The sequence below is a fragment of the Ammospiza nelsoni genome, chromosome 1 (assembly GCF_027579445.1).
Source record: "Ammospiza nelsoni isolate bAmmNel1 chromosome 1, bAmmNel1.pri, whole genome shotgun sequence".
Lineage (NCBI taxonomy): Eukaryota > Metazoa > Chordata > Aves > Passeriformes > Passerellidae > Ammospiza > Ammospiza nelsoni.
In genome coordinates, this window is record NC_080633.1 from 126213150 (window position 1) to 126285238 (window position 72089).

Genomic DNA, 72089 nt, shown 5'->3' on the forward strand with positions numbered 1-72089 from the left:
TATTTAATGCTAATTTTTGTATAGAAGAATACATAATTCTTGGTCTACTCTTCCTTAAATTGATCAAAAACCCCAGAACAAAGGACAAGAGAGAATTTATTTCTTAATAACATAAAGAAAAGGATTTTAATAATTTCTCAAAACTTGTGATACACATATTTTGGCTTTGTCAATGGGAAATAGTTTACAATGAAATAAATTACTTGAGAAATGGAATGAAACCTCAAATGTAAGATGGCTTTTCAGGCTATCAATTGTTCAAAACTTGAACAACCATTATATGCTATTTACTGCTTCTTTATAAGCCAACCTGTGTGCACAATGAAAAGCCCTAAAGCCACCTGATAAAACATTTCTGCCTAAGAGTTTAAGTGGGGAAAAAAACCACATTTGTTTGTCCTCATTTCTTTGTGGAGTGTTTTTTCTTTTCAAAAAGCAGTCAGTCAATGTTTCAAAAATGCCCCCAGTTTTTGAAACAAATTTCAGGGTTTTATCTAAGTGGAGGGAAAATTTTGTTCAGAAAGAAAGACTAAAAATGTATGTGCTCATAGTAATAGGCAGGATGCATGTTCCTTTCTAACTTTTGGAAGGATGGAAAATATAGTATAATTTAGCAAGATTAAACTGTCATTGAAATTGAAGCATTACTATTATCTCCTTAGGGATGATTTGTGTGGAAATAAGGATTTTCTGCTTTTAACTCTTAAATAAAGTATTATGTTAAAATTGGTTTGCATTTAGAATCATATCTTCAATTTATTTCAACCAGAACAGATGGCCTAGAATGATGTTAATGTGAACCTGGCTTTTAAATTGCAACACTGATTGGAATTTCAGCAGTAGACTGATTATTACAAAGAGAATACCAGAGAGAAATAGGCAGTGAAAGGAAAGTCAGGAATGTAAAACTTAATTTCCCAAGTATTATATAAAATATGATACATAGGACATTGTTTTTATTAAATCCATTATTATCTTTCATCAATAAAAGATTAAACAATATATTAGATAAGAGCTTTTTTCCCTAGAGCTTCAATCATATACTAAAATAAGCAATTTCTTGTACAGAACAGGATTTGAGGGACAGTTTTCTCTATATCCTAGAATAGCAATATCATCAGTATGGCAACAAAATAGAAATTACTGTGATGATCATTAAGCACAGTAAAAATTAAGCAAGGTGACTTCTGACTGCAGTCAAATTGCAGTTATAGACTCCACATCTTTTATGATAGGGATTACAGGATATGTCGTAAATACATTTTATGCAAACTCTTTTTTTCATTTTTGGAAGTTTTCCTTACATAAAAACACAGAGTTTATGCAATTCCTGAGGAAGTGATTTTTATTTTAGCACTCTTATTTGCATTAGGCTGTAGTGTATGCCCATGAGAATGAATAATAAAATGATTGCATGTAGCAAAACCTCAAATCTCCGCTTGTTTTCAACTGAGGGAAAGTGTTAATTTCCCCTCAACCCTAAATTGTGGTAACTTCTATTAAGGCCCATACTTTTGGACATCAGCTGATTTGACAGCAAGGGCACATATACTTTGCCTAAGCACAGGCATCAGGTGCCATCTGAGATTACACTGTGGCACTGAACAGGTAGGTCTGTAGTGGCAGAGATCTCTCCCAGATCCTGTGTCACATCCAGAATCACACAGAGCAAGTGATGGCAGATGTGTTCAGGCAGCTGAAATGAGACTCTGTGACTAACAGAGATACTGATATGTAGCAATAAAAAGAGAGGACTCTATACTAATGCAAGGAAGGTGAAACAACTAGAAAGTGCAATTTATTATATTGCTGGTTTTCCCCAAGAAAGTGCTAGCTTTCCACAGAGCAACAAACCCCTTGTTTTCCTTCAAACTCAGGGATAAAGGGGAGAGAGGCTAGAATAAGGCATTGGCTACCTCTATGTTTCTATGACAAGCTGGAATGCTTGTGCTCTCTGATAAAAGGGAAACCCAAGGGCAATCAAGAGAGATTTCAGGGCCCTGGGATGATGTAGCTATAGAAGGATCAGGAGCACAGGCGGTGATTTCCTTGATCCTTCTGGTACCAAGGAATAATATTGATAGGAGTAGGAAAATTAATCAGGTCAATGTGTGGCTCCAAGGCTGGTGTAATTGGAAAAACTAGGGGGTTTTAATCATGGGATTATCTACTCAACACCCAGTCTACTGACACCTGATGAGATGCAGCTGTCTCAGAGGGGGAAAAGAGTTCTAGCACAGGAGCTAATGGGGCTCATTCACAAAGCTTTAAATTAGTTTGGAAGGGGACAAGGAACAAAACCAGGCTTACCCAGGATGAGCAAAAAGATGGTGTGCCAAGACTTGAGGAAAGAGGCACTAATGGGGTCCCTCAACAATCTGCTTCAAGAGATGTTGGCTACAACGTGCCAAATGTGAAATGTTTCTGCACTAATGCATGTAGCTTGTGGAACAAATACACTGTGCTCAATGTTTTGGCCCAGTCCCAAATATTTGACATCCTTGGCCTGTGTGGGATGATTCCTGTGGCTGGAGTCCCCTGTTGGGTGGCTACAGGCTCTTCAGGAGGGATATGATGGGCAGAAGGGGGCAGTTGGCGTTGCATGTTATAGAGGGATTAGAATGTATGGAGCTCACAGTAGTCAGTGGCATAGTTGAGAGCCTCTGGGTCAGGATCAAGGAGCAAACAAGTAATGTGGATGTCATCGTGGGATTGTACTTAAAGACCACCTCACCTCTAGCTGACACTGGTGAATTATTCTTTGAGGAACTAAGGCACACTTCCAAGTCAACTGTTCTTGTCCCTAATAGGGGACTTGAAATTGCCAGAAATTCACTGGGAGCATCCCACAGCTGGTACAATCTGGGCCAGAAGATTCCTAAAAATCCTTGATGACAGCTTTACGGAACAGGTCCTAAGGGAGCTATCTCAGAATGATTTCCTCCTTAAACTATTCCTTTTCAAGCACACTGGAGAGTGGTGGCTGTCTTGGCCACAGCAACCATGAAGCAATCGAGTTTAAAATCCCTGTTTACAAGGGTAAAAGTGCCAGGAAAACCTCAACTCGGAACGTGAGGAGAGCTGATTCAGGCTGCTCAGGGAATTAGTGAACAAAGTCCCCTGGGAAGATGTTTTGGCGGGTGCTGGTGTCCATGAGTGTTTGTTACTTTAAATATCATATCCTAAACATGCAGGAGCAGGCAATTCCCAAATGTCAAAAGCCAAGCAGGAGAGGAAGAAGTGTTTGGACAATGCTCTCAGGCCCATTATGTGATTCTTGGGGTGTTCTGTGCAGGGCCAAGAGTTGAACCCCATGGTCCTTGTGGGTCCCTTCCAACTCTGCGTATTTTGTGCTTCTGTGAAATTATATCAAACTTACATTTAATTATCCTGGCATTTTAGCTTTTATTAATTTTGGATATGTGAAAGAAAACACAGGATATGTCAGAAAAATACTGAAATGCATCAAGCTATTTGCCAGAGATTCAAACAATGTGGACCTTCTAAAACTTTCTTGAAAAAGCTTGCAAAATCCTGACATTTACTTGGGAGGCCTAGTATGACAAAGTAACCCTGAAAGCTTCCAACTTTTTATATTTTTGATTGTAGAAAGAGGAGTTTCACTGGAAGGTAAGTCTCAGTCAAAGAAAATAAGTTATAGTATGCCAGTATATTATTCTACCCTTCTGCTCCTGGATGTTTTTTTTAATAATCTATGTTTTAATTCCATCCTTAAATAATAATATGGAAATGAATTTTAATCCCAGTTTATTGATAACATTTTGAGTGGTCATTCCCATAAATACCTTCTGAGCTTACTATTTGACTAAACATCTTTCCCTTCCTCAAAATGAATTGATTTATGTACAAGTCTGTCACAGACATCTTTTGTGAAAAATCCTTTCTTTAGGATTTTTCCCTCTTCTGGGAAGCTGAGGCCCCAGAAAAAGAATGTAAACAATGGTTATCTGCTGCTGTGGAATGCAACAGGTGCACCTGTGATTGGCCCATGTTGGATGTGTACAATTAAGGGCCAATCAAAGACTGAGCTCTCTCCGGGACAGAATCAGAGAGAGCTCCTTTGTTTATTCATTTTCTTTTTCTATTCTTAGCATAGCAAGCTTCTGAACTTTTCTCTCTATTCCTATTAGCATAGTCATAATGTAATATATATCATAAAATAATAAATCCAGCCTTCTGATCATGGAGTCAAGATTCTCGTCTATCTCTTCACCCCTGAGGAACCCTTGCAAGCCCAGCAACACAAGCCTGATGAACATAGGCAATTAGATTTTAATAACTCTAATGACATTATTACCTGTAATATCAGAACACACTAGCATGCAGGAAATGAGAGAGATTCATTATAATTGCTACATTCCTGCCTATTCTTTATTTCTCCTCAGACATTCAGTATTTAGCACGTAAGACACAGCTTCTCATTGTGGTACTTAGAGTACTTGTTTTGTAGTTAAACATGTGCATTCTGTGCAGCATCTTGTGAATACCAAGAAATGAAATTATTTGCCATACATTTAATATCCAAATGGAGTTGATTGATGAGATCTTGGCTTGATTTGGGATTACATCTCGCATCCCTCCTCATCTGAAATGAAATGAGACACCAGTAGCTGTATGCATGGTTAGCCACAAGGTCATTGTGTTATACTCACAGAAAAGTCTTTATCCCACTGCGTGTGGACAGTGAACCCTCCAGTCTATTTAAGTACTATACTATATTATATATAACAATAATGGGAATAAAAGTAAAGTTCTCTTTTAGACTGTGTATACTATCTTAATGGGGTGAGTTGACTTTCCTGTAGCAGCCATCCTAGTTCTGTGCCCTGTATCTGTAGCTAGAAAGGTGTTGAAAACACAAAAGTGTTTTGACCACTGCTGAGCACTGTTCCAGCAGCACCACAGTCCTCTCTCCAACACTCCCTCACCCTCAAGCTGGGAGTGGGCAGAAAGTTGGGAGGAGGCACAGCCAGGACAGATTGCCAAAGTGATATTGCATCTGACATTATGATAATAATAACATTAATGATAAGAATACTAATAGAAGTAATAGAAACTGAGAGAAAGGAGGGGGGGGGGGGCATCCATCATAAAGGTATTTGTCTTCTAGAGCAACTGTTAAGTCTACTTCCCATCATTCAGGCGGTGGCTGAATGATGGGAGGTAGAGAATAAAACTTTTTGTTTGCTTTCCTCTTTCAGTGCATGTGATCTTTGCTTTTCCCCTTGAAGTGCCTTTACCTTGACTTATGAGCTCTTTTTCATCTTATTTTCTTTCCCCTTGTCCTGCTGAGGAAGGGAGTGATGGAGCTGCTGAGTGAGTGCCAGGCAGCTCTGTCCCTGTTCTTCAGAGGTTCATTATTTTCATTGAAGTATTTCTTACTGAATTTTTTTTACCTTCCTACAACAAACTATTTCTCTCTCTCTGGGCCCTAAGCATCAGATATTTTTGTTTGGATATACATTTTTGCATCTTCAAGTATTTAAAATGGAAGGAAAACAGAAAATAACCTACAAAATCACCAGGGAAGAACAATGATTGCCCACAGCTGTTCTGGCTGACTTCTTTCCTAGTCTGACTCAGTCTACCTGTTTTAATTCGGCTTTACTGCAAATTAGTCATGTGCCATTTCCGTCTGGAAAGAAGGGAGATAATTCCTAGTTTAGATGTCTTAGCAGAAACTACAAATATAGACAAAATAAAGAATGTGACCACAGTATTGATTTGCAAATGGTTCATCACTAATACAATCTTCCTGAATTTCCATAAATTTCACTCCATGGAATTATGCATGAGAATAATGTGTACTCATGGACTCATTTAATCATAAATTTGTTTGGAGGACTGAACTTGTGGGAAGACAAAATAGAAACAAAATGAGGAATAGAAATATCATAGTGCACATAATTGCTTTTACTCCCAATTCACTGGCTTAATGTTGGTTTCATAAAAGCAATGATGAACTCATTTACTATTATTGTGAATGAGTATTTCTGGAGGATTGTCATTCAGCATTAATTAACAATGATCATTATTTTAAAGTGTTCATTGTAATTTCTTGCTGTTACAGTGCTATTTCTTGCTTTTTCATCATTTCTGATAGTATTCTTTTAAAATATTTCTTTGCCTAATTCGAATATCTTCATCCTAATTGTGTATATCCATTTCTAACTGCTACTGTTCAAGAGAGAAGAATAAACATCCTTTTTACTAAATGAAAACATTTTAATTTGCCTTTTACATCCTGGTCACTGGAATTTATCATATGTGTATTTTTTTTTCTAATCAGCATCAATAAACTATAATGCACAAAGTGTCCTATTAATGATGAACATCAGAACAAGCTCAATAACATTTCACGTAACAGATTAAATCACGGCCATTGTGCGAGTAGCTTTTGGAGCAAGGGGTTGGCATTCAGAAACTTTATCACTGATCCTGGTCTTTAACACCAAAATATTCTGTCTCCTGACAGTTACAGACTTGAACTTCCTGGAAGAAAACACCAAGTCATGTTCTTTTAAATGAATGCTTTCCTATGGATGGCAATTGATGAGCTCCACCAGATTTAACAGCTAGTAGTACTAAGTATGGATTACTGCACAAAAAATATTCTATGTTCTTGATTTTAGCAAAAAGTCTCGAGGATGAATGATTTGCAATTATATTTTTAAGATAATAGTGCATCTTGGACCAACATAGAAATTAAATAGGGTGTAAGGTCACCTAATATCTCAGTTATTTGAAAATATTAATATTTGACATTCAAACTCAAATTCTGAGCAGTTTTTTCCACTAACAACATGTAGTTAAAGAAATCCTAGAAATCTAGGGCCTCAGAGATATATGGTTTTTTTTTTCCATGACTTTTTTAAAATAAGAAATTTTTAAATAATAAAATGGGAAAGATTACAATAGTCTTCTAGATGACCTCCAAGTTTAACTGAGCGAAAAGTCTCACCTCTTACCACTTAGGAACAGGGGAAATTGCATGAATAAAAATGAGAATAGTGTAAAGGAGACTGAGAGACATGCTGGGCACTGCAGAATGATGAACTGGGGGTTACTTTCCAAAAAAGGGCCACATGACTAAATCCTTTGCACAACTCCTGGAGAAAAGGTCAATGCTTTAGAGTAGATTTTTGACTTGATTTAATTTCTTAATTTTTGTTTGTTTATTTCTACAGATATGCTTTTTGATTAATCAGCTAGGGGTTAGTATTTGATAGAGGACAAGTTCAACTCTTCCACTTTTATTATTCATGATTTTAAATATTGGAATCAAATTCAAAACTCTACCGCCTGAGCTTGTTGCTTGCAGTCTATTTTTAATCTCAGTGATTTAATATGTTGTAGATTTTTGGTTTTCTTTTTACTATATATGAATTTTTCTGTAAGTGATATTCCACTCGAAAATCAGAATTTTTTTGGATCTGTATATTTGTAGAGAAATAAATAAGAGTGTAATGCATCTGATCCCACAGATATTCTCAGCAAACAAATCCTAAGAAATATTTGGAAAAGTGTATCATCAACTTGTTTTTCATTTGTCAACAGAAGAAAGAGTTCAGGTGTGTTTCTGCACATTTAATAATGTATGCTTTATGATATATAAAATTTATTATAAAATAAATCTTATTATTTCGAATTTATAACATTTTTTCCTGTTTGTGGAAGACATTCATGTGACCATATTCTCTAAACATTACAAAGTTCCAGAATGCTTATCTGTAGAAACTAGATTTTATTGAATTGACCATTTACTAAATATATTGACAAATTATGGATGAAGAAAATTAAGAAAATACTCTGAGCCTTTAATGTAATTCCAAAGCTAAAATATTTAAAATTAGACAAAAAAAACCTGAACACATCTAATCAAATAAGAATGTGAGTGTTAGTTTGAAACTTGCAGCTTCAATCTGCCTGCAGTCAAGATGAAGATATAACCTACTGGTATAATTACATGTTACAATGTACACTCATTTTTGTGATAAACCTTTGAAAATTCATGTTCTTTCAAATTATATGATCCTACAGTGATATGATGAGTTTAAATAAGTGCTTTGGAAGAAGAAATGCCAGATTATGCATGATGAATGGAGTCTTCAAATGAAATTGAAGTGCCCAGTAAATATGTTGCTGCAATCTTCCATTTAAATAATATAACTTCAGTTTACTTATATTTATATTCTGTATCTTATTCTTAAAGTTCCATTTAATAATACAGATTCTTGAGTAGAACAGTACTCTTATATTGCCCAAGAAAATTCTTTAATTTTCCTTTTAGATAACATGTGATGGCAGATGATGGCAATTTGAAAGCTCTTCTTATCTTTGCAATGTTTACTGAATTTGAGTTTGGGTAAAAGCTCATGCTTTACCCCATTAGGATTTTTGAAAAACTAGATATGGAACTAAGTTTTCAGGTTTTTTCCTTTATATTCGGGCATGTATCTGATTATAATAACCAATAGAGTGACATTTGTCAAATGTTTTAACAAACTGCAGCTATAATAGTTTCCATAGAAACAGGATTGAAAACTAAAAATAACATCATATTTTAATGTGTTCTCTAAAAGAAATTGGTAATTCTATAGACAGGACATTACATTAAAAAAAGACAGAACCTTTTTCCTATTTTTTGCCAGATAGCAGTAACCAATATAATGGCCTATTTTGTAGTATCATCTATATATCAAGCTTCATCTTTATATTTGTGTCATCTTCATCTATTTGTAATTTAAATACATAAACAGAAAACTCATTTTGTATTTTTCAAAACCAGTTGAGTTCTAAGCACTAAAAGCACTACCAATACATCAGTCAAAGAGCAGGAATAATATTCTCTGAAATCAAAGTACCTGATTTGTCACAGTTGTAGGTAAGATTGCTGTGCAAAGAAAAGAGATTTTTGACCTGTGAAAAGAATAACATTAATTTTCTTTTCATATTATAGGCAGAGATACTTCTCCTTGAGAATATGAAAACATTTGGATTATACCTTTACATAATGTATTCCCATACTTGTTTTTTAAATTTAAGGATTTGAGGGAGTCTTGTATTTTCTAGAAAAAAAAAAGAATACTTTGTAACTTTTGTATTGAGCACAATAAAGGTCTGGTTACAAAACGTTGTAAATGCTTTGTGGGATTTAATTTTTGGCTTTTAATGAGAGAACATTGTGATTGAAATGCACAAGGTACATTAGGAATCCTTCAGTCCTCCTAGTTTATTGAAACAGGATAGCTCATATTGCAAATTTGTAGTATTAAACTTTATCTCTATGAGTAATTTATTAATTTGATGAGTGTTGTATTAATGAGATGTGTGTGTACCCTTTTTGGAACACCATAAAACCTTTCTCATTTAAACATGACAATTTTTCAGTGTTAAAATTTTGAGACTATTTAGATTCTTGGACTATTAAAAAATGTACTGTGAATTTTATTGTATCTTTAACCAACACAGAGCTGCATCTTCTCTGTGACTGCCCGAGGTGCCCGAGCACAGCAGATATGGGACTCTGCAAGTGGAACTGCACAATAAAGAGGTTCATCTGTGTTGGGGGTGTCCTGAGGTTATGTCATCCTACACCCTGTATCAAACTGCTTCCATCAAGAAAAAATGATGTGAGATGCCCTTCTAAAAGGAACAGAAGGCCCAAAAGGCAATACTGGACCCACTCCATAGGGCAGTTTGCTGTCTTCCTGGGGGCTGAGGTTAAATGTGTTGAGATGAAAATTCCCACCTTAGCACAGCCCTCAGATAATCCTGCATCACATTGATTTTCAGGTGGTCAGCAATGAAGTAGTAACAAGAAGTCAGAGGACAAGTATGAGTGAATTCAGGGGCTTGGGACAATAGGTTAGGGATTGGGAGCACAAGTAGTGTCCTTCCAGTTACAGGGACTGACGAGGGAAGAAACAGAAGGAGGCAGGTAATCAATACCTGGTTCCAAAACTGGTGTAACTGGCAGAATGTAGATATGGCGCTAAGGGAAGTGTTTTCGTGTTCAGTTTGGCAGTGTTTGGCTCAATGGTCTTTGAGGTCATTTCTAAACTAAATGATTGTAGGATTTTACAGTTCTGTGACTTTTGACAGATGGTAAATTTAGAAAATGTTCTTTAATCTCACAAGATGTCCTGATCTCACATCTGGTATCTGACACAAGAGCACAGTCTCACCATAAGCAGAAGAATACAGCATGAGGAATTCAAACTATGTTTTTCACAAGACAGTGAGACAACTCTGATGGTCACAGAGCAAAGTTGAATTGGCTTTTATGCTGGTTTGTATCTCTTGTTCCTCAAGTAAAATTTTTTTGCTTTGAGTTAAATGCATACTTGTGGTGAAATGTTTCTGTGAAAAAGGGCAGTTGTGGGAGATCTACTTTTGCCTTTAAAAACAGTTTTATGTGAAAGCCTTCAGAAAATCCTACTGTTTTACTGTTTGATTTTTTATAATCTTTCAATATTTTATTCTATAATGTGAATTTACAGCTTTACAGGAGTAGATTTTCCTTTCCAACATACTCAAAGTTTAATAAATAAGAACTGAGAGTTTTATGTCAGGGAGGGAGTCTAAATAAGCTACCAAAAGAGTAAACAGGTCATTTGTATTGAAGTGTGTTTGCCTACCTCAATTTACGTATGTAAATTTAAGATGTGAATAAAAATAAATTAAAAACACCTTGTCTTTAAGTTAGTTTTATATGGTGTTTATTCTCAAGACTATTATCTGTATTTCAGCAGAACCAGGGAAAACTCTTTTCATCCAGTCCAAACTGAGATTTGTTTAGAACTTTATGTGAATATCTGAAAAATACAAATAAAAATTCTGGTTAATAGAACACATAATATTTTGGTGTCAGCTGAATGTGTGATTTTTACAGCTTTCACTCCATCAGATATTTTTAACAAATATGATTGTTCTTCAGATGAAATTTCTGTGAGCCTTTTTTATTGTAGAATATGGTGATGTCAGATGTTATCAAGCCTTAATGACCATGAGGTGTACCTTGCATGCAGGATTACTGTAGTTAAGTATATTCAGTTGCCTTAATTTTAGGATTAGTCTTGGTTGCTTTTCTTTTGGGAATATCTGTGGTACCAATTGTAACTGCCGGTCTACTGTATTATTACAGACTTTTTTCCTAAGGAATTAGTAAGCATTTTTGGAGAGTTAATATTCTAGAATCTCACAATACATCCTAACTATAAGAACAGGTTTCACAATTATTTTTCAGCTTGAAAATGTACCAATCCTTCTCTCTTCTCAAAAGACAGCTGGCAGCTGTTTTTGTCTTGTCTCCATGAAGGATAAACAAAATGTTTATTTTAATGTTTCCTGCAATCAAAAAGACAAATATTTGTCTTTATTTTTTAAATTGCATTTAAGTTTCAAATTATTTTCATATTCAGCAATACTGGGGTTTCTTTTCCCCAGTATCATTTGCTGCTTCACTGCATGGATTTTGTTCCACAGCACATTTGAAATTTAATTCTTTTCACACAAGCACCTATGTTCATTGTTTGTTCTTCAGGGCTGTTGTAGGTTAATGCTGTGGAAAAATTGAAGAGGTTTATTTGCTATTGCAAATCACAGATTTCTTGAGTATATTGTCACTTTAATCTTTAGAAGGACTGGAAGAGCTATGTCAGTCTGTCTATTATTCTAGTCATTATCTAAATATTAAACTTGATGTTTTTAAGGGCATCGCCATCACGACTCATCACCCCCACACAGATGCACGCAAACACACCCACACCCACACCCAGATTCTAAATTCCTACATGGACTGGATGATCTTAAAGGTCTTTTCCAACCAAAAATTTCTATCATTCTATGTAATTGTAAATTTCAGTAATTCCAGTGCTGCGCAAGAACTATTTCACAGGAACAAAAGAACTCTCCTACTTTAATGACTATTTAATTCTAGTCTCTATGGAAATATTTTGAAGGAAAAAACTCTCTAAATAACTGCCACTGGCTACTTAAAGGTAATGGAAAATGTCATGCGTGAAATTATAAAATGGACAGAAGCAGTTACAAAACTGACAAAATGACTAAAATGAGTTATTTGAATTAACATGCAAACTATGTTTTAGAGAGCAAAATAAGAAAAAAGGGAAAATTTTCCCTATAAACATCTTGTAGCACAAAAGGTGATAGACAAAAAGCAATGAGGGAGTCATTTATGCTACATAACTTTCAACAGTCATATGTCACCATTTAAAAAACTTTAAGGTTAATTTGAAAACATCTCTTTATTAGCTTTTTAAAGGAAATTTATGCCTGTGTTTTGTATTTAATGATATTTTTGATTAAAGAAGGAATCTGGAAAGTACACAAGACAGTATTAATAATTGTACAGCATAGTCTTCTACTGTGCTCCACCTCCAAAGAGACCCTGCCCCATATCTTGCTACCACTACTCTTTTATGTTTAAATATCTTTCAAAATATAAGAGCTTTCGTATTGCTAGGCTTAGCCTATCTGAGTTTCAGTGACAGTGTAGACAAATGATTAAATATCTATTACATGACTGTTAAAATCAGAATAGTCTCAACAAGTAAAACCATGGCATAACAGCAAGGAACCTGTGCTAATGCAAGCAAGGTCCAGCCAGATGAGGCCAAACTCCACTGCCAAGAGGAACAGTGTAAGAACATCTCAAAGAGGTGTAAGGTGGGCTTTGCACTCCTGCATGCAGAGTGAGAGTCAGGGACCCTCACAGCACCAGCTCTAAAGAGCTGCTGGAGCATCTATGTAGTAGCTTGGATTAGCTGAGTTTTGTATGTGGTGTGACCACTGTTAATATTGATTTAATAAAGAACTTCTAGTTTGACTTTTATTCACGCCAGAAGTTTTAATACCTATGTCAAAGATCTTACTGTTCAATAATTATTTGGAAAAGGATAATAATTTGGTGTACTATTATTTACCAGAAACTGTATGAAACACACCTTGGTGGCTTTATAAGGAGATTCATGATGATGGTTTTCAAGAGGAAACTATATAATTTCAAATGAGTTTTAAATTTCTGCAATGCTGGGTTTGTTTGTTTGTTTTTTCTTTCATTTTGATATTTTGCTGTTGAAATAAAGTTATTCTGGATTTTTTTAAGCTTTAAATGTGGGGTTTTTTTTGTTTGAGTGCTTTAATTTCTGGCAGTTGTCCATAGAATTTTGAGTTTCTTAAGTGTAAAATGCGCAATCGCACTGTATAGGGTTAATATAGCTGGTAGCTCCAGATATTTGTAGAGATGGGAACACCAAAATCAACCTTTTGAAAAAGCACTACTTTGACTTCTTGATGAAATATAGAGAACACAAAGTAAGGGTACATAGCAAGAACTACAGAATTTTAACAAAAAGGCAGAACAACAATCTTGATGAGGCCACAGCTGTTGTGAGACAAGCGTACTGACTGCAGCTTGTTGAAATGGTGCCAACCCTTCTACGCTTCCATTTCCACTCCACTTTCCCAAATTTGTTAAATTACATTCAACTTGATCCTTCCTTTTCACCTCTTCTTTGGAGACAAGATTAAGTCAAAACAGACTCCGCTGAGTACCATGCACTGCTCTCTCACTCCCGGCTCTCTCATCCCCCATGGGGACAATAATCAGAAAGAAAAGGTAAATCCAATGGGTTGAGATTAGAACAATTTAATAATTGAAACAAATGGTGATGCTGCTGATGATGCTGATGATTGTAAGGGAAGGGAGAGAGTGTGACAAAACCCAAGGAAAACAAATGATGCACGATACAAATGATAACCATCTGCTGACCAATACTCTGTCTGACCCTAAGCAATGATCAGTGTCCTGCTGGGTGATGTCCCCAGTCCATACACTGGATATGATATTCTGTGTCATGGAATATCCCTTTGGCCAGTCTGGGTCACCTGTCCTGGCCATGATCCCAAGCTCCCAGCTTTTTCTGCAGCTCCTCACTAGCAGATCATGGGAAAGTAAAAAGTCCATGAATTAATTTAAACACTATTTATCAACACCACAAACATCAATATGTTATCTATTTTATTCTCACTCTGAATAAAAAAATTATTTATCTACTAAGAGAAAATTCTCTATTTCCCTGCTCAAGCTGGGACAGGTAGTAAGAGCCTTGTAGGGCTGAGATTCTTCTCATCTGTCTTTTGCCAAATAAACAAAACATGTTTACAGTTACAGGCAATACCAGAAGTTATTGCTTTCATTTTAGGATAAAGTCTCATAAATAAAGTTGTGACATTATATTAACATTATTATCAACACTTTTTTCCTTCCTGCATATTTTTAAATAAGCAAGCCACTTGGAGTTTAAGGAAGAAAAAATTTTATTGCTGACACTGAGAAAAGAATCTCTGGAATTTGAATGCCTAACCTCTGGAGAATGTTAAGGTTTCTGAAAGGAAGAATTAACATGTTCCTGGTGTGAGTCCTACATGAAAAGGCTCAATTCCAGGAATGCAACTGCAATTCAATTGTCTGGTATAGAATTCTAAACTCAAACCTGCAAACAAAATGCAAATTGAAATAAACCAATGTTAAAACACAGCAAAATTAATTCCCATTGTAAATTGATTTTGGTCTTGATAAGGACTGGACTTTTGATGAAATTTCACTGTCTGTCTCCCCAAATGTATTATAAATTGAGTTGCTGTCATATTTGAAATATGAACTTTATTGTGTGCTTTCTTTTTGTTTTACATGGGGAATATCTTGTGATTTGTAGTTTCTTCTCAAAACTTTCAACAAAATTTCAGAAAAAAATTACATTTTTCCCTGGGTTTTTTACTGCATTCAATAAATACTCAAGAATTTAATTCTTTATTCTATACTATTCTTGAAAAAGAGCTTGACATCCCTTCTAATATGAATAATCCATAATCATCTATAGCTGGAATAATTCCTTTTATGTGACTGTAGGATTACAACCAAGATCATCTCAACTGAGAATGTGTTTTTCTGGTATGTTCTGATACTGAAACTCAAAATCATTAATTTTCAAATCAGAGAAGCTCTGATATTTAGTGAAAGTGTTGCTGAATAACGCAGATCAAAATCGAGCTATTGCTATTCACATGGGTGTAAATAAGTTTGAAGCTATATTAGCATGCCTTTCTTTAGTTAACAGAAAGAATTACTTTGTTGATAGAGTCCTTAATGATTTTTATTTAGGCAAAAGTGGAAGCAGCTTGTGTAAACCTCTTTAGAGAGGACAAAGCTACAGAAAAGATGTTAAAACTTTAACAAAATTCCTGCTTTTGTCTTTTAATTATAAAGTTTTTTTTCAGGGACACAATAATTTGTGACTTCACCAGTTATTTTTCTGAAATGCTGAGGGAGAAGGTAATTCCACTTTATTGTCTTTTTTTTATTTTTCCAAACTAACATCAGTATGAGGAAAAGAAGTGGTCTAAGTTCTTCTGAAAGCATTACTGAGTTTGTCCCTTACTGATTTTGTTCACTTTGCCAATTGCTTATATCCAGATAGGCAGGTCACATCTACATTGTTATAAATTTGATGATTCACAATTATAGCTGAATAATACTTCAAAGAAGGACAGCAAAAGGCCAGATGCTACAGTTTTATATGCTGCAGGAACAGTATGCAGATCCATCTGTATCAAATAAATGCAGGGTGTTTTTATAAGGCTATTGTTCTCCCATATGCTTGTTTCAATATGCACGCGCCTGAACAATATACAACTTGGGCATGTGTGACAACTTTTTATGTGTGTGTACCAGTTCTGCCCACTTTCGAGGAAAGAGAAGTAGTTTATCATGAAACTTTGCTGCTGGAGTGTGTTCCACTCTGCTCATGTTGCAATAAATATCTGGTTCTAAACCAAGAATAATAGGAAATGTTGACAGTATTAAAATTTTATCTTATTTCTCTACAAGAAAGGCGAAAGGACAGGTCCTGGCACGTTCTGAGCATTTCCCATCATTGCAGAACAACCTATATCCTTGCAATTAAAGCAGTAGGGATTTTCACTGAGTTACAATGCCAGTAGTAGTGATATTAGTATGTACTTTTTTCAGTGACAAAAGACATCTTCCTCTTAAATGTTTGCTAAAAGAAAATGAGGCACAGAGAGTATCAAATTCTTTCCGCCACAGTCTGAAGAGAATAAGGTCTTTGGTGCATTAAGTTATTATACTTTTGAATATACTTTCTGTTTTCCTTCTGTTTTCTCAATCAAGACATGCTTAGCAAAATTCTCAGGGGATAACTCTGAAGTAAAATGTCACAAAGTATAAAAACAAGTGAAAATGCTCTTAATGAAATGAAAGTTGTGGTCACCATGTAACTGGATTTCTGAGTTTGTGGAATGATAAGATCTTTCATGTTGACATTTATACCACAAAATGCAATGAAGGATTTACAATAAACCAGGCTGATTGAAATGGATTATTATGATTTTAAAGTGAATTGCAACTACTTTAATTAATTTTATGCCAATCATTTTATACTGTAATTTTCAAATCAGAACAGAAAATAGAAAAAAATATTCTAACTCATTTGATATAATTTTTTTGTTTAGTGTGAAACTTGTTAATTTAAAATATTGTGTGGCTAGATATGTCAGAATATGAAAAGGAAAGTGTTATAAAATTCCAAACCCTTAAAAAATCCTACCATGCTTGCAAATTAGCTACAATTGAAATTCGGTGTACTTTTCACAAATTTGAATCTGATTTGAATTGCTAATTGTATTGCAATTGTACTCTATTCTAATTCAATTATTAATGCAAACAAAAAATGATTACTTAAGAATTGCATATTCCAGAGATTATCTGGGTAAATAAATGCACTAATATAATAATATTCATAACAATTGATACAATAAACTGATATTCAATTTGGCATAGATTTTCTTCAATCTTTTTGTCCTTTATCTAAATCAATATTATCTTTAAGACTGTTGCAGTTAGATGAGAGTGTCAGTGTTGTGCATTTGATGTGATCTACCCTACTCACAACAGAAAAAAAGGATATTAGAGATTATCCATTTGTTTATCCTTGGAAAAAAATAACTTTCTTTTCAGCTTCATTTTTGTGTCATTATCTAAAAGCTGCATTTGCTGGATTTCTTACCTAAACTGAGAAACAGCTAAACTGCTGGGTTTTAAACTGTGAGGTACACAATATTCTTTTTTAAAGAAAGACTGCATTTTAGGTAACTTAAGCCTTTTGGAATAACAATATTTCACAGCAAAATAAAGCCATTTCAGAGTATGACAATGAAGCATTGCAGGAAGTGCAATGAATAAATAAATAAATAAAACTAATAGTATCTTTCATTTCAAATAATTCAGATTTCTTCTCAGGTTTGATGAAAGTAATGAAAGAAAGAAAGAAATATGTCCATGTTTTTACTAATCCTATGTACTGCTACCAGAAAAGAGGACCTGTTTTGTTCCCATTCATGTTTTTTCTGTTCCAAATTTTTCAAGTTTGTGTGAAATTTTCCTGACTTGGAAATCAGCATTAGCCTGGTGTTCTTTAATAACTGCACAGAAGCATAGTTTATCACAGAAAGGTCTGTAATGACTAAAGTCATTACATTAACACTTTGCTAATAACTTTAGATATATCATTTCTATTTAATAATTCAAGAAAAATGTGCCAAATAGTGATATTGTAGAGACTGCATTTTCAGCTTTATCTGCAACACTCTGGTTTAGGCAACCAGTAGCTTCCAGGAAGTACAATGAATATTAATTAAGTTTTCAGCCTGTGCTGAGACTTTCAATATGTTCTGTGTTTTAGGGAGGTATCAGACTAGTGCATTTATCCTAAATTAGCAGAAATGTCAGCTGGTTGATAAAATGAATATGATCTGATGCTAATCAAAATTTAATAATCCCTTCTTATTAGAAAGGATTTTCAGTCGGGAACTGAAATCCACCAATAAGGTTGCTCAGCAAGAAAGTACTTTTGATTAGAGAGAGTGATTTACGTATTATGCAAAATAAACTTAAGGGTCAGCAGATTAACACACCGTTCAAATGCCTTGCTATGCACTTTCAATTCTACAGAAATTTCAACACCTCACTGGAAATTTAAAGGTACAGGAATTACACAAAGAACACAAAACAAAACTTTTCACATTTTAAGGATACTTTTGTATATTTGCTTGGGGTATTCATTTTTTTAATCAAGTATTAGTGTAATACGGTATCCTGGGAGTCCCCTGCTGAACTCACTCCAGTTTATCAATGCCTTTTCTGTCTTGAGGGTCCAAAACTGGATGCAGTATTCTAGATAAGCCCCGCTGAATGCAGAGTAAATGAGATAGTCACTTTGCCCAGCTGTGTTCATACAGCCCAGGATATTGTTGGTCTCTGCTGCTCTCAAAGGATGCTGCTGCCCCATGGTCAGCCTGCTGCCCACCAGAACAATTTCTGCCTGTTCCACAAAGCCCCTTCCCAGAGACCCTAAAATGAAAGAATTTGAAAGAATTAGAAATTACTGTATCTGTGATTATTTAAGTCAAGCCAAGCAATTGCTTTTACATTTAGTTAGTTTTATGCACCAGGTAGCCCTGTTTCATACACTACTAAGTGAAATCTAATATTTCAGTCTAAAGAATAGTGTAGAAGTTTGAAAAGATGTATGCTGAGCAGCTCTCTGTTGTGTAAAGTACCTTTTTTTCCATAATACGAAAATTAGAAGTTTACATAAAGTAGCGATTTTGCACAGTAAAATTTCTGTTCATACACTTCAACCCTAATCATTAATTCTAAAGTCATTTGGAAAAAATCCAATGCTTACATGAAGCAAAGAGAAAAACAAAAAATAAATTTTCACTATTAGGAAAATTTGTGTAGTAAGTGCAACTCATAGAGTAGAATTTTGAACTTGGAAAAAATATTTTGCATGGAAGAAAAAAAGTCTAGTGTAAATTTCTTCCTTTAAAGTATGAGCAAAACTTTTAGTGCTTTGTCTCTTGAGAATTATTTTTGTTAATTTTTTAAAATCTGCAAACACCTTCTTTGTTAAATGGGTAATGACAATGATGAAATATTTACAAAACACACACGAATGTTCAGGATCCAGTAGTACTGTTCCATTTCAAAAATCTTGAAGAAAAATCTTCAAAGTTTCTACTGCAAAGCAATGGATTGCTGCTGTACTTACTCTTAGTCAAGAATCATTTATATACAGCAGAAAACTTGCTGTTTAGACATTTGTATGGCATTTTAAATGTAAAATCTTTTGTAGCCAAAGTGTTGAATAAGAATGGAAGATAGACTCCTTACTGGATAGTGCTAATGTTAACAGGGGATTTTCATTTTTCTAATAAACAAAAGATTGCTTACTAGGTAGTTTTGTAGAGATGACTGCCAGAACATTTAGGGAAACAGCATCTCTTGAGATAGTTCTTAAATTAATTAAAGGAAGTTATTTTATGGTTTTATGGTTTGCTTCTTTTCCATCCTTAAGGGCAAAAGAGAAGGAGTTTGGGGGAAAAACCCATTAAATTAGACCATATATTTTACAAGGCTTTGAAAGGAGTGTCTATAGGAGCTGAAGAGCACCTAGAAGTGAAGAAAAAAAGGTGAATACTTGACTGTTAACCTCTCAAAAAGGAACAGAAAGTGGAAAACCAGTAGTGGAAAACTGCTGCAAAAGGTTTACCATACTTTTTGAAATGGGCTTTTTGTAAACTTTTCTAAAGTTGTCAGATTTAAATAGCATGTGTTCATATTTTTATTGGAATGTTTAGTAATTTATTCCTCTGTGTATTCTTTGCCCCTTTCTAGAGGCCTCTGCAGTACTCTGTCTGGCCACATAGAAATACAGATGACATCTCTCTTTCTAACTGTATTTCTCTTTACATGACTCATTTCTCGCTAAAACTGTTCTGTCCAACATATCACAATAGCTCATCATGATGATTAATTCAAATACATTCCAAAAATATCCTTTGATGCAAAAAGTATTAAAGCATCAATCAGTCAGCCTCTAATTGTGATTTATTAACCTTCCAGTAAATTCAGTGATTTTCAATTCTCATTATCTTTTTCTGCCATGAACTAACTGCTACAGATCTGGTCTCTGAAATAAAAATATGTCCAATTTGCTGTTTTATTCAGTGGGTGCATATGTTTAATGGCTTTTACTGTAAGTGGGATAACTAAAAATTGGACTCTTTAACTTCCTTTGAAGAAGCACCAATATGAATTCCCAAATCTTTGAACTTTTCTAAAAAATATGTTTTTAAATGAGCTTTTTCATGGAAAGAATGTGGGCAGATCCTTTTGTTTTACTTCACTAGGGACGTTGTCTAAATTCACAGAAGAAACCATTTTGATTTTTCTGTTTGAAATTAATTTGAAAGTGCTGGTTACACTGAAAACCCCCTGCTGGTTTAGGCTGGTTGAGGCATGTATGAGTTCTACAAAATAAGATTTCAAAACAGTATTTGACTGACCTAAGCCAAAGGATATATCTGAGACCCAATGGGGGCAATTTACTGTAATGAATCTGCTGTCTTTATAGAACTACCCAAATGTGTCAAATGCACTAAAAGTGCTTCTACCTATTAATGCCACTGATTTTAATTATAAATGTCTATAGTGCTTCAATACCAATTATTCCTTTCTGTGAAAATGAGGACAGAAATGTGATTCACAGGGAGCAAGTCACTTACCTGAGCAGAGGTGGGGAGTGCTATGTGAGATATTTTGGAGTTTCTGACCCGATAGAGGAACAGATATGACCCAAGCCTCCAAGAGATGTGCATGCTTCTGCAGGAGGAGCCAGAGTCTGGACTATTTACCTTCTGGAACCTTCTGGAAAAGCCACTGGGCACTCTTCTTGTTAAAGTAAATTTAGTCTACAGTCTTTATGCATGGCAGGATTTTACTCTGGTAAGAGCAGGTGGAATTAAAGATCAGCAGATACATTCAGTTCTCACCTCCTTTAAGAAACAAGAGAACAAAAACTAATATCTTAAAGACTCAGATATCACTGTAAAAGCATTTTTCTGTTATTCATGACCCAAGGGTGTATCCAATTCCTTTATTTTTCTTTATCGATCTCCCATTTTGCCAAGTTTTCAGCTAATTTTAAGGCACAGATTTCAGGCTCATGTTAGAGATGAAACTGATAGCAACTGTTGAATAAGTTGCCAAAAGACATATCTTTGATTAAACTTGTGTCATTTATTATGTAAAAGATGCTTTAAAGGAAAACTATTATCTAACTATAGTACAGTACTAATCTTTCAGAGATTAAAGATCTGATCTAATTCACAAAGAAATCAGTTTAAAGGTGCCCACAGAGTTGAATAAAACTTGAGCAAACCATGGAGATGATAGGAATGAAATTAATAACACTGGGAAATAGCAAAAAAAATCCTTTGTTCTATTTGTATTTTAATTGTGACAGACTTTTTATAATGATAATGAAGTGAATAACAAAATATGGAAATTTGCATTTCAGCTGATAAAAGTTTGCCTGGTGAACTCAGAGGAAAATTTTTTTATTAAGTTTTATGAAATATCAACTTTTTTGCTAAACTTACTGTTTATGTGTATACATATATATACAAAAATATATTAAAAGCATTCTAACATATATATAAAAATAAATACATTTTGGACTTCTCTTTTACCTACAGTACTAAAGGCTAATTACTATACACATCATTCATTAATTAGATGGGGTATATGTGTCCCAGTAAAATTCCATGAAAAGGTGACAGAGAGAGATAAGAAACACCCTGGTCAAATACTCTCGACTGCAAGTGCAGATAAATTGTGTTTCAAATCATAACCAAGAAGGTAGTTAGAGAGAACCTGTTAAGCATTCAGTTTTTTAACATAAGTCAAAAATATTGTGTAATATATTGTAGGGTTCCAGCTCAGAAGATCCTCACTTGAAAAATGTATATAACAGTTTATATGTTATTTATACCTTTTGTCTATATCCTAGACCTAATTTATCCCACCTCATCTGAAGCATGTAACTGAGATATCTAGGACAAAGATGTAAGTGCTCCGATATCCTTTAAATTGTGGCTTAGAAAATCTTAAATATTTAAAGTTGAACCTTAAGTTGATTGTGTAAATTATATTGATAATAACTGAGACTATTCCAAATAAAAAATAAGAAAATACCATTTGTATTATTCTTCTTGCTGAGCATTAGTAGTATGTTGTATTTATGTATTTTCAATGAAGTGGAAAGTTAATGAAAAACTGACACACTTTGGATGCTCCCACTTTTGATTTTGAATGATTTTTAATCAGTTTGATGCTGAAAAAACAAGAGTAAGTCTGAAAAAGATGACTTTTTATGATTTCTGGGAAAACTGTAATATCTTGCTGGAGCATTTCACTCTTTTCAAACCACTTTCATTTTAGGTGTACCTAAAGATATCTAACATGTTGTAACATTGTAGAGATCATGTTTTATCATAGAAATGGGATTTAGCCTCCTTCTAGCCATGGCTGTATTTGTCTTTTCACATTTCACACAAGAACCATGCTCAGAAGAGAATAAAGGTGATATAAATGTTAAAGAAAGAGAAAAGCAAGATTTCATTTAATTTGAAAACCTATGATATGCATTGTTCTTATGTTCTGACTCTTTTTTACATCCTGACAAATTCACTGTGCATGGAGTAAGTAGAGAGGTTCAAAGCATTTTAATCCTCCTCCTAATAGAAAATTTAATTTTTTTTAAATCTTTAAAAAAAGTTATTAAAGAATACAACAAATCTTAATAAAGATCAAAAAAAGCATTTATTATAAAGTGACTCTTTGGCTCTCTTCAAGCAAACTTTCAGACCCTGAATTGCGATTTAACTATCATTCCCATTATCCTGGTTGCCTACGAAGGCAGATTACGTAAGTGTGGGGAAGGTGCAGAATTTTCATTCTTGCATATGTAGGTGTTAAATCTTCCTTAGATTCAGATTTCCATAATTATAATGGTTATAGAACTGTCTCTTACTAGATGGAGTGGGTGTGCAAAAAACAACCTTTCAGGCATAAAAAAGCTTATTAAGATTAGACAGGGTTTTGGTGAATACATGAAACACTGTTAAATGGCAAGTGAGACTTCTCATCAATGTTCAGTAGAGATTTTCCTGCTTTCTCTAGTCATGCTGCAAGGGCAGAGAGCTCAGCAGTCTGCAACCCTGGGCCATGAAGCTACTTTAAGTTACTGTGGAAGGAGGGACTGTGAAGTTGTCAAAATGAATTAAGCATATAAGGTGAAAGATAAGGGTATAAATAACACAAACGCACAACAAAGTCAGCTGCTCAAAAATCAGGGAGAATACTGTTGGGATTTTTTTGCTCAGTATCAAGTAAAACTATGTAGTACAAATAACCCATCCTGCCATATAAACATCATTTCAGGTATGAAAGTTATTTTTGAAATAAATTTTGAAGTTCTAGTCCTTCAGGACCAGGTTTGTTATGACCGTAAGAGCTCATGGCTCTCATGGCTACAACCCATAAGAATCTTAGTTTTCTTCTGTTTTCCTGACAGTATAGAGGAGATAGAAATGTTTTGCTAAATATAGCATATTACAACAACAGTTGCAAGGTAAAGGACCCCAAACAGCCAAATGCCTTTGCAAATCCTGGTAATCTTTACATTTTAGTGCAGTACTGTGCCAGACTGCTCAGTTCCTCAAACGTGCTGGAGAAGAGAAGGCTTCAGGGGGACATAAATGCAGCCTTCCTGTCCCAGGGGGCCTACAAGAAAAATGGAGAGGGAATTTTACACTTGTAGACAGTAACAGGACAAGGGGGAGATTGACTTTGAAGTGAAAGAGAGTATGCTGAGATTAAATATTAGGAAGAAAATCGTCACTGCAAAAGTGATGAGGCACTTGGAACACGTTGCTGAGACAAATTCTGGATGCTCCATCCCATGTTTAAGATTAGGTTGGGTGAAGCTTTGAACAACTGGGTCTGAGTGAAAATTGTCCCTTCCTGTGTCATAGGTTATATTATATGTCATTTGGGTAATATTCAAGATTCCTTCCAACTCAAGCCATTCTGTGACTGATGAACATAATTTTGATTATATTTTTGCAATGTTTTATTTCAAAATTTTAATGAGAATAAAAGCACTACATGTTTTTATTTTTATGATTTTGAAATATAGAGCAATAAATACATTTCTTTAATGTTTAGCAGTGTTGAAAGGAAAATGTAAATCTGTGACAAATAAATAGTATTTGCAATCACATATTCAAACTACACATATGTAATTTCTATGTTTTCAGAAATAACAAGTTCTGAAGTGTGTTGATTTGAAGTTATGCACAAACCCAGAAGCAAAAAGGTTGTTTACTGGTCTTGGAAGCATTGCTGTGGATAAATTAATTTAGAAAAGGTAACATGCAGTAGTTAGTCATTGTACCAATGTTATTGACAAAAGGTGAGTACATTAAAAAGTCATTACAGTTATATGTAATGGTGTATATGACTACTCACCAAGTTAATTTAATTTATATTTTTTCAACATTTTTTCAAATAATTGATTAAAAGCCTTCTTTTTTGCCTGCAAATTGGCTGATGCTGTTTTAGCAATCATGGCCATTTGATTTCCTTTACTGCTGATAGTTTACAACAGGTGGTTTGTTGTGCTTATCACTGGGACTTAGTTCTCTTCTCCTTGAATAGCCAGTTTATATATTTTAAAAGCACATATAATTTTCAGGAAGGATAACTTAGAGCTGATTAAAATGCTGACTCCTGATTCTTGGGAGATTTAGTCAGAACAGAGTGTAGTCAACATTACATAAAAGAAAAATATTTTCTCAAGAAGTCATCTTCTAAAATCTTCTGGTTAGACTCCTCTCTGTACACTGGTTTTCTTCCAGGTGAAAGTGACACACAAATTAAGTAGGCAGTCAAGATTTTAATATTTCAAGTGTGTCAAAACATACAAAAATATGCTTAGAATTGAAAAAAGAGATCTGTGTTGTTATCTTATTTTTTAATTTACAATTTTGTGTTCCTGAAAAGAAGACGTTTCTTATCAAATAACTTATTATCACAGCTCACAAAAATATAGATATATACATAAAAAATTGAACGGTACTTATGTATTTCATGCTGCTTTTCCCCACAACATTTCTTCAAAATTGATAATTTTATTTTGTCATCTTTATTATTTCAGTTCATATACAAAAGCATTGAAATAAAAGGAACATGAAAATAATTCTACATACGATTTCTTTTTCCTGTCTCCAAAGAATTCAATACATGTTTGCAATTTTGTTATTTCTCAACACAGTACTGGATCCTGTGCTTTCTGTTGGCACACTGGGATACACTTTGTATAGGAAAATGGCTACTGAATGGAAAAAAAATGTAAGACTGAGAGTGTGTGTGTAACACAATAGCAGGCATCTTTGAAAAGGTACTGATTTTCAGAGAATGATAGAGACAGAAATATAATTTAAGTTTGAATTCAATATTATGTCAGATTTTTAGGAATCCTGCCAGTTTTAAAAAAGAGACAGGGAGTGGAAATTACTCTTGAACTGATTGTGATTCTTATAAGGATTATTCTTCTTGCTTAAAAACTGACACAAAATTAGATTGAATTTTCAAACTTGCTTTTTTGTCAAGTTTTGGTTGTCTTCTACCATTGGATTATTTACTGCCAATGTCCTTTTTCTCTGTCAATAGTGCATGTAGTCCATATATTTGTCTAATGTCTCTAACACTCCAAGGTCACATAGCAAGAATGACATCAGCCTTGAAGATTAATGGAATTTCTTGTAGAATAAGGTTCAAATACACAAGTTCTGACAGTAAGTGTTCACAACATTTTTTATGAATCAATGAATACAAAATTACAATTAAAGAATCAAAAATGTATACACCTCTGTGAAAAGGAAAAGCTAAATAAGTTTCTATGTGACATAGAGCTACTTTTCAATAGTCAAGAAGAAATATATTAGGTGCAAATCTATCTCTATTTTATACTAAATTTATTTTATATTACCTTTTATATTATTTTTATTTTATGCTACTGTTCTTCTATACTACCTTTAATTTATATATAGGAGGTTTTATATAAAATTTCAAAGTATGAGTCTGATTCTACTTTTCTGCCTTTTTTCCTATCTATTGAGTGCAGTATCTAGAGATGTGCAGTGGTCTATATCTGTTACTTATTCATCTCTATTGCACTTTGTCTTTTATTATGTTTATGCATCCTGCTCAATAATGGAAACTCAATCCCATATCCAAAAGAGACAATTCCAAGTAAAAGGAAAAGTATGTACAGCAGAATCTAAACTTTGCATTTTACTTTTTAGCAGACAATATATCATATATTGCTTCGTCCATTATAAGAATAGTTGCAAAATGGAATTTCTATCATCTGAAATAGTGGATACTGAAGAAAATAGTACCTTAACCAGGCATTAAGAGAAGAAATTGAGAGGTAGGTATTAATGATTAAGCACAGAAATTAAAATAGGACTCCTAGCTGAAAAATTCTACCTATTGGGTTTAGCATATATTTTAAGGTAAGTGCCACTACTACCTGTGATCAGTAGGCTAAAAAAATGAGGATAAATCTAAACCAAAGTAGTAGATGGTCCATGATCAGTAGAAAGTCATTCATTACATACACCTGACTTATTTCATTGTCATTACCTTGTCAAAATTCTGAGATAAATTCAACAAAATTTTCAACACTTCAGTGAATCAATGATAGCAGTGTTACAAAATAGGCCATAAATTGTAAATTTGAAAATAAACTGGTGAAAAATGGCAAACATTATGGAACTAATTTATTATCCCCAGTAGTAAAGTGTAATCTTGATACAATTGATAATGTGCAAAAGAGGTCTAGGTCAATGTACAAGAAGTCATGATGAATTAAAGAGCAGTAAGAAGTTGCTGGGCACCTGTATGCCACCAATCGCCTTTGCCAATAACTAATATGAAATGTAAAAAGAATTACATTTTTAACACCATGTTTTTATGGTAACTTCTAGTGATGTTAGTCAGTGTAGAGTCAATTACTAACTCTCATTTGAAAATACAAGCAGTGTGCCATCTTCAGAGAAAGTGTGCAGAATTTTATCACCCATTCCAATTTGAACTTGGACTTTATGTTATTTCAATGTGTGAAAAGTCTTAATTTTTGAAGTGCAGAAATTGACAAATTGTTCCTTTATAAATTTTTGGATTTTTTTTTTTCTGATAGCAAGGATAAATTGATCTCTAGTCTGCCACCATAAAAAAAATAGACTAATAAGTAAATAAATAATGTAACTAATACAGAGCAAGGAAAATGTAGTTCATAAACTTCTCTCATCTCAAAGTTTACCATCACATAATCATTCATTTTATGCAAGATATTAGAGTGTTGTAGGAGACATGAAGCCCTAAGCTATGCTCATTCAATTGTGACAAAAAAAAGCCATGATCATTTTTTGCAAAAGGTATATAGACAGGTATTAGCTGTCCTCACCAGATTAAGTCATCTTTCCTACTTTGAACTGCTTTCAGTAGTTTCTTTGGTTTGCATTCCCACAGAGGTCTAAATATTCCCTTTCTGTGGAGCCAAATAGTTTCTAGGAACCAAATTTGAGAAATTCTCCCTTATGTATTAGGTGACCAGGTTTGTGGAATCCAAATTAGCTAAACAGCACTTTATTCATATGTTGGCGGTGAATTTTCACACACCTTTTTTTTTTTTTTTTTTTTTTTTTTTTCTAAACATACTTATGGAATGGTCAATAGCCATAGAATTTATGACTATAATTTCTGATTGGCTCAGCCTTGGCTGGCAGCAGGTCCATCCTGGAGCCTCCTGTCATTGGCTCTGCCAGACGTGGGGAAGGTTTCTGGCAGCTTCTCAGAGAAACCACCCATGTAGCCCTTCAGCTACCAGAGCCTGGCCACACAAACCCAATACACTATTAAATAAGGGTGATAAGTATTTATTAAAAGTGAAAATTAGTAATAGTAGGAACAGAGAATTGTAATTGTGCAGGATTGATGGGACACTTTCAATCTATAATATAATATAGATTAAATCTCAAAATAATATATATATATATATATATGTAATCTCAAAATATTCAAAAAGCAGAATAAAAAAGATGACTTTGCTGCCCATGCAGATATCTAAGACATATTAAGTGACTGAGGCTTATATAAAGCTTATGAGGCTTCATCATTAGTCCTACATCAAAACACAGAAGCAGGAAAGCACTCCACCAAATAGGAGAAAAGAACCTAAAGCTTCACAAAGCTATTAACTGTTTTACTGTCTTTTGTAATCTTTAATTCAACCTCCAGTTGTCAGGATACTTCTCTTTAGGGTATATCTAGAGAGAGATGCTCAGAGAAATTAATCAAAATCAATTATTAGGTTGGTTTATGAAGGACTAGTTAAAGACTATTCGCTCCCTGTTCAAAGATTAAAAGACTTGCAAAATCAGAACTGAAGTTAAATTAAAGAGCTTCTAACTCACCTAGAAATGAAGTGAGTTAAGCTAAATAAAGAATACTTTCCATGGGAAGAAGAGTCACAGTAAATACTTCATGTAATATAATTAATCAATATAAAATGTTTTTTTAATTTGCAGGAACTTTCTTAATTGTCTTTTAAGACAGTGAGGACTGATGTGCATGGATCATTTTTTAGAATATTAAAATTCAGAGTACTTACTCTATCTAAAAAGGGGTTTTGTAACTAAAAGCAATACCTCAAAACTTTTATTAGAATGATTAGGAAAAATAATACTAGTGTAGGAATCTCTCCACATAGAAAGTTAAATTTTATGATCTAAGGGAAAGAAATACTGATTAAATGTGTAAAAGAGAAATACCAGATTTGATTAAATAGAATAAAAACCCTAAGAAATGGCAGTTTATTCTTTTACCTTTCTTTCTTTCTTTCTTTCTTTTTCCTTGTTTTTGCTCTCCTGAACCTGTATCCCTGCCTTTTAGCACATAAACTACCCTTACACATTTTAAGTGGAGGAAAAAAAAAAGCCACTTATTTCCAAAAAAAACAAGTGCATTTCAGACCTGCAAAATAATAGAGTATTTTCATCAAGTGTCTTTCTGCTGACAGCTTAAATTGATATTAGACTTACATAAGATTTAAACTGACATTTGGTTTACATAAGCAATTTCTGTTCATCAACTTCATCAGTATGAAATTGTTTATCTGTTGATAAAGGTGAAACCATATTATTTATTTCCAGGACTGTTTTTAATAGTATGATGTAAATATAATATTGAAATATTCAATAATTATTTTTACAAATCAAGTGAAACTGTAGCCTGCATTATCTTTCATTGAAATATAACAGCAATGTAATATTGAAGTTCTATTAAAAATTATGTGGTGTAATTTTATTACTAAGTTATTCTGAATCAAACTAACATATTACTCAGATACACTTAATTTTTAATCTATATTTAAGATAAATTTAATTAAAATCACTGTCCTCCTTATTTATTTTGGCTTTACATTACGATCTATTTTTGCAAAAATTTTGAAAAAAAATGCAAATAAAAATTGAAAGGTTCTGTCCCTCAAAATTGGCTGGTGTCATAGAAAAAAAATTATCAGTTTTCATTTCTCTATTAGGAAAGAAAGTTATTTCATTATTTCATATCATAAGAATTAAAGCAAGTAAGAAAATAACTACCTATATATTGTCCAAATGACTCGAAGATTATAGGAAATTACAATTTCCCTCTTCTGACAAAAACCCATTTTTATTTTGGTAGTTGCACTTTGGAAATTACTTTCATTTAAAGAAAAATCATATTATTGCCTAGTGTTTCCCATAAGTATTAAAAAATCCAGGGACATACTAAAACAGCTCTTCAGAACATGGTGTAAATTGCAATAAATAATAATATTTATTTCAATACTTATAGCACATTCAAGAGAACTTGTTAAACCTCCTTCATTTAAAGAAATTTTTAGCTTCTGTATAAGCCAGAACAATGGAACTTTCATAGAATTATTTCATATCCTGAGTTGGAAGGTCCCCACAAGCATCATCGAGTCCAACTCCTGGCCCTGAAGAGGACACACCTCGAGTCACACCACGTTCCTGAGAGCCTTTTCCAAAAACTTCTTGAACTCTGCCAGGCTGGTGCTGTGACCACTTCCTGGGGAGCCTGTTCAGTGCCCAAACACCCCTGGCTATGAACCTTTGCCTAATATCCAACCTAAACCTCCTGCAGCACAGCTTCAGGCCATTCACTGTGATGGAACATCTCTCTCTTTTCTGTGAATAATAAATATGCTTTTGTGGGAAGGGTGGTAGTGTCGAGGGACTGACGTTGATTTTCCACACCGCTTTTGAACAGCCATACTCACTGATTCATGCAAATAAATTTATCCCTAAAGAAGTTTTGCCAACATTGATCCCTAATTCCCCAGAGTTTCTTAATTAATCAATTATAATTTAGGGTGTCTGTGTTTTGTTGAGATAATGGTGTTTCTTGGCATTCTGCAATAGTTTCTGAATTTTCTTTTGTTTGTTTTGTGCATTTATTTATTTTTAAGTACAGCTGAATATTTTCAGACATAAACAAGAAATATTCTCCAGAATAATAGTCATCTTACTTCCACTGTTTTTCTAATCCTAAAAATACTTGACATGAAAGGCCTGTTATTTCATCTACTCCATTTCTGACTACATGATTGTTCCTTGAGTTATATCTCCTAGCTATTTGTCTATTTTTCCACGTGACAAAGAATCTTTCCACATATATACATATATGTATATACACATATATGTATACATATACATATATATACATTTATATGTATAGAAAATGTTAGGTTTTGTTTTATTAAACATCATTAAACATAGCACTATTTGACTATTCCACACCTTCAAATTATATCATAACAACAATGTCAATCATTTTGAAAAATAAGGAATAAGGCAAGACTAAATCCATTAAATGTGATTTTTCTGGCAACAGCTGGAACACAGGAAGGTATTACTGGATGCTACTGATAATTTCAGGATTTTTCACTTCACTTATAGTCTTTTCAGTCATGTGAAGAAGTTTTCCATGTTTGACAAGATAAATGCCTTGCATAAGTTAATAATTTGGTAATACATAAAGTCAGACCAAGTTGTCTCAAATTTGATGCCTCTCAATTTGATTTTTTTTCCCAACTACCATATGTATTTAGGAAGGTTCATCCTTTTGCCACCAGTGAATTCATATTGGCGGGACTTGGCATGTGTTTAAAAGGAGTCACTTTCCACCTGTTTGTGGAAAGATTTGAGTGTTGTGTCTGACGCATACATAACTAGCCATTTATAGGGATACACCCTATTATTTTCCACTATTCCTTGTACAGGTACTTGTCATCTTCATTTACTGCTTCAAATAATCATGAAGTAAAGTAACAACAATTACAAAACACAAAAAATACTACATTTTTTCATTGCTCTACTATTATATTTATTTATTTTGCCAACTGTATATTCAGAATGCAAGTTTTCATAAATTTGTCAAATGCCATCAGATACTATACCTAATCATCCACTTGGTAGAAAATAGCTAAATAAAGAGAATATCCTATTTCACGTATTGTAATATAATTAATGACAGGAGTATCTGTGCTATCCAATAAATGATTGATCCATGTGAGAAAGAAAGAAAGAAAGTTGGAAGGATTTGATTCTGATTTCACCAAACACGATGGAGAATTTTTTTCAAACAAAAGCTCTTCTCAGTGTTGTAAAATCTTCTGCACTTGGAATATGTAAGACAAGTACAGGGAAAAATAAATCCAAACCCATCCCAGAACAATTCAAGTTTCCTATCAGACAGACTTTCACAATGATAAATGTCTGCAGTCTATCATGAAACAAAACAATTTAGTAGTCTCCCATATTGGTTAGATTTTATAAATTTCTCATTTTACTAAGTCAAAGTTGCTTCTGGTTTTGTTCTGTATTTAAAACATGGGCTTCGACTTTATTTAAAAGTTGGATGTTTGAAAGCATAGTTAACACACAGTTAAATAGTAATTGTATCCAGCTGGCTTGATTATGAATGATTCCTGCAAGTTTTACTATCTTCTCTCAGGTAGGCTTCATTTTTCTCATATATATGAAATGCCTAGGGCTAAATAATTGTAGAAAATCAAACACATCCATAGGCTCAGCAATCCAAAGGGTCAGAATCCTCATGGTATCCATAGGGTAAAAAATTTTTAAAACATTTGCAAAAAATTCTGGTACAAAGAACATCCTGGGTGGCCCTAACAAGAAGACAGCCCACAGGCCTGGGAAAGTGATTATTCCCCTCTCTTTCACACTCATGGTGCTGATGCTGAAGTATTGTGTGCAGTTCTGGGCTCCTTGATAGGCAAAGCACCAGCCTGGCCTGGAGACCATTGAATAACGGAGGTTGGAGACTAGTTGAAGGAGAATATAATCACCTTTTTCAGCTCCCTGTTTTTTTGGCTGCAGGAATGGACCATTCTCAGAGGTGCAGGGTAAAGAGCTGATTGCAAGCTTCAACAAAAAAATTTCCATGAGACTGAAGGAGATGAGTTTTCCACAGAAGAGTAGTTATGCATAGGATCAGAGGCCCAAAGAGGTTGTAGAAATTCCCATCCATGGAGATATACAGAAACTGACTGCAAATGACCTGGACAAACCTTACGTGTCATTGAGCAAGAGTACGAATTAAATGATCTCCAGAGCTGAATTCCAGCCTAAAACCTTCAATAGGTCTACGAATTCAAGAAGAGCATGTAGGTTTTACAGAAGCTGTTGCATAGATTAATTTCTGGGAAAACACCCAAAATTAAAAACATATACTGCATAATCACTCCTCGGTTTTGTTTGTACAACTCAGGTCATTTTATTCACAGACATCATTCTTGCACTTATAAGCCACAAGCCTCGGTTCTGAATCCTTGTCTCCTGAGTGTTAGGGAGAAACTGTTCTGCTTGTGCCACCAAAAATGATGCTTGTAATATTGAACCAGAGTTATGTGCTTTCAATTAAATTTTATTAATTCAGTGAAGACCTACACTATTTCAACAGCACAAATCCCGAATTGCTATTAGAATTTCTTTATGATGGCTCATTTCTTTCTTAACACAATTCTTATTTCTCTGTTGTGGTCAATACTTTCAAAACCAAAATTAAATTTTTAGCGATTAGTGTGAAAATGTCTCTCAAGACTTTTTTATTTCTATCAAGTTTTAGTAAAATGGGAAACAATTGCAAAATATACACAGAATGCCTCTCTAAAAGAAAGATGAAGAGAAAAAATCCATTGGAAAATTACATTTTCATAGCTTTCCAATAAAACAGTGTAGGTTATCTTTTTACTTTATTTGACAGCAGTACAGAAGACTTTGTTTCACTCTTTTATTTATTTACTATTTTAATACTCAAATATCTTTTTTTGCTACCATTGTTGTTATTTCAAAGTGCATGTTTTAAAAATTGGGAAGGTACATTATCTTGTAGATGGTCCTAGCTTTTCCCAGAATTTCAATTAAGAACTAAGACTACATGCAATATTTTTGGTAAATATTATTTACTCTTGTTATTTAATTTGTTTATGAAGAATCATGCTTACATATGGTGCTAAAAAATAATTACCAGAATATAAGGTGTCATAGAGAAAAGTTGACACAGTAGGTGTTATTTTAATTCCAAATGGTCTTGATTTACAAGTCTTATTAATAAATTCCCTTCAAATGTTTGGCAATAGGTAGCTTTTTACATATAGAAGTCATAAAAGGGAATCTCAAGCACTTTCTATTAGACACAGACAACAATCCTTGCTTTGATGAGATCTTGAGGTTTGGTATATGCATGTAATGTAAAAAAAAAGTAAAATTTAAAAAGCTAAGTAAGAAGTGATATGCAATGCAGCTGTCTTAAAAGTTTAAATAACATTTCAGCTTATTTCAAATACTGACAAGGTGTACTGTAGAAGTTAATGCTGGGGAAAGTCAGGAAGCAAGCAGTGTTCCAACTGGGGTGGACTTACCACTTCTTACAATTACAATAGTATAATAGAAGATAATTTGAAAATATGGAGGGGAATAAAGTTTATTACACTCTTGGGAAATGGAAAAGTTATTCTGGCCAAAGCTCATCAGGTCACTTGAAGTCATTTGAAAACTAATTATTCCGATGTACACTAGAAATGTTGTTGTGAAAACAGCTGTTTTACAGAGATTCTGTAATTTTTATACCAATTTTTTTAGTGCTTGAAAACATAGATTTTATCATGTACTCCATCTTCAAAACCAGTCTGCTTTAATAGAATCAGACAGTTATGAATTATTTAGATGATGATTTGACCCTCTTCTTCACTTTATAACTTTCTTGAACATGTTTTACATTTAAAAATCATTCTTTTATTGCTGTCAACATTTGAGTCCTGAACTGACATGACCTACTTGTAAGCTTATTATCACTACTGTGAGTTGTCCATGGAGTAATCTTGTTTAAGTATTCAGCATTGTACAATAAAACATTGCGAACAAGTCTTATGACCTGATTCTAAGTGTGTGGAAATAGAGCTCTCAAAGGAGGATGACAAAAAAAAAATCTGGGAAATATAACCCTTCTCTTTAGAGGTTTGTGTTACTGGGTCTTGGGAAGGAACACTGGATCATGAACTCTTAGTTTTCTACTGTAACAGAAAATCAGAATGATAGAGATGAAATCAAAAATAGAAACCATTTTAAAAATGGATCAACTCCATTTTAAATCTAGTTGTGTTTTTTCTCAATCTTCCCTTCTTGAGATTATTCTGGGAATTTACCAGTCTTCATATAGTTAGAAAGCTTGTCCTGTTTTCCATCTTCAGAGTATGCAAGGCTGATTACATAAATTTTTTTCTTTCTTTATATTCTCCTGCTAGGTTAAGGAGTTCATCTCAGTCCCTAGAACATGCACTTAAACATAAAGGTTTTATACTGTACCTTGCTTTTTTTGACCTTGTCAGCTTTATAGTGCCTATGACTGGAAATCTAAGTCTGAAAAAATTCTCAAAATCTAATTCAATATTAGTGACTAAAACAGGATTGAAACACACCAATCTTTCAGCTGTTGCTGAACAGTGCTTGTACATCATAAAGGATTTTTTTTTTTTTAGTTTTTGTTTGTTTGTTTTTGTTTGGTTTTGTTTGTTTGCTTGCTGGTTTGAGTTTTTTGGGTAACCTTTTCCTCACTTCACTTTTTCCTCCTGCCAGGTAGGCCAGATGCTGGGAGGTGACACAAACAGCTGACACCAGCTGACCAAAAGAACCACAGACTCACAGGATTTTCTGAGCTGGAAAAAATCCACAAGAATCACCAGGTCTGAATTGAAAGTGAATGGCCTGTATGAGGATCAAACCCACACGCTTGGTGTTATTAGCACCATGAACTACTATCTGATATAATGTGATATCATGCTCAGGAAGAAAAGAAAAGGAGACGCCCAAGGAAGAGGGAGAGGAAGAGACCCAGGTCCCAGTTAATGTCTGGAAAGTAGTTTTCAGAAAAGGACCTGAAAATCCTGCTGGACATCCACTTTAACATGAGCCAGCAATGAACCCTTTTGGCAAAGAAGGCAAGACATGACCAAAGCCCTGTTAGACAAAGAAGTGCCAGCAGGCTGAAGGAGGTGATCCTGCCCCTCTCTTCAGCACTGGTGAAACCACATCTGGAGTGCTGGGTCCAGTTTGGGAGACAGGGACGTACCAGAGAGAGTCCAGCAAAGGGAGTCAGGACCGTGAAATAACTGAAGCATATCTCCAGTGAGGAGGTCTGAGAGAGCTAGGACTATTCAGCCTGGAGATGTAAAGTCTCAGGAGGCATCTTGTAAGTATTTGGAGCAAAGGGGCATATTGGGTAGAACCAGGCCCTTCTCAGTGGTGCCGAGCCACAGGGAAAAAGGCAATGATCACACATGGAGACTTGAAGGATTCTCTGTGAGATTGATTGAACACTGGCAAAGGGTTGCCCAGGGAAGCTGTGAAATTTTCATCCTTGGAGACAGTCAAAAAGCCATCTGGACATGGTCCTTGATTACTGACTCCAGATGGCCCTGACTGATCAGAGAGGTTTGACAAGATGATTATGTGAAAATTCACTAAGCACATGAAAATGTAAGTAAAGGAAAGAAATTACAAAATCCAGAAAGTTCAGTAATAGAACAATGTGGAAGTAACAATATAAAGGTTGAGGATGAACTGACATCATTGTTTGATGAATGTGTTCTATCTTTGTGCCATCATGCTCAATAAATACTCTTTATAGTACCCTGATGCAGGTTCTCTGGTGTGATATATACTACAGTTTGCAAATACCAAATTTAAAAACTTGAATTCAAATGAAAATCAGTCTGATCTTTGCTTTGTTACCTATAGGTGGCTTTGAAAATTTCACATTCTCCTAATGCTTGCTGTGCTCATAGAGCTGATCTAAACAAACCCTCCTTACATTTCTTCAAGACTCTCCTGTCGGAACCCAGGGCATCCCTCTGACTGTCCTGGATGGCTCGAGGCCCTGGCATGAAGCCAAACGCACCTGTGACTTTGATTTTGACCCATGGAGCAAATTACCAGCTTTGTATGAAGAATTACAGGTCAGGAGATTTTAAGGAGAATAATAGTTAGTTGTCACAGAGTGAAAAGGTAGAATTTTAAGGTTTTTAGAATGGAGGTTCGGGGTCCCAAGATGGAGGAATTTGGGCGTTCCCTGTCCTTCTTCTTTCTCCCTCCTAGCCTCCATATTCTGTGTGATGCTGACACTTTTGGATTGGTTTAGAGTAGACTCAGACTGTCTAACACAGGTGATAGGTATTGGAAAATAATTGTAAATAAAGTACACGTAGTTTTTAGTATAAAAAACTGTTGACACCAGCCAAAGGGCAGGCAGTGTGCCTGGGAATGACCAGCTGGACCTCAGCAGGCCAGAGAAAGAATGTATTAGATAAGAGAAAAATAAACAACCTTGAAAAACACAGCTGAAGAATCCTGACTCCTTCTTCAACTGCTAGGCTGGGAAAAGAGACTTTCTAACATATCTGGGTGTCATCCCGGTCAGCAGAGATTCCGAGACTCTCCCTTCCCCTAAGTCTGCACATATATTTCGTTTTGCAACATATTTTTTCCTATTATTTCCTTTTGTATTTAATTTTTCACATTATCCCATAATGGGTAGCCCTCCTTTACTTTTTTCACTTTTTTTCCTTTTTGAAATTAAACACAATATACATTTGTTAGGGAACACTTTCACTGTTAAATTTTTTCTAAAATTCACTTCAGTTGCAATATACAAAACAATGCCAATATTAGTTTTAGAGCTCTCCAATACATTACTTCTCTAAACTTCTCAGTGTGTCCTCTCAACATCTTTGCTTGTCTATAAGATTTTAGGTTCTCTGGGCTACTGATTGCCATTCATTCTGAGCAGCTGTCAATGCTTAACAGTTAAAGAGTAATATTAGTTTGAGGTTTGGTTTCCATTTTTATTCAAGACACACCATCTAGACAAGAATATATGTATTAGTATGAGGACAGGGATTAGATTTCTCATTTGTGATTGGCTAATGGCATGTAGAGTGATTTGTAAACCTGATTATACCTAGTGATTGATAATGCTTCATTTATTTGAAAGAGCACAGTGCCAAGATTAAAAGAACCAGCCAACAAAAACATCACTTCATCATTTAGATAACTCACATCCACTTTTTTTCCCACTTTCATCTGTATTAAGATTTTTAAAAATAAAGTTCTTGAACAAAGAACATCATGGCTCTGATTCAAGGCTCCTCTTAGCTGAAAATTATTCATGCCCAATAGAAATGACATTTTAGTTTTAGACTGCCAAAGTGAACTTTATTAGTATGCCATTAATCATTGTCTTGGAGGTGACATCTGGGGAAAATGATTTAGTGGAGATTAGAGCACTCAAATGTAACACTGAAAATATCACATTTATTTCCAGTATCAATCAGTCAATGAAACACATATTAACAAAAAATGACATTTATGTACATTTAAATCTGTTCATAACAAAGTGCACTGCTTTCTATTCAGGAACATTTCTGGTTTTTCACATTTGATATTGAGTTTATAGTTTATATTAAAAATACTGTTGTCAATGTAATCAATTTAAAATGTGTAATAAAACATATTTGAAAGAAAATTTAAATTGGCAAGTTGTGCCAAACAGAACCATTTGTTGGAAAAACAAGCATAAAAAAAAAATCCTCCTTTCCATGTAGCCTACAGGCATTGCTTCATAGCTAATACTTAACTTCAAAAATCTGAAATTCTGTTCACTTTTTCAGACTTTGCAGATTTATTTAATAATAATAAAATTTAAAAAAAAATAGTACTCAACCAAACAACAAATAACTTTTATTTTGAGAAAAAAGAAACCCCAAAAAACTTTAAGAACATCTCCCATGGAAGAGCTGGCATCAAAGTAATGACATATTAATTCTTATCTTTCAAAGAATAATAGGTTATAAATAGCTCATTCAAGTATTGTGACATGTACTAAACAATAAAATTACTCTCTTTTCTTCACTCTGTATGTAACATTTGTCTGTATCTCATCTTTACCAGGCTCAAGGTGCCATAATCTTATGGGTTATAACTTCCTTCCTTTTATTTCCCTGGGAAGTCATTGTTAAAACTGAAGACAGCAGAAAATCACTCTTTTCCAAAGTGTTTTATTATTTTTACTACAGGATAAGAAAGTCAGCTGTTATATTCTTTAGGCTTTAAAGCATGAAATACTGTCCTGATGCAAAAATAAAAAAGGAAATCTGTTACTAAGAAAAAAATTATTAATTCACCACAAATTAAAACCAAGCATGTATGGTTTTCACTTTTACAGACTTAAAAAATCTCCCACACCTCTGTACATATTCAATACTTTTGTTTTAAATTTTTTTTTTATTATTAATGAAAGTTGTTGTTATTGGATTCTTAGTGGAAAACCCAAAACATCTCAGTATGTTGTGCTCTCTCCTGAAAATGGATTACCTTCTCTACTCTCCCCTCTTGCACTAAGGTAGTGGGTAGAAGCATAAATTCTTGGCAAAGTCAGAGAAATATGTCTATAAATAACTGTATATAATAAATATTACAGAGGTTCACACTATTCCATAGTTACTCTGACACAAACCTGATTTGAAGGTTGCATGTTTTATGTACATATGCAATTCATTTAAGGATATTGAAAATACACTTACAAATAGAGAATTTTAAATATAATGTTTTTTCAGAGAGAAACTGAATGTTCATTTTCAAAATTAGTGGCTAATATGAAATCTATAAAATATATATGATTCAGACCTCTTAGCATACAGGGGCAGTTCATGGAAGTGAGAATGAATTGGTATCTATGACATCCATTCAGAAGGTACAGCCAAAAAATAATACTACCCGTCTAGCTACTCTAGTCAATAAAAATGAGCTCCCTGGTCCTCCCTGGAGCCCAGATATATTTGCTTTGCTACACTTAACAGTAAGAATTGTCACCACACACCAGCAAATCCACAAAAGGAGCAGTTTGAATAACTAAAGCTACAAATCAAAGATTTCTTTGAAAAATAAATATTTTTTCTTCCTGAAGATAGACTCTTATTATCCACACAACAGCTTTTCCTCATGCTGGCAGCAGTGGTACTATAGGAAATAAACATTTGTGCCTCAATGAGGGCTCTGGGAGTATGAAATGTCTAGATGAAAGACAATGAGAGAAAGTACTGGAAACCACAAAGAAAATGAGTTATATCAGAACTAAGTCATTGGGAGTAGAAGTTACAACTTAAAGTCTGATCTCTCTAAAACAAATATTTTCTAGATATAACTTTCATTCCTTGCTTTGAAGCCACATGTTTCCTGTGCATAGGCATCTCACCACTGACAGCAGTGTTTCAGGATCAGATGAGGGCAGGATGCTCTTTAGGGAACAGCAGCAGAGCTCAATTTAGTTGCTTGTCATTTGAACCAGACATAGGCTTCCCTTACTGCTGAACGATTTACTCCTTCACCACAATAGAAAAGGCACAACTGCTCCCAGATGTAATACCCTTTCTTTTTTGTGGCTTTGGAGTCTTTCCACCAGCTCCAGAGCCCATCTCGAACAACCATTTGGCTATATAAGAGCTACAAAGTTTGTAAAGCATAATGCTCCTAAATAAAGGTGTTTTATGGACAAACGGTAGAGTTCAGAATAATATAAACTCTTAAGAAAGCACAGCAAACATTAGATTTCTCTAAAAGTATGAAAAAAGTGGTAACAACAAGCCTCTTTGGGCCTATGCTTGAGTCTTTACAGTGGTGCAAAATGATTATAGGACCAGCACAAACAGAACAAAGCAAACAAAACCACAAACAACTGCATTTAAACCAACACAAGAATACACTTACGCAGAAAAGAGCTTGTGTTACTAGAGCTGGAATCAACCCCAAAATGAAAAGAATCAAGAGTATCTTACAATACTATAAGTACTGCTATTTAACAGAATCTATTTTGCTTGAAATGAAGATCAAGAGTTCACTTGGAGTACCATTATAGCAAATGTGAAATCTAGCATGGATGGGGGCAAACTGTATCTGGTTGCTACAGGTTACTACAGCAACCTGTAGAGGTTGAAAATGAGGTTCAATGAAGTCAAAAGTCAGGAAGCTGGTGTTAGAACCATCTTTGTTCATTTTGTATTATTCTACTAGACTGGGATATTCCTGATGTTCCGAACACAGTCAAACTAAAGGTGTTTCATCTGTCTGTGTGCAGTTTTGCTACAGGACTATTAAGTGTTTAATACATCAAAATGCATTTTGTTAAACCGCAAGCTGAGGCAACTTGCTTTCTAAGTACTTATTAATATATTAGTGAAGCAGTAATAAAAAGGTTACATGGACTGTAACTCCAAAATTTGTATTTGAGGGAAATGCAGAGTATTTTGCCTTCTGTGAAGTTCTTCTATTTAAAAAATAGTGTTAGGGTAACAACAATATCTTTTGGGTCATTAACAAACGTATTTTTCGATTTTCCTAGAAAATATGAGAAAAGATAAGTAGTATATTACTGACTTTTACATTTTTCTATGAACACTTTTAAGACACATTAATGTCTTTTGCACTACTCTTCTCAAAAGAAAAATGTTCTGATTTTTTTTTTTACTGGGAACATCACCTCAGCGACTTCCGTCTTTACAAGTTTCAGAGCTGGAAACACGTGCTTTGAAAAACAACAATTCAGCAGAATATTGATTTATTATTGGCTTCCTACTTATTGCTTAGCTTTAATTTAGTGGCCAAAACTACCTTTGATTGGTCTACTTATGACAACATAGGGCATGCCTTAGAAGTTCTTTGCTGGTCCAAAAAATTCCCTGCATTTGTATGACTGGAAACATACACAACAGAAAAGCCAGTTCTGGTACAGCCATGGTGAGATAGCTTTTGCAATGTGTTATCATCTGTGGAATATCCAAAGATCCTTCAAACAGAGATTCTATTCGTGCAAAATGTACTGGAATAGTAACCCAGTCATTAAATGTGTTGCAAATAATAAGAAATTAGAAATCAGATCAAAACAGAGGGAGAGAGGGCCACACCAAGCTCAAGAGATTTAGGTATGGCTGAACGAGCTTCTCAGGGATTATTCAATTTCTATGACAGCAATGATTTAATCACATTCACCAACGTGGGAAGGTAATCACAGGTTCAACTAATCTCCTGCTCTCTATGGAAGTTTTTTCTCTATTTTTTCAAAAAGTGAGTTAATCCACATCATATTTTTGTTGTCAAAATGATGTGCACTGAAGTTACTGCTTTAACTTTCAATTCTTAATATGATCCTTGTGCAACTTAAAAAGACCTCTTAACTTCATAGTGAAAATATTTGGGATAAAAATTTCCATAAAGAGTGAGTCTTTACAGAGGAAGTTGTGGATACCTTCACAATCCAGATTCTGTTTCCCTTTCAGTTTTTGTGCTCAATAACTCTAAACTGAAACTCAGACCTGTACATTTACTTCAGTAGAATCACATAGGCTTTAAAGGAGTGGAAGCAGATTCAGAATTTTGCCCACAAATCATCCTTTATTATTTTATACACTAAGGAGTACAAGACAGAAATTGAAAACGAAATATGAATGTCTAAAAACAGCTTTTTGTCCAGTGTAGGCCACTTGACTTCGGTGGCATTAATTTTCTCTTACTCACCATTCCACTTGTCCTCCTGTTATCTTCTTAGAGGGCTGAAAAAAAAATCATCCTATGTAGGATGATATAGGATCATATCATTGCAAGCCAAGGAAAAATTGACTGAGGGTTTTACAGAAAGTAATTTATTTATTAGACCTTATATTTTTCATTTTTCAAACATGTTAGCATCCACTAATTTTTTTAACTAGGGCATTTTTTTCTCTAGAGTAAGCAAACTAATAGACTATACTGAGCAATAGCATAAAAAGAACACCTGTGTGGTAATGAGATAACAGAAGATTTCCCAAATGAATATAGAAAAGGAACATATTGCCCAACTAACCTCTTTACCTTTTTCAAGTAGTTAAGAAATGATGACAATGGTAGCTGAGATGAGTGCATTTACTGGGACTTTCTTAGTCCTTTGGTAAATTATAGGAATATGGTTTTTTTCCTTTGGCAATCATAGTAAAAATGATCAAAGGATCAAAACCTTAATATTATTTTTTAAAAAATATCATACAAAGATGCTCTTGATATCGATGGCAAGCCGCACTGCTCATGTCCTACCAGCAGATCAGGGAGTAGTGCATAGATGGAATGGATATACCAAACAAATGATAGAAAATTGCTGCTTAAACCCTCTAGTTATATATAAATGTCTTGGCAGTTAGCAACTTGCTGAATGTTGTAATGATTTAGAACTTTGAACACGTGGTAAATGAAGGCTGCAAACATGAAAAGGAGTTCAGGTAGGCAAGACAACAGTATCATCAGCTTCACACTTTGCAAATGAAGCCCAGCATTGGAGAACTTCAGATATCACCCATACAATTTCAAAATCTAGTACGAAGAAATTGAAGGAATTCAGCAGGTATTCAAAATCTTCTGTAAATTAAAATAGATGGCAAAGACTAAGCCTAAAACATGTACAGGGTACTATGCAGAAGTTGATAAAGAGCATTCTAGAATATAAAATGGCGAAAATCTTGCCATTTTTCAATCACAAAAAAAAAACACTTATTAGAGAAAGATAGGCAAATACAAGTGCTTTAGCAGAAATCATGGAATTTTTCATTATATTGATTCTTCAGAACACCTATGCAATATGGCTCTAAATTTCAGGAATCTAGGATTAAGTAGGACCTTTAAGAAGGTAAATAATTTTTAAATTTCAGCACAAAAGCTTTTTTTCTTAAAAAGCAGCAACATGAAACTGAAACAGTTCACTAAACAACTGTGCTTTCTTCCTTTTGGTTGGAAGTCATGCAATACTGGGGGATTCCAAACGATGATGTCACATTATCATACTTTGCTACTTGTGCTCCCATGCCAGGAACAAAACTATGAGACCTCTTGCCTAAGATCCCTTGGTTGGCATAGAAATTTGGGATTTTATCAAAGTTTAAATTCTTGTTCATTTTGTGAATATTTCTATAGAGAAGTCAGCTCTTAAATTCTGGGTTTGAAAACATAAATTATCCCACTGTAGTAACTCATACATCAAATGTGACCCTGTGACATCATGGATTTACCTATTCATTATTTTCCTGTTTTCTTTGGTTGTCTTCTAGAGAGCTGAATGGCAGGATTTGACTCATAAGGAGTTGTTTATCCTCTGTATTTGCTGAACATACAAAATATATTCCCAGAGCACACTGACTGATGAATTAAAGGCTTAATAATTAAATTTTAAAACTAATTAAGCTTTTATATGTTACATACAACTACATTGTCGCAATATTTACTGCATTGATTTTTCTGAATGCCAGTGAGAGCTTTGTTATGCATGCTTACAAAATACATTTTTAACTTAATTTAAAAATCACATCAAAAATTAATATTTTCACATTCCCAAAGACTGTGCATTAAATAATTCCTAAAATTAATTATGTATAATAAATTTAGGATTTCAACAAAGGAGACCTTATTGAGATTAAATAAGAATATTCTTAGTTTGTTGAATGTAGAGCATTAGTTCCAAGCACAGTGGAGCTTCCACATTTAACATCGCTGAACAGTCAGTACATTGGAAATGGAACAGGCAAATATTGCAACACTGAGACTTTCTTAAGTCAGCAGAAAAGGAAGATGGTTCATGACTTTTACTGGAGTTGTGCCATACAGACAGTAAATGAAATCATTTCAAGACAGGAAAAGTGCCCCAATTTTCTTGATAGTCTCCTTTGTTTGCATATAGAAAGATTATTTATGATAGAAATCTGGAATAGTTTTGAGGTAACACAGAAAAGAAAAACTAATTTCTTTGTGAGGGAAAACATGAAGCTCTGCAGCTGCTGCAGTTTGAAATTAGAAAGGAATTCTTTTCCTAGAAAGAAACTTTAAGAAGGCACAGTCTACCAAGTTGTATTTTAAATAAAGCAAACAAGGTGAAAGTGCAGAAATTTGTGTTTTGTTTTTCTGTTTGGAAAAAAAAAAAAAAAAACCAAAACCAAAAATACTGTCTACTAACTAGGCTATTTAGGTTCACTTTCAGTCTCAGAAGGTTCAAATGAAATCTGTAAAATCTAAAAATCATGTCAATGAAAGATGATCCTTCTGCCTCCCTGAACAAAGGTAGTTTACTCCCCCCCAGAGTATCTGAGATCTGAAACAAAGATTTCGCAAGAGAAATTATATGATTCTTGTTATGCTCTAGGAAAACTGCATATATCCTATTTCTGCGCACCTGCAGACTGAGACAATACTTGACAACTGTTAATGAAAGGATTTAGAAGTGTCATGGACTTTTTAAAAACTGATTGCTTTCAAAATTACTTTCAGTGCAAGAAACCATCTTCCACAAATCTTAGATCTTTTAGGTCAATTAAATAATTCTTGTAAATAGTCTGTGTATGCTTGTACACATATGTACACACATATATATGTATGCATATAAATGTGAATGTATGTCTGTGCACTCATTCACATACGTATACGTATATCTATTAAATTATATAAACATCTCACCTGTAACTATTCCTTGCCTTGCCTGATCCTCTTTAAAGCTATTGAAGAAGTTCCTGACTGACAGCTGGGTAGATTGCTGTGCCTTCCTTTGTGAAAGATTGAAAATATAGAATCTCAATATTGGTCAGCAAAAGCCAGAAAAGGAATAGGTCTGAGAGACCCTAATCTATCTAATAAAGAGCAAACCTTGGTTTTAAAGCAGTCATAAAAGAATTCTAAATGTGTCAATACCTGCTAGAGATGAACACCATGAGGCAATGCTATACTGACTCTTTTACTGGTGATCAAAAGGATTCAGCAATGTGAACTGGGCAGAATATAAACCTCAGGGAGATCTGTGTTTTTTGCTCCCAAGTGAAAATTATGGGGATAAATTAAAACTTCATGTAGAAACAACAAACACCTTAGGAAATAAATGGTAGGATATAATTTCCAATTTGGAGATTTTCATAAAGAAAGTGTTACAGGAAAAACCAGAAGAAGAGTTGAAAAATAACCCCTTCCAGAACTGGAATGGATCAAGTCCTTTAATGGAACTCAAATGTCTTCTGGCTGAAAAGGATAGAATTCTGCCACAGCTCATCACAAAAAAGGGATATTTAATCTTTCTGTTATCAAACATTTAAGAGGTCTTAGCAAAAAAAAAAGAAGCAATCTTATAATCAACAAACATTTGGTTATCTGTCGATTTCTTGTAGAAGAGCTACAGGTTGAATAATGTATTTTTCATTGGAAAACTGAAAACAAAAAAAATTATAACTTTGTACCAAACAAAGTTTTTCCGTTGAGATGAAATTAATAAATTGCTGTACAAGAAAAAGTTTTTCCATATTTACATACATACATATGTAAAGACAATGTGTTAAATAAGTTAATATGATTTTGCAGAACTAATATAAATTTAAAATGTTATATAGTAAATATATATACTTTAGTCTAAAATATTCCTTTTATATTTATAGTTTTGAATTTTATTTTCTGAACATTTTGATTTTTAAAAACTGAGGCTGAGGTTATCTCAGCAATATTTACAAAAAAGTAATTATTTACTGATTTTCCTAGCTGCATGAAGGGTTCTGTATATATATTTCTTTCCCTTGAATGAGTATAATTATTTTGTGGTATGATAGAACGGCTTTTTCTTCCCAGGAAAGAGTTGTGATCAAAAATATCCTATCATTAACACATAGTACAGCTTCAATTTTACTGTGGCCAAAAAGAACTCCACACTATTCTTGTGAGCTACAAGGATTTGAAAAGGTTATTGTACCAGCTGAACTTGGTGTCTTATTGTTCCTCAGCGATGGCAGATGCTCCATTCTAATGTGAATAATATGGTACTTCTGAAAACAATTTTTGTAATTGTAAGGAACATTTAGAACACGATAGGAAGATGCTGCATTTTTTGAATGGTGGAGAGAGTACTCCAAGTGCTGCCTGACCAGTACTGGGTAGAGTGGGGCATTCATGTCCCTTTCTCTGCTAGCAATGCCCCTGTGAATGCAAGCCAAGATCCAATTTGCCTTTGTGTCTGCAGTGCTGCACTGCTGAATTATGTTCAGCTTGTTGTTGTCTACCAGGCCTCACGGGTCATTTTTGCCACAGCTGTTCCCCAGCTGCACAGATCCTAACCCACACTGGCTGCCCACTCTTCCAGTCTATCCCGGTCTCTCTTCAAGATGGATCTCCCTTTCTGACATGTTCTCATCACCAGGTGGCGACTTTGGTGTTGTCAGCAAACTTGGTGAGGATACTTTCACCAAGAATCACGGAATCACAGCATGTGTGAGGTTGGAAGGAATCACTGGAGGTCATCCAGTCGAGCCTCCCTGTTCAGGCAGGGTCCCTAAAGCACGTTACTCAACCTTTTGTCCAGATGTTTTTTCAGTATCTGTGAAGAAGAAGCCTACATAACCTCCCTGGGAAACCAGTTCAAGGGTTCACTCACCTGCACAGTAAAGTTATTTTTCATATTCAGGTAGAACTTCCTGTGCATGAGTTTCTGTTTGTTGCCTCTCATCCATTGCTCAGCTCCACCGAGAAGGCAGAGACCATGGATTGAGATAACAATTTACTGAAAGCAAACAGCAGTGGAATAAAACCACACAGTAACAGCAGCAATATTAATAACAAGAGTATACAAAAGAGAAGGAGCTGTGTATCATCTGTGTTGGCCACTTTCAGAGCCATACCTCAGAGGAACAGGGAGGGACAGTGGCAGAGGGACAGAGTGTGCAGCATTGACCCCAAGAGTCTGCAGCACTACCAGAGCTGGCAACTGCCCAGAGGGAGAAAGGGAACAAACTGTTGCACTTCCAGTGTGTATGCACCCTTTTCTTTCCCCTGAAACCAGAGCCCCCAGCAATGAAGTCAGCGGTACAGAATGGCAACCTGGCTGTTCTAAGCTCTGCCCTCTCTCTTCAGCCCAGACACCAAACCCAGAAAATTCTAAACAATTATTACAACAAATTCTGAAGAAATGTCAAATTTTCACAAATATCTGAAAAATTTTCACAAGTATCTGAAAAAAATTTCCTGAGGAAAAAAATGTCACTATTATCTCAAAATATCTCAATATAATCAGACTCTGTGACTTTGTTACTGAATAAATAGAAGCAAAAGAGACAGCCAATTCTTAATTCGAGGCATGAAAAAAGCTGTTTCAAGGTCAACAACATATGTTCATAAATGTATCTTTGATCTTGCGATGAGGTGCAGCTTCTTGTCACTACTGTGAAGTTTCTTTCATCGCTTTGGGTATCTCAAAGTAGTTCTACTTGTGTCTGCTACCTGCTAGGATATAATCAGTCTTATTCAAGGTTTTGTCAGCTATTAAAGTTTCAAGGGCAGATGCAAGATGTTCAGAGCACTTAGCAAAATATAAGCAACATAATCTATTCACTAGGTTTTACCCCAATATTCATCAGTTAGCAATGTTTTAAATTATTGCTAAAATTTTAAATTATATAGCTACAATTTCTACAATTCCTTGCAAAGTCAATATAATAATTGTAATCAACAACTGTAGATTTCCTGAAAGCTCACTCTAGTTTTTTTTTTCTATTCACATACATATCAATCCAGTATACTGCTGATTCTGAAGCATTGTTTGCTAGATTCAGAGCAGTGACTTCTTGCTATAATAATCCCCTGGAATCAAAATAGGTTTTTCTCAGGGTCCTCATGTGTGACCCTTTTAAACATTTATACACTGTAATCCAGTCCTTTTTCATCCTTGAAAAGAAGAAGTGAGAGCATATTCAGCATTTGAAGCCCTTTCCAATAGAACTCCTAATCCCCAGATAAATCTTGTGACACACACACTGCCGCCAACGGTTTCTGTCCGAGGCTGCAAACAATATGCCAGAGCTGAGCTTCTGTAAGCTGGGTAATTGAACCATTACGTGTCTTAAAACCCAACTATCCCATCTGCTTATGCTGAAGTCCTGAAGTCCTTGCTAGACTGCTTTGAGGAATCTTTATATAAGCACTATCCAAGGTACCATTACTGTAATCTTGCATGATAATAGTTTAGGGAATAACAAAGAACAGATTGTTGCTGTGTCTTGAATATCATATATACCAAATTTGGATTTGGAGCATGGAATTATAGAGCAATGAATAAAATAGATGTAGGACATGGCAGAAAATGTAGGAAAACGCTCTTAATTATATCCCAGAGTGAAGAGGAAGAAATCTTTGTAATCAACACCCATTTACCTTCTTTAAAGTACTTAAGATGCTGATTATTCAATACAACCTTCCCCCAGTCTGCAGCCGTCAATACTGGCACTCAGTGGAAACATGAAAAGGCACAGAATGCATTTAGAATACTTAATGGTGATATAATCTGATATCATTTGGTAATATCATCATGGTGATATCATTTCAAATGAAATGAAATGAATGAAATAATACTATTTAGTAGCATTATTTAAATATTTTTCTCTAGTAATTAAATCCGGTCTTAAAATAATTCTTTGATTAGACTATTTTGGTTAGAATGCAATAAATTATTGTATTTCTATATAAGGTATATTCCTGTAGCCTGCATAAAATGGCCATTTTAAAACCAACAAATTATGGAGATTTGGGCAAGTTGAGATATAGTCTGGATACAAGAAAAACAAAGAGCCACAGGGATTCAGACTAGAAATCTCTGATAAACCTACATACCTGGAAAACTTTCTAAGAGGAGCAGAACACTTCCCAATAGCCAAAATTATGTAACAGCTTTTCTTCATGTTTTCTCCACTGTATATATGATGTGAATTCTGTCTGGCATTATTGATTAGATCATTAACATTATATTTGAAACAATGCTAAAAAGCCAAGCACAAACAACGAAAGCCTATTCTAAAGTCACAGAGGTCGTAATTCTTACACATCTTAGACGAGGGTTTCGACAAATTCAAGAGTTACTGAAATTTTCAGAAAATTTATTAAGTGTATTTATTTCTTTCGCATTCTCTGCATCCCTAGTCTACTCTTTCACACACTGTTTGCAGTTTCAATTAAAAACTCGAAACATTAGAAAACAGATTAAAAGCAAATAAAATGTATTCTCTTTAATTTCCCCATGATGTTATAATTTAATGGCAAGATGTACCATGGGTCTCAAAAGCACAGACTATTGTCTGTTGGAGTTGTGCATGTAGGACAAAGAACTACATTAATTCTGAAAAAAAAGCTAAACGTTGAGGAATACTGTAGCCAAAGTGTTCATTCTGATCAGACAGCAGTACAGGGAACTGATTCTCTCGGAGTTGCAGAACTGAGTTGCGCTCAGCTGCTCAAAAGGAATTAGTTTTATTGTTTCTAAATCAAGCCAACATGCCCAAAGTCAAATATGTATTTATTAAAGTTCTTGAGTGAAACCATTTAAAGACAATGACTACCTTAAAAACATTAGATAATGGAACTGAGCACACTGAATAACACAAATATATATTGCAAATCTGTTCATACAGCTGATTTTACCATACTGCAGTTCAGCCAGTTAGAGGGGAAGAACTCATCTGGATTAAGTAAGGCCCTATTCAGGCAATCCACTGGGCTGGCCCTGAGATTTATATCCTCTTAGCAGGGGCAAACTGAATACTACTGCAGTTCACAACCTAAGTTGTTGAGCATCATGTTTCAGTTTACTCTAATAAAGGCTTTCCTGTTCTGTAACTGTATGTAGACATAACCATTCACCTCATTCCCACAGGGTCAATACAGTATAAAGTAGGGCATTTTATGACATTATAAAGTAATTTTACCAAAGTAAACATAAGTAGTGTCATAATTTTTAATGAATTCAACATTTTTTTTACATGTAGAAAAGTATAATTATTTGCAATGTAAGGAGACCCAAAAAGTAAACCACTATAGAAAAGAATATTTTTTTTGGTAATTCTTTGAAAGAGAGAAACGTTGATTGCAAGTTTTAATGATTTGCATTAATATAGGACAATTTTCCTAAGATGTAATTTGTAACACTTCAGATGAAGAACATTAGAAATATCTAGATCTCTCCTTCCTTTTAAGAAACGTGTATTCTACTTCCAAAATCTAAATAGAAGTACCTAGGTGCTATTACCCATTAGACTTGATAGGAAAGTTCAAGCCTGAACAGAATATTTAGGTAGTAGAGTCATACACTGCAGTTCCACTTCATTTCAAAAGCCGTCAATCATAAATATCTTGTATTCCTAGTCCTAGTCTTTGAACAAAGTATGGCTGCAAAAATTTGCAATAGTATTTATTAATAATGATACCTCTTTGTGTTTGTTGATTATTGGCTAACATACAATTCAGTAATCTAAGAATTCCATGAAATCAAAACAAAAACCTCAAACATGGAAATTTCCTTAGCTGCCACAAATTTCTTGTGGTACTGGCAAGCATTTATGAGAAACAAAGGAGGGGGGAAACAAAAGGCAACATATACCTATCAGAGCCCTGACTAGATGTTGAGAGAAGGGTTTCCTGCTAGAGACCTATCAGTTTGTATTAATTAATTTCATGCCTGGGGAAGAAAATTTCTTCATTACCATGACTGTTGAAGCTTACCAAATGAAAAAAGTATTACCGCGACCTGTGTGGGTCGCAGTTGGTGAGAGAGAGACGGTGAATCTTGTATCTTGATCAGAAGGCTGAATTTATTAATATATGATATAATACATTATAATTATACTAAAAAAGAATATAGAGAGAGGTTTGCAGAGCAGCTAGCTAAGCTGAGAAGAGATAGAAAAGAAGAACCCACAACAAAGTTGTGGCCAAGGACTCAGTCCCCTGGCTTGAACTGGTGATTGGCTCTTAATTATAAACCTAGAAAATGAGCCAATCAAGGTGAATCCTATTGCATTCCACAGCAGCTGATAATAATTGTTTACCTTCTCTTCGGGGGCCTCTGGCTCCCGAAGACACAGAAATATGAAAGGAAGGATTTCTGTGGAGAAATGTCTGCGACATCTCACCTTTCTAAATTGTATAAAAATAAAAGAAAAATGCTGATGTGGAATGAACAGGAAATTCCTTCACCTATAAAATATAGAATACTAATAATTCACTAAAACAATCCTACAGTATAAGAAAATTGCAAGAAACAATGCAAAGAGAATTCAAGTCCATGCAGCTGAGTTTCAGGAACAGTCCATCAGCTGAAGTTGTTTCTTTTGGACATCTGAGAGTCCTTTTTGGTCCTGAAAACAACTTGCTGCAAAAGGAGTTCCATCAATAGTTATCAAAAACCATTGACAGTCTTAATACAATTTGAAACAACTTGAACAATTTTGAAATGTCCTTTCTGGCCTTTCAGTGCTTCAGTGCTTCAGAGCTGCTGCCCTCTTTTTTTTTTTTTTTTTTTTTTATCGAAAAGCAAAAGAGCAGCAACCGGGCAGAGCAATGCCAGAGAAGGAAAGGCCCTGGGGGCCCTGGCCCATACTGGACCAGGAACCCCAAAACTGGCTCACACAGGGGGAGCCGGACCGGTAGGACAAACCAGAACCCCTAGAAACACAAGGAGGCCAAATGATGGCCCTGGCCCAGGAACCTCCTGAGCCAAACGGCCCAGGAACCTCCTGAGCCAAACGGCCCAGGCCAAAGCCATGAGGAAGGCTGTGCATTCCCGCAGGCCTGAACCTTGTTGCTAGCACAATGGCAGCACGGGTAGTGAGACGCTTCCTTTCCCCTAAACCACTGAGGCATGCCAGCAGCAGGGAAATGGAAGCTGCCCCGAGAATCTTCATCTCGGGTCTGGGAATGTTTGTTTCCCACAGCATCACGGCACCACCCCCACTGGGCTGGGGACCAAAGGCAAAACTTTTGGGAGCCCCCTCCCCCTCGCCGCTAGGGCACAAGAGAGGCGGCGGCCTCCATGGGACAATCCCCGAAAAACCACCCCCCAAACCGCCGAGCTTGAAAGCCGGCAGCCGGACTGCCACAACAGTGAGCTGGCGGGCAGCCCCTGCTCCACTGAAGGAGAGACCAGCCTCCAGGGTGGCTGCTGGGACGTCCGGTGGAAGCAGCGGGGACGGAGCCGGAACCGGGGAGGGAGCCGGAACCGGGGGGGGAACCGCGCTGAGCGTGGGATCAGCCGCGGGCTGCTTCGAGGGTCCCGCAGGTTCAACTCCGTTTTCTGCTGCTGACTCTGGGGTCCTCTGCGGAGGCGCAGTCGCAGTCGCCGTCGCAGTGCAAACCGGCAGCAGCGGAGCTGGGAGAGACAGCGGAGCGTCGCCGTTGCTTAGCAACAGGTCAATCGATGGAAGTGCTGTCTCTTCGGCCTTCTCCGACACAGGCTCTGGCGGGGGCAGGGAGGCCGGTGAAACCGCGGGCGGGACCTCCTGGAGAGGCGGAGACGGGATCTCCTGGAGTGACGGCTCTAGCAGGGCCGTGGAGGAAACCTCGGAGACCGGTGCCGCCCCCGTTTCTGAAGGCGGAGTCTGAGAGGCCGGCGCTGGCTTGAGCGGCCGCTCCCATCCCCCCGGAGAGAGAGAAGGGGGGGAAGGAGAACACTCCATCTGAGCATGCTCCGGAGCAAGAGTAAAAAAAACTTCTTCGCGCCGCGAAGTTTCGGCCCCCCCCGCCGCGAAGCAGGGGGGGGGAAAAAACCCAAAGTCCTCCCCCACCGGGTCTTCTGCCAAGGGTGGTGGAAACGGAGCTTGGCCATAACAGTTAGATATCCATTGAAAACAAGCTGCTCTGCGCTTCAGGACTGGGAAAAGCTTTATAAATGCTGGGTAGATGGAAGGCAACACGCGTCCCTCCAGGTAGACGCACTGGATAATCGAGTCCATGCACTCCCAGACAAAAACATCCAAAGCATACAGAATATCAGTAAAGAACCCAAAAAACTTTGCCCATCGAAAGAACCCATAGATATCTGTTTTTGACAAAAAGCAACCATCTTCTCTGCACCAATAGTTCCAGAGGGCAATAAGCTTTTCCTCTGAAGAGGAGAATTGAATCTCTTCTGGCAAGGCATGGGTCTGCCATACGAACAGCCACAAGCTACGAAGGGCTGGTTCATCAGGGATAGAAAAGTGAACAGTACCTTTTGAAAGAGTCCAGCTTGCTCTGGCCAGCTCCACAGGTCTGCTGCTCTTTTCCATCATCTTTCCTGATGATTTTCCAGAAGAAAGATTCTCTTTGTGGTCAGCCTTGGCTGTGAACTCTGTCCAAATCTTCAGTTCTTCAGCTCCTGGCTTGAATCCACTTTCTGAGGTCACTTCAAAGCAACCATCAAATGCTACACATACAGGATTTTTACCCAGTGCAGCAATTTTGCTCCTCTGGTCTTATCAGATTAATTTTTGCTCTTACACGAGGGGTCACCAGATATTACCGCGACCTGTGTGGGTCGCAGTTGGTGAGAGAGAGACGGTGAATCTTGTATCTTGATCAGAAGGCTGAATTTATTAATATATGATATAATACATTATAATTATACTAAAAAGAATATAGAGAGAGGTTTGCAGAGCAGCTAGCTAAGCTGAGAAGAGACAAAAAAGAAGAACCCACAACAAAGTTGTGGCCAAGGACTCAGTCCCCTGGCTTGAACTGGTGATTGGCTCTTAATTATAAACATAGAAAATGAGCCAATCAAGGTGAATCCTATTGCATTCCACAGCAGCTGATAATAATTGTTTACCTTCTCTTCGGGGGCCTCTGGCTCCCGAAGACACAGAAATATGAAAGGAAGGATTTCTGTGGAGAAATGTCTGCGACAAAAAAGAAGAAAAAGAAATGAAGAATTTACCTCAGAGTATTGTTAAAACTAAAAAAAAAACAATAAAAATTTCATGTTTTCTGACAGCTTGTGAATACCCTCCGATGCACAGTTTGCAGTTCTACTTCACAATACTCTTACAAATGAAGGAATTGTAGTAAACATGTAAACTTCCATCGCCATGGGCCAGATAACTTTCCCTAGGTGAAAATTAAAAGCCAGTATCTGCAACCTATGTCTTTTGAAAGAATAACCAAGTAGTTTTTTGTCTTTTGCGGGCAATCAGCAATCATATGGAGTTCAACATGCACAAGTACCAAACCCTACACCTGGAATGGGGCAACCCTGACTGTGTGTGTAGTCTAGGGACTGAGAGGGTGGAGAGCAGCACCATGGAAGGTGACCTGGGGGTCGTGGTTGATGGCAATTTGAATCTGAGTCAGCAGTGCCCTGTCAGCCAGGAGGGCCAGCTCTGTCCTGAGGGACATCAGGCACAGCATCACCAGCTGGGCAAGGGAGGGATTGTCCTGCACTGCGGCAGCCCCACCTCAAGTTCTAGGTGCAGTCTTAACAAAGACTTAATAATCAGAGGATTTGATTTTATGTATGTTTTTCTCAATACACTACAGATTCAGGTTATTTTCTTTCAGACAAGGTTACTAGGTTTTCTAAATCCTATATACACTTATTATGCTGGCTGAACCTTAGTCTATAAAGAATAGGGACTTCTGATTCTTTTTCTATTTTTCTGGCAATCTGCTTTTGTACTCCTCATATTCAGTCTCTGAATACAGCCGTGCCATTTGATGTTTCAGATGTGGTTTCCAAAAAAAAAAATTAAAAAGGAAATTCAGGATATCAAACTATGCAGCACAATATTTTGAAGCTTAATAAAGAAACGGAAATCCACTAAGAGATCATTCAAGCTATAATAGTCTTTATCTGAGTTAGAAACATTATTTCTCCTTTCTTTTAACTTTGATAGTATCTTAGACTGTGTTGTTTGCCTTGAATAGAATTCAAACACAGATTTCCTGGATACTCAAATGCTTTATAAAAGTCAAAGTTGTATGTGTATTAGATGGGGAGAGAATTTCAAAAGCAAAAGAACTATATTAAATTTGTTCTGTCTTGCAGAGAAAATATTATATCTTGGTAAACAAACTGTCATTGTTTATGATGAAACTACCCAAGAAGGAAAGCGCAAAATAAATTTTAAATGGAACCAACATTTTAAAAATTTAATCTAGGAATCTATTATATAGTAGTTACAATCAGGAAAGGTGTTTTTGTACCTCTACCTTTTATCTGCGATGTTGATAAGATGAAGTAAGGGATATATTCTGGGCTTTTGATGTCTTCTGTCTTCTACACAGTTACTAATTTTGGCTTTCATTAACCTTACAGTCACACAATCAGCAATGCAATAGCAGTTCTTCATGTATTTCAAAGGCTCACTTCTCCTAATGTGCCTGCCAAGGTACCCAATCTATATCTAATTCCACTACTCTCAGTCAATATTTAGATCAAAAAAGGAAAATAATATCATTCTCTAAATGCATGGATAGACATTTGTATGCACAGTACATGTAAAATTCTCCAGGGAGTCAGCTTTCCTTGCATGCACAGTGAACCCAGGACTGACAAGTGGTGTGAACTTTCTTGCCAGAAAAGTTACTCCATGAATCTGCCCTGAAAACATGAGATGTTACAGCAAGTAAGACCTTAAGTCATCCATTGGTTAAACTCAGTGCTCCAGCAATGTGGTTGTACCTTGTATGTTGGCCAACTACATCTGCAGACGTTCACAGCATTGTTTCGGACTGATTCAGTCCAAAATTTCAAGCTGATAAAACTGCCTAGCAGTCGCACGAATGAGGAATATAAATTCACTACTGCTTTTGAACTGGAAGTTCTCTCTGTATTTGTAGTCTTACCTCTGATTCACTATGAAATACAAATATATGACCAATTAAATAAAGTTAAAGGGGCTGAAAAAATTTTCGTAGCAATATTATATGTCAAAGGTTTTTGTTGTTAGTTTCCTTCTTAACTTGCAAGACTCATGAGGTAGAAGGGACAGGACACTGTTCTGTTCAAATGGGTGATAGAATAATATCATAAAAGTAAGGGATTGTAATATGTTTGGCATACAAAAAAAGAAGGAAGCAACAGGGTGACTTTGCAACATGTCATCTTGGCAGACAGTTTTTAGCTCCCATGTTCATATATTTGTATATTTTTATTATTTTAGTAGGATGCACATCTAAGGGGAACACCACTAAATTCTGGGACTAGGAGCTGCATATTTTCAGTCCTTTCTGAAACTGCCACATGCACTTATAGCTTTTTTTTCATCTTTTTCTGGATTTCTCAAGTGTCTTCCCTCCCTTCTACACAAAGGAACTGGAACACTGAAAACAGAGTTTTGGATATCTCTCTAAAATTCACACTCTGGGCCCAATTCTTCATTTCTCCATTTCCTTTTTTTCCTCCAATCATGGAGTGTGGCAGTGGTAAAAATATTGTTAATAAATGCATGGGATGTGTGTGTGTGGCAGAGGTTGCAGTTTACCTTCACGTTCAGGCTTTTGAAAATATTAAGTCATATTCAATTTCTTACATCAGCTCCTCTTCTCAGCAAATTTGGCACTTAAATACCATGGTCACACTGATTCTCTGCTGCAAGCGTTCCTATTGACAGCTCTGGATGGATAAGAGAGGAGGGCATTTGTTGACTCCTATTTCTAAACATAAAGCTTTCATAGCAGCAGTTTTCTCCTGACTTTTGAACTCTGAGATGCAGGGAGCCAAAGAGAATCAGCAGTGCTGGAGCAAGCTTTTCACTGCTGTGGCTCAGTGACATGATGCAAGCAGACAAGACATCAGGGCTGTAATCACCGTTGCTTTTTGACAGCCTGAAAAATGCTTGAAATTACTATAAACAGAAAACATCTTCAACTGGCATGTGACAGAGTCTTTCTAGTAAAGTTTACATACTACTGCTTATTTATACAGGCTGATAATAAGACTAAAACATGCATTTCATTTTTTTTTTTTCTTGTCAAGTACAAGAATTCACAAAGAACCTGAAAAAAATGTGACCTCTGTGTGTGTAAGGAAAACAAAGACATAAGTTTTGTCTTATTTTATATCCTGGCTTGCTTTCACTTGAGTGGACATGAGTTTTTAAATTTACAGCTGCATATCTACATTTCTAGGCCATGAACTTACTCATGGCATGCAGTGTGATTCTTGAGGCTCTCCTGTACATGGCCAGGAGCTGGACTTTGATTATATTTGTGGCTCCCATCCTACTCAAGATATTCTATAATTCTGTGATTTACACACAAGTGATAGACTTTTCCCACAAAAAACACATTGACTACAAACAGAACACAATTGCCATTATATGTTGTGGGGCTTTTTAGGGATAAATAAAGACAGATTTATTTACTACTATGACCTGTATCTCCTCGGAAGTGAGACTTATGCAACCTTGCTCTAAAATGGCTAAATCCAATGTTTCAAAGAGAAAAGGGAAGCCATGCTTAAATAATGAGAAAACTTAACTTGGAAAGAAGTATATAAAAAGGCTTTAAATGTAGACTTATCCAGCAAGTGATTTACTGTGTGTTAGGATGCCCAGAATGATAAAGACAGTCTCTAATTGTCATGTCATGAACTATTCAATACTGTCTCTAGTTCTAGGGTCCCTAGAGTGAGGAAGGCACAGACCCATTTGAGTGGAACCAGAGAAGGCCATGAAGATGATCAGGGACTAGAGCATCTCATCTTTGAGGGCGGGCTGGGAGTTGGGGGTGTGCAGTTTAGAGAAGGCTTCCAGGATACCTCATAGTGGTCTTCCAGTATTTAAAGGTGGCCTACAGGAAAGGTGGGGAGGGACTTTGTTTTGAGATTTGACAAATTGTATCGTAATTATGACTGCTAGTACTTATATTCAATCATATTAAAAAGTTTCAGCTTCCAAGCCCTTAAAATAATTATATTGCTAATTATATGGATTCAAGCCCAAGGTTTTTGTATAATTAATGGTTACCTAGTTAATGACACATTATAAAGTATTGTATAAACTTCGGGGAAGATTTGTCAGGTTAAAGGGTTTGAAAAGGTTTTTTGTGTGAATTTGTGTTTATCAATTTTCTTTTCTTGTCTCATGCTCTGCCAATGAAGAGGTATTCAAAAGAAACTGAGCACAGGTAGAACAGGTGACCCAAGATGACCAAAGGCATATTCTACACCACAGAACAATCATGCCCAGTAAACTGAGGAGAATTACCTGAAGGGCTGGCCCATCTGAGTTTGGGAAAGAGTGTCTGGCATTGGGCAGGAGGTAGTGAGAAATTGCAGTGTGCATCACTTTTTATGATCATTCTTATTATCATTTACCATTATTACCAACTTACCATTGTATTTTATTTTGTTTTGCTTTCCACTATTAAACTCGTCCTATCTCAACACAAAAGTTTTACTTAGATCTTCCTCCCCATTCCACCATAGTGCAGAGGAAGATGGGGGCACTGAGCAAGTGGAGGAGTTGGGGATAGTTTTTGTCTGGGTTTAAAACCACAAGAGTCCATTTTCTGGCAGCCTATGGATTAGATGCTCTTGGAAAAAGTGGTTTGTAAGAAAAAATGAAAACCAAAGGTCCTCCTCAGAATTTTATGTTTTCCATTTTATGGTGTCCATGTTCTGCTTCTTTTTTTACTTCTTTTGCTTCATATAAAACTCAGTTTGTAAGGTCCTCTACCATCCCTTGCATTTTCTAGAACATGTATTCATATAAATGTGTCCTGGCATTATTTGACATAGACTATAGGTAAAATTCAATAAATAATCAAAAAATAAGGCATACACAAGTGTCCTGCAAAAAATTAAAAAAAAAATTACTCTTGCTTTGATTATTCTTTTTTCTATCACCTAAAGCTAACAGCTATTAAGAGCTAACAGTTATCAGTTGTTAACAGCTGTTTCTTTATGAGAAAATATTTTTAAAAATCTTTAATCTCAATGGAGTTAAGTTTCTAATTTGGTTATGCTATTTTTTCTTAATAAAGGAAATCTAAGCCAAGGTAATGAACTATCTGTGATAGTGGTTCACTAAAATTTATCAACTTCCTTATTTGAAATTTTTATAACGAAATTAAAGTTTAAGGACTAAACATGTAATTTTATGTTATGGAATCATTGCCTTACTGAAACACTGATGCGATGATATAGAAACACAAAATATTCTGTTCTTTTGTTCTTTAATTTGCTGTAATATATTTAACTCTTAGAGATGCCACTGAACTGGTGAAATATGTTCCTGCAAAGCAAAGGTTTTTTCTTAGTTATTTAATTAGAAAATTCTCTTAGTAGGCAAGCGGGCTACCAGATATTATATTTAACATTTCCATATTTAATTCACTGAACTAATAAACATAGGGATAAGCCTAAGTTAATGTTTTTGAGCCTGGGATCTCCCTGTATATGCTCAAAAATGTGTGTCTTGGAGCTGGTAAGATCAGGAAAGAAATCTCTGGGGTAGTATTTTAATTTTTTCTGTAGAAGGAACAAATTTGTGTGTCACTATTTGATATTACTTTTATTGCGAGAAGCACTGTTCCTATTTTTTCTGGTGCACCTATATATATCTAATACTCTTCTGATGACCAAGAACTGTTTTTGCTGAGAAGTCTAAAAGGAGTCACAATACATTTCTTCAGATTCTTTGGGTTGTATGTATTACACTTACTAACTTTGAAAAATTAAGAATCTGATCCTTTTGATTAGTCAGATTTTGAATCCTGGTTTCTAAAGCCTGTTTGCTAATTAGTTGACTGCAGAGTCTTTTTTCTTAGATGCCAAAACAATTCTGAAAAATGCATAGTGTGTTAAATTGTCTTGTTTTTGGATAATTGCATCTATACATTGGTACATGTGTCTTACCCCTAGATATGTAAATTATTTTAGAAGTAATTAAAGAAATTTTTTTCATTCACTTCTAAGTAATTGGTTAAAATTTTGCATATTGGTTTAACCTTGCATTTGGTTAAAATCTTTCTACTTGTTCATGTACTTTCTCACTCAAAGAGCAATTGATTGAAAGTATATTTTAACTGTCTTGAAAAGATTTTGTATGAAGTTTAGACTACAGGAAATCTGAAGACAAAAAACCCCTAACAGCTTGTATTGTTCTAGCAGCTGCTTGTAATGATGCTTATAGTCAAGACGATGAAAATCAAATTCTTCAGAGGGATCATTTCAATTTTAATGTTTAAAATGTAAAACTTGAGTCAATCCTCCATTTCCTCATTTATATGTAGAGTCTAATATTAATCTTGAGTTAAAGCAATGTTAAAAGAACACGTCTTGAATATTACATAATTAAAGTATCATGCACTAATCAACAGAAAATTGAAATCTAAAGCAATCGAAAATTTTCTGGAGTATATACTGCACAGTGCTAGCGATCATTTTAGTCTTTTGTCATGTGAATGAAATGCTATTGAATCTTTCTATGGAGTATGTTGAAAGATCAGAAAAACTGAATAGGTTTCACCAAATAACAGAAGAAAACAAAAGAAAAAAACAATAAAAGGGCAATTTTCACATTGGCATATAAAAAGACAGATTTAAATGCTGGTCTTCAATTTAGCACTTACTTCAGCCTGTACATTCATAGGAAAATTATTAGCTTGGCAGGTTTTGTTTCTAAGAGAAGGCTTTCACTGTAAGATAGTGTACCTGAGTAAGAAATAAACCAAACTGTTTTTCTCATCGTGAAAGTGACTCTTCGCTTGAGTTTCAGTAATAAATATTTTTCAGGTGATCAAAGCATTTAGAACAGTTAATGTATCTTAGGACAGCTTTTTACAGGTGAAAAAAATAGACACCTAAAAAAACCCCAGCAAATGGGCAAATATAGGCATAAAGGGAAATGAGATATAATAATCATTGATGAGAGATAAGACTTTGTTAAGAGTCATAAATATAAATAAAGTAGTTATGCTGCAAGATCAGTAAACACTCTTTTGAAATATTTTCTTAGAAGTCTGCCAAGGGAAATGAGATACTTCATTCCCAGATGAAATTGCAGTTGGCAGGATGTTGTATTTTTGAAATAAAGTGCTGGGCTTCTGTGATGAAATACTGTCTCTTTAGAAGATGGTTACTTGATAAGAAGAGACAAGATATGATATAGCTTTTGATTCATTTTATTTATTTTCTTTAATCTCTTGATACATGTTCATGGACAATGAAAAGAACAACATACAAATACAAAAGAAACTCCTAATGATGACGACAACAACAACAATTTTATGAGTACTATTTTACAAAGAGATAATGTAGGAAAAAATACACTAAATAAAAGAGAATTTTCATGCCTTTGATAAAATTTTCTCTTTACTAGCAATTGAAAGTACAGAACTGATAAATGTGGAGTACTGAAGACAGTTAAAATTGGCTGAAGTATTTTATACAGATGGTTATCTGCAAGTTACTTTGATTTCCCTGAGAAATGGAATGAACAGTTTTTCTTGAAATTTGTCCAACATGGATAAGTATCTAAATACAGGCCTGATTTTAAGCTGAGTTTCCAAATATTCATCTAAGTCCTTTGTTTTTATGTGTTAAACAGACTTCAGATGAATGGGCAGATACTTCACATAACATTTTGAAGAGGCAATCACTGAATTACATTAATTCAAAATAGCCATCTAGGTCTAGTTTCCTCATAGTTATTTCAGGAATAGCATCCTGTCTACCTTGAAAACTGAAACTAAATTGATGAACAAACTTCTGAGCTTGGAGCTATCTTCTTTTAAATATGATTTGTCAGGCTCCCTCCCAGAACTCAAGAGAAATTTTCAATATAGACGCAGAGTGCAGTAATATTTCTGACACATATTTGTTTGCATTTACTTGATCTCACACTGACATTGAATTTACACAGGTGAAGAAAGCATTATGTATCTGATGATAACTACCACTGATGACAAATGTAGTAAAAAAGAAGCAAGTATAAATAGGAACTGCATCTGTTGTGTAGCTTGTGGGAAGTGATGGAAGAGAATTTATTTCTCAAAGCAGAATAGACACTGTAGAGTATCCCTGGTGACTTAGATCTTTAAAGTACAAATACAGGCTTTTGGGCAAATTTAGCTTTTAAAATAACTTTTCCTCAATTTAGATATTTTGGTGAGTATCTGTACCTGTTTTCAAGGAAAATAAATTTTAGATGTCTTTCTTCATAAGTAAGCCTCTGGTCACAATGTCACTGCCAACATGCACCTGAAATAGGTATTTCAGTAGTGAGTAGACATTACATTTGTAACTAGAAGGAGTTATCAACATTAATGGAAAACATAGTTTTGCTCCTCTCTTAAAGAAATTTAATTAGATAATGAGTAGACAACTTCAATGTGGATAGTTGGTATCTCCTGTAAGCATGGAAGGTTGAATTCTGGGAAATTTGAACATTAGTTCCAGATGTTTAAGAAAAGACATTCTCTCTAGTGTAAGCAAAAAAAAAGGGGGTGGATATGCTGAAAGCATGCCATCCTTTTCAGACAGCATTCTGTGTAAGTATTTTTTGCTGCTATGACTAAAGGAGATGAAAAGAAATTGCAACTCTCTCAATCTTTGAAAAATTACAGTTACTAGAAAGAAAATAATTCTTGTAAAATTTACAGAATCTGTTCTAGGAAATCTACTATGGGCTTAATTTGGGAGGTAACCATGCTGTGTTTTCAGCAGCAGATGATGGCACAATTTTTAAGCTCACAATTCTAAGAAATTACTTTTCTGTCCTCCTTATACTCATGTGATCTCACCCGTTTCTTTTTATGTAATAGGCAAAGCTAGGTAGGCTTAGACAAGCAAGAAAAGGTCTTTCTTAACAAGAGAAGAGAAGTAGTAGCAAGTAGCATGGTAGCTTTTATTACTTGAAAAGTAGGATTAAACTTTGAAGTGTAGGAAGAAGAGAGTAAGATATTTATAGTGAGAGTAAAAGTGCAAACCTTGGAGGCACTGAAGATCAGCATATATCTTTCCTTCATTTTTGTTCTAGAAATTATGTCTTTTATAGAGCAATGAAATCTGCTAAAAGAAAAGGGCCTCAGGAAAGTTTTGAGCCTAATTTAAATGGAGATATTTTTCAGGTCATTTATTCTCATTCATATTTTTTGAAAACTCTTAATGAGTCATTCTAATTATATTTAAAATATGGATTAATAACTTCCCCTGTAAACCTCTTTATTCTTCATATATTTGATCATTGCAAAAGAAAAATAAATTGATATGTTTCTCACTTCCAGTTTATTATAATATAGCATATCTCAGTTTGCACATTTTATCAGAAGAACCAGCATTAACAAGTTCTGACTTATGTGATCTAGTTCCTTTTATGATTCATAAAAATACTTCATAGTCAATTTTTTCAATTCCATTACTGATTTCTTTCTGATATTTTGCTCACAGTGTTAATTACAATGCTGCATTTCTTTTCTCTGAGTATATACCGTCTCTTATCCAGAAGACTTCTCATAATGTTGTTTTGTGCTGGTTTTGGCTGGGATAGAATTAATTTTCTTCACAGTGGCTGGTATGGAGCTGTGTTTAGGATCTGGGCTGAACACAGGGCTGTTAATACAGAGATGCTTTTGTTATTGCTGAGCAGGGCTTGCACAGAGCCAGGGTCCTTTCTGCTGCCCATACTGCGACACTGGTGACAAAGTTGGGGGTGCATGGGAAGGCAGGAGGAGACAAAGCTGGTACAGGTGACCCAAACTGACCAAAGGGATATTGCAGATACTACTAATATTAAAGTGGAAGGGAAAAGGAGGAAGGGGGAAATGCTAGCAGTGATGGCATTTGTCTCCAAAGTGACTGACTGCTACATGTGATGGGCCCTGCTCTCCTGGAGGTGGCTGAACTGCTGTCTGCCCATGGGAAGCAGTGAATTAATTCCTTTCTTTGAGTGTGCATGGCTTTTGCTTTTCCTATTAAACTGTCTTTATCTCAACCCATGAATCTTCTAGCTTTTACCATTCCAGCTCTGTCCCCGATCATGCTCGGGGGGATGAGTGAGAGGCTGTGTGGGGCCTTGGCTGCTGCCTGGAGTTAGGCCGTGACACCTTTGGGCAGTACGCTGAGGAATATGGATCATAGTTGCACTTCATAAGCAATGTCCTTCTAAGACAGACTGCTGGCCATGTAGCCCAATAATTTGTCTCCCTCAGACTGACAAATTAAATTATATTTAGGGAAGGAAAATAGATATTGTGATACTACTTTTTACAGAAAGAAAGCCTTTCAAATGGGAGTGATTTTTACTTATACTTACCTTTATTATATTAAGTGGTCATAATGTTAATGAAAATCAGGGTATATTGTCCAGTGGCATAAGAGTAATTTCAAATTTCTTTAAAGTGTATTCCAGGCCCAAGTCTCTTGTATGTATAGAGCTGTTATCAGTTCTTCTGACTAGGGCTTTTTTTTTTGCCCGTGTATGTCATTCACATCACAGAAGTCCAAATAATAAAATGTCTTCTTCAGCCACTCCATGTGTGAAAGGAGAAAGATCACTCATGTTTCTATCAATGGGTCACTTAAAATTATTTTAGTTTAAATAAATTGGAATTACTGGATTACAAAATATATGTCTATGCGGCATTTTTTTTTAATCCAACAGTAATTTCTATGATTTACAGAAGATAAATACTCACAGTCAAAAACTCCTAAAATCTGTTGTGTTCTCAAGAAACACCAAGGGAAGGAATTAACAGAAAACCATGAAGTAAAAATCAAGAACTACCAGGAATTAATTCAGACTAATACACAGCTCAAGGTAGGCATAGATTTAATTTTGACTTGGGAATGAAGAAGCAGAAAAAACTCCTTGCTATATCTGTTGAAAGAAGGTAGGATATCATGATTTTCCAATGTCTTTCTGACATGTCTCACAAAGAAGTGTGAAATTATGATATTTAAATAAAATAAAAATAGTTTCCTTCCTTCTTCTTTGCAACTTTTGACTTTGTTTTTTCCTAACAATATGAAATTTATTCAGAGATTTCTTTTTTTTTCAGCTCCAGTAATTATTTAGCCATCATCAGCAATTGTTCATAAATCGTTTAAAGCAGCAGGGAGTCACTAAAGCTGTTGCTGTGATTACTTTCTAAAATTGCAGGTGTCTGTGCAGTTCAGCAGTCATTACCATGTCAGGTCGCTTGGTGATGGGGTGTAAAGAAGTGTGGGCTGGGAAAGTATAGGCTGAAGAGAATAATTTATGACTAAAACTTCTCTCAAAAGCCCTATCCTTCAAGGTGCTGAGCACCTCCCAAAAGACTAACAACTTCAATTCAAATGAACCTGATTTAAGACTGAATACTTCAGAGGATACACTCAGAGGAGTCCAGACAAAATTGCCTTGTTTCAGAGCTGATTATTTTGCATAATCAACTGGTTTTGCATAATGGTGGTTTCATTTTTTTTCTCGTGTAACTTACAAATTTTTGTTTCAAATGGTTTTAGTTTTCGGGACAATGCAATTTTTTTGAGAAGACGTTTTTCATCCCAGTGGAAATAGTCATTCTCCCTTAATAGTTAACATGATTGTAGAGCACCTAAATTTTCAAAAATATTTGGCAATGTTCATATATGAGGACCTACCTTAATCTGAACATTGGTGTATTTTCTAAAATGCTGAGCCCAGAGGCTAAGTGCTAAGCACCCAGCCTGTAAGAAGGGACTAGTAGCAGACATGGTGTGGTGGATCAAAGCAAAACTGATTTCAATATCTGGCCTCTATAGAATTTTCAAGATACATTTTGACAAGCAAAGTCTGAAGATGTATCTTTAATTCCTTTCAGAATCTAAGGTTTTCTTGTCATAAAAGAAATATAAAACCAAAACCAAATTAAAAAAATTCTAAATTTATCAGTCATTTTGTGCCACTATAAATCTGGAATATTTTGGTAATATTGCTTCTACAGTTGTTTTGTTTACTGTAAAAAATTCAGTATGGAATTCAATAGAAGCAATTTCCCCACACAAGTTTCACTTTGGAAAGACAAGATGTGTGCATGCCTGGGACTATAATTTTTCCACCTGAGTGACAGGAAGAGCTACTGCCTACTACTACTGCAGGATCTTCTTGAATCCTCAGTGTAAAAATATTCTCTCTGGGCAATTGTCTAAGATGCACTTTTATTTCCTTAGTCTTGTACTGCCATACTATTAGTAGTATTTATTCTATTGCCAAAACCAGATTCCCAGTCTTTTAATAAGTATAGGGGAGTATTTTAGATAATTAATTTTCAATTTTTTTTTTCCTGGAAGATTCTAGTGAGCTGTAAATTGTGTTCAGGATAAGTGTAATCATTAAATAAACAAAGCAAATCAACTCTCAGTAGGCTGTCTTTCACTCAATGGTTAAGATATACCAATATTGGGAAATTGCTGTCTCACATCAAAAGTTGGAAACAATTCTGTAGGTAATTTCTAATAACTGAAATAGATTATAAATAGAACACTTTCAGAAAATGAAAAAGCCTTAAATATAGTTCTGTTAACCAGAATAAACCCCAAGTGTACATTGTTTTATTATTTCATTATTTATGTGTTTTTACATGGAGGAAAGAAGGAAACAATAACATCTGGAGAGGAGGAAAAGACACTCAAATATATTGAAAGTTTGGGCTAAAAAACCTTCTTTTTTTAAAGAGTAGGTTTTTAAAAATATATTTAAAAGCATTTGCTCAGTAACTTCATTCTGAATGCAGTTTTTTGAACTATTGCATATTTAGAATTTTTCTTTTCTTCTAGGTTTTCTCTGACCTTAAAACAGAACAGAAAGGTTTTCTCTGACCTTAAAGTTTGCATACAGCCCTTTACTAGATAACATCTGTCATTGCTTAGATGCCTTTAGGGATCATACAGGAAAGGAGATGTTGAAGACAATAAAAAGTAAAAAAGGTTTGATTGCTAGCAAACAAACTATTTGTCAGAAAAGACTGTCTGCATTTTTTTCTGTTAAGCTGTGTTGCAGCAGCTTACTAGAGAGAGAATTTTAGTTTTCAGCTTGAATGATGACTTTGATATAAATATAAACTGACTAGAAGTAACATCCCTTAGTGATTCTCAGCACTGCTTGACATTTATTTTTCTTGACTTCTCTAATCTTATAAGAATATCTTATGGAAAAGTGTTTTTCTGTAAATTTTTTTTCTCAACTAAATGTCCATATAACAGATGAAATTGTTAACTCCAAGCATATGGGTAACTGGCAATGACCTTGATGATTAGAGGTTTTCAAAACGTATCACAAAATATTCAGACATCAATTTAAATAATTAAATTGTAGGCATGTGTTGGTCACTGAAATTTGAGTGCAAGGTAGATTTTTGGAATCACACACAGATAATCTATTTATTCATATATACGTATATATCTTCTTCCCCTTAATTTTCTTTTATTTTCACTCAGCCATGCTGGTCTCTTCCTATTCTTTCTTTATTTATTATTCCTAGGAATTGAGAGCTCTTGTACTCTGTGGGAAGTATCCTTAAAGATCTGTCAGTTCTATTCTTCTCCCTTGTTTCTGAGGGCAGTTTCCTATTGACTAACTCCTTGAAGACCTAGAATTTTGTTTTCTGAAAGGTCTGGTTGCTGAGTTTACTTTTCACTCGACCAATACCCCTCAGGTCTGTGAACTCCAGCAGTGCTTGACCGCTGCAGCTTCATCCTTTGTACTTTTGCTCAGATCATAAGAAGGACAAAATTGGCCAGTTAAGAGAAACAAAGCAACTCCCATTCTCACTCTTCCACAAAGGCTACCTCTGTGCTACAAGGCTTTGCTTTTAGAGAGACCATGGGGATGTCTCAGCTAGGACCAAGGTTCTTCAACACAACTTTTGGAGTCTCACCACTGTCATCATTGCGAAGGACAAAAGAACTGAAGGGAACTGGAGACTGTAGATTCCTAAAAAAGATTGTCAAACAGGAGAGGCAATCAAGAACAAAATTAGGTTCTTATGATATATTTTATGATTCATATTTTACTTGCTAATTAATTTACTGGAAAAAATGAGGTGTATTCTTAATATGATTATATAATGATTGTGGAAGACAAATTACATGAGTAACATTTTACATCACAAATGATGCATGGAACTTTGATGCTGTTGAATATTCAGAAAATAAAATCATGCTGTCAGCTCAAATAAGGAGGAAACATACGCTTTAGGCAAAAACAACACAGAGGACATAGTGATGTAAAGGCTATAGAAATAAGACACTGGTTACACTGATGAAGTAAAACCAGCAACGGCTTAGTCACAGTCATTTTAATCTAAACCCTTTCTGTACTCTTTTCTGTCTGAAGAGAATTTTCTTGGTAAATTTATTCGAATACACTAAAATTCACAGGAAAGGAATATTTATGTCATAGTAAATTCACTATAACAAGTGATTTTTAAGAGATATACTAAAGAGTGTTTAAATTTATTTTATATATATATATATATACAGCATCTTTATTGCATCCTTGAATCCATGATTTTTGCAGTCAGAAATGGAAATTAGCCTCTTCTTATCACGGAAGGATAAAGTTTAAAAGGATCATGGTAGATAATGTTTAAACTCATTGCTCAAGCAGGGTCATCCTAGAGCACGTGGCACAGGATTTTGTCCAGGTGGTTCTTGAATATCTCCAATGAGGTAGAGCCCACAGCCTTTCTGGACAGCCTGTTCCTGTGAATGGTCACCCACACAGTAAAGAAGTTCTTCCACATATTGAGGTACAACTTTCTGCGCATTAGTTTCTGCCCATTGACTCTCATCCTTTTGTTTGGCACCATTGAGAGCAGCCTGGCTCCAGCCTCTGGAAACCCTCCCTTCAGATACTGATAGATATTGATGCCGTCTAAGTCTTCTCTTAAGGCTCAAGAGGCCCAGCTGTCTCAGCCTTGCCTCATAAGTGAGGTGTTCCCATCCCCTCATGATCTTCACAGCCGTCTGGTGGACCTTCCTCAGGAGCTCCACATCTCTCTTGTACCGGGGAGCCCAGAACTGCTTACAGCACTCCAGATTTGGCCTCACTAGGACTGAGTAGAGGGGCAGGATCACCTGCCTCGATCATGTGCCCTTCCTAAAGCTCCGAAGGACACCACTGGCCTTCTTTCCCACAAAGGCACATTTCTGGCTCATGGACAGCTTGCTGTCCACCAGGACCCCAGGTACTTCTTTGATGATCTGGTTTTCAGCAGGTTGACCCCAGCCTGTACTGGTGCCTGAAGTTATAACTCCCCAGGTGCCGGACCCTGTACTTGCCTTTGTTTAACTTCAGAATATTCCTCTCTGTCCATCTCTACAACCTTTTGAGGTCCTACTAAACAGTGGCACAGCATTCTGGGCTATCAGCCACTCCCTGCTTAGTCGTCAGCAAACTTGCCAAGAAGACATCTGCCCCTTCATCCAACTTACTAATGGATAAATGATATAATATTGGGGCCTAGTATTGAACCTTGGAGGCCACCAGTAGTGACAGGCCCCCAACTAAACCCTGTGCTACAACCCTCTGGGATCTGCCATTCAGCCAGCTCTCAAACCGCCCCTCTGTCTGCTCATCTAGTCCAAAACTCCTGAATTTGCCTGTAAGGATGGAGTGAGAGACAGTGTCAAAAACATTGCTGAAGCTGAAGTAGACAATATCCACTGCTCTCCCCTTATCCATCCAGATAATTTTTTCATCATAGAATAAAATCAATCAGGTTGGTCAAGAATGATATATCTTTAGTGAATCCATGCTGAATACTCCTGATCACCTTCATGTCATCCATGTTGATAGAGAGCGCCTCCAGAGACAGGTGCTCCATCACCTTTCCAGGGGTAGAGATGATGCTGACAGTAGTTCCCTTGTTCTCCCTTCTTGCCATATTTGAAGACCAGGGTGATGTTTGCTTTCTGCCAGCCCCAGACACCTCTCCTGATCACTACAGCCTTTCAAAGATGATCATGACTGGCAGAGCTATGGTGTTCTCTAGCTCTCTGCTCTTGTGGATTCATCTGTGCAAACATTTCCTCCTGTTTGTTTCCCATGTGTTGTTTTACAGCTTCATAGCAGTATTTGATTGCATCAATATCCCAGGAGGAACACAGAGATGTCCCATAGTCCTGTAAACCTCCTTTTGTTTTAGGTCTCCCCTTCCCACACTTATCTCTGTCTAGCCTGACTCTGTTCCCAACCCCCTTCAAATCTAGATTAAAGGTCTCTCAATAAGCCTTCATAATTAGTGTATGACCCCTTCATTTTCTAACTCCTTTCTTTGTTACTGTACAAATAGGTCAAGAAGTGACTCATTATTTCAAGAAATACAGACAGGGAACAAGAAAGATTTAAGGCCTTTACAGAATATATTTTAACATAAACTTCTGCATTCCAAAATTTGATCATTTCATATGTACTGGGACAGACTATGCTAAAATGTTTAGAGATTACAATACCCCAAATTACATATTCATTGCTTTCAATACTGGGCTTTTTAATGTATTAGTTTTTCAGTATAGATCTACTCACTAAGCAAAGAAAAAATGTTTTTTGCATCAGGCATTGGTCTCTGTTGGAATCAAGGAGTTATTATTGCATGGTATAAACACAAATAAACATCTGTTTCTTTTGTCCTCGTACAAGTAATTAACACAAAATCAGGAAGCACATTTCTCACAGGAGGAAATCTTGCAACCTTTGTATGAATTAAATTTGCATTCTGACATTGCAGTGCTGTTTTCCAAAATTCCAGATGGAAAAACCTTGCACCAAAACTAGAACAAAATGCGCAAGTAATAAGCTCCCTTAGATTATAGATTGGCGTGTCTTATCATAAATTATCAAAATAACATTGCACATTGAAAGTGAGTCCTCTAAGTTCTACCACCCATCTCTTTACAAATTCTCCTAATACTTTTTCAATTTCAGAATTTAACAGATATCAGAGTATAACTAGGGTCAATCTTTCTCCATTTTCCCCTTTTTTAGTGTTCTTCCCTGGATAAGGGATTACTTCAGAGATGCCCAGCACCTCTTGTGATATGCCTGGCTTTGTCATTCAGATGTAGAACCTGTGCTTAATGTGGTGCAATGCCCATTGTGAAATTAAAGAGAGAGAACATTTTGCTGTAGGTGACAACAGTTCTTTTTAATTACATCTTTTTTTATTATCTCTAATTACATATTTTTAATTACAAGTAAATGAAAGAAAAATCAATTGGTTTTAAGAAATTTTGGAGTGGGAAATAGAGAATGACTTATATATTAAGGCAGGTGTTCCTAATACCAGTTTGAAAGCACAAAAGAAGACATGGCACAGACAGTGAATTTGGATGGCTAAACAGACATCTAGTGATGGAGTAGAAACCTCCTTTGAGCCCGCCCTCTACTCCCATTCATCTGTTCTCTCCCCACTTCCTAATGTACAGTCACATCATGAAGGAAGCTGCTGCCTTGTTTTCTGTGAATACATAGTTCTTGTTCACAAAATGCCTCAAAGTATTGCAATATCACCAGGATTTTGATGGAGATGCTAATAGATATATCTGACCTGAAAATTAGTATTTTGAAAAATTTCCTTCTTAGTAAGCAGTCCATTAATTCACCTCTTTC